This window comes from Alnus glutinosa, chromosome 2, assembly GCF_958979055.1.
Source record: "Alnus glutinosa chromosome 2, dhAlnGlut1.1, whole genome shotgun sequence".
NCBI classification, from domain to species: Eukaryota; Viridiplantae; Streptophyta; class Magnoliopsida; order Fagales; family Betulaceae; genus Alnus; species Alnus glutinosa.
In genome coordinates, this window is record NC_084887.1 from 3,879,339 (window position 1) to 3,930,333 (window position 50,995).

The 50,995-nt window shown below is 35.4% G+C and overlaps 4 protein-coding genes and 1 long non-coding RNA gene across 8 annotated transcripts; 3 read left to right on the plus strand and 2 right to left on the minus strand.

Moving 5' to 3' along the window:
* Nucleotides 1–11,623: 11,623 nt before the first annotated feature.
* On the plus strand, nucleotides 11,624–12,214 carry LOC133859563 (E3 ubiquitin-protein ligase At3g02290-like). The gene has a single exon (XM_062294995.1). It carries the CDS (start codon nucleotides 11,624–11,626, stop codon nucleotides 12,212–12,214), a length of 591 nt encoding a protein of 196 aa, XP_062150979.1.
* Nucleotides 12,215–15,672: 3,458 nt separating this feature from the next.
* LOC133859566 (putative RING-H2 finger protein ATL53) lies at nucleotides 15,673–16,290 on the plus strand. Its single transcript, XM_062295000.1, has one exon. The coding sequence runs from the start codon at nucleotides 15,673–15,675 to the stop codon at nucleotides 16,288–16,290; it is 618 nt and encodes a 205-aa protein (XP_062150984.1).
* Nucleotides 16,291–17,502: 1,212 nt separating this feature from the next.
* On the minus strand, nucleotides 17,503–21,244 carry LOC133861360 (uncharacterized). Its single transcript, XR_009899001.1, has 4 exons — nucleotides 21,084–21,244; nucleotides 18,591–19,041; nucleotides 18,177–18,465; nucleotides 17,503–18,089 (listed from the first exon to the last, which is right to left on the minus strand). It is a non-coding gene; the product is annotated as an uncharacterized LOC133861360 (long non-coding RNA).
* Nucleotides 21,245–25,037: 3,793 nt separating this feature from the next.
* LOC133859569 (putative RING-H2 finger protein ATL53) lies at nucleotides 25,038–25,655 on the plus strand. Its single transcript, XM_062295001.1, has one exon. The coding sequence runs from the start codon at nucleotides 25,038–25,040 to the stop codon at nucleotides 25,653–25,655; it is 618 nt and encodes a 205-aa protein (XP_062150985.1).
* Nucleotides 25,656–33,128: 7,473 nt separating this feature from the next.
* LOC133859432 (homeobox-leucine zipper protein HDG2) lies at nucleotides 33,129–39,912 on the minus strand. 4 transcript variants are annotated; one of them, XM_062294834.1, is made up of 13 exons: nucleotides 39,661–39,912; nucleotides 39,068–39,573; nucleotides 38,476–38,690; nucleotides 38,263–38,380; nucleotides 37,869–38,057; nucleotides 37,280–37,717; nucleotides 37,025–37,126; nucleotides 36,688–36,888; nucleotides 36,026–36,200; nucleotides 35,648–35,919; nucleotides 34,620–34,715; nucleotides 34,112–34,509; nucleotides 33,129–33,679 (listed from the first exon to the last, which is right to left on the minus strand). In XM_062294834.1, the coding sequence occupies exons 2-12, from the start codon at nucleotides 39,170–39,172 to the stop codon at nucleotides 34,144–34,146; spliced, it is 2,277 nt and encodes a 758-aa protein (XP_062150818.1). In that variant the 5' UTR covers nucleotides 39,173–39,573; nucleotides 39,661–39,912; the 3' UTR covers nucleotides 33,129–33,679; nucleotides 34,112–34,143. The 4 variants fall into 4 exon arrangements, with proteins under 4 accessions (XP_062150818.1, XP_062150817.1, XP_062150821.1 ...); XM_062294833.1 differs by having other exon boundaries at nucleotides 34,108–34,509; XM_062294837.1 differs by having other exon boundaries at nucleotides 34,108–34,509; nucleotides 38,476–38,701.
* Between the last annotated feature and the right edge of the window lie 11,083 nt (nucleotides 39,913–50,995).

Sequence of the window (50,995 nt, forward strand, 5' to 3'; positions counted from 1 at the left end):
ACTATTTGACACAAAAAGTTAAACTAATAAGAAAAAGTAATTTTAATCATTAAATTAATATTTCTAATAACTTGAAACAATACTTTAAAATATCACTTGGAATCAAAAACTCAGACTAGTGGTGTTTAGACATATTTAATTTATCTCAAAAAAGAATAAATAAAAGATGCACCGACTACAATAGTTCAGATGATGAGTCTCTCTTGTAACTTGTCCATCAAGTACTCGAAGAGCCAAGTGGCGTCTCGTGGGCCTTTGGTTTCGACATGCAATTCTTCCAAAACCCCATTTTCCTGTCCTACCCACCGCCTTTCAAAGCTCGATTCTAACTCTGAAACAAAACCAAATACGTATAGGATTCGGAAATCCAATCACGTTCAACTTTGTTGGTATATATGTATATATACTCGCCATTCCTTTGCAAAAACAATCTCATGCAGTCAAGCAGTTGATCGATCAATCGAGGATCTTCTTCTCCTTAATTTGAATCAGATGGCCACGTTATCCGACGGTGAGTTGTGGGTGAGCTTTGAGTTCGAACCAGAGGACCCAGAAGAGGAATGGGTCATCGGAGTCCCTATGAAGGTGCATCGCAGCCAATTGTCGTCCCACCAATCCGCAAAAGCCATAATACCCTGGCTGCTCTCCCACACGACCCTGCCGGAGCAATTTCACCATTGTCCGGAATTCATCAAATACGTGTCGGAGTATGTTTGTTCATTGCCTAGTCACGTCCGCCATTTGTACGTCTACGGCTTCGTAATCGTGGCTTGGGATGAGACAGACCCAAGTGAGAGTGTTTGGACTTACAGATTGTCGACAGTAAAGCAGGTGAAGATTGAAGAAGCTAATTCGGAGTGTGCCATTTGCTTACATGACCTTCTGGTTGGGGCTGAAGCTGCCAAGTTGCCATGCTCACACGTCTACCATGGCGGCTGCATTGTTCAGTGGCTTGATAGCAGTAACCAGTGTCCCTTGTGTCGTTCCCAGGTTGTCTAAATTCAATTATGTAAAAGATGTTTGATGAGCCGTGGTGGCCGGTCTTCATTGGATGGGGATTCACTGCAATTCATTCTATCATTGTACAACTCAATTATAGTCTGCCAGCCTGTTAGCATGGAGTAGCAACTGCTACTGTATGTGCCCGATTTGGTTTGCAGTGTACGTGTTGTGTACATGGGTGCCCAAGATATGGAAAGGCAAGCCCTTAATGTGTTTAGAATCCAGCTTCTGGGTGCTGAGGTTTGATTCTTTTCTTATTCTCAAAGTTTTTGTTTGGTTTTCCTGCAAAAATATTGGGAAAACTTGAATCATAAGTGTTCATTTTCATTTCTTTTCTCGCAAACCTTGTCAGATTTTGTTAGTAATGTGCATGCTAGTTGGGGTGATGGGATAGATAACATAGAGAAGAATTTTAGCATTTTGACTAGCAAGACTATATATATGAATGCATTTTTTTTTGTAGGTTCTCCTCACGAATGTTTATGTTACAGTGGCATAGGCATGACGGACAGATAACTAGCTTTGCAGCTTAAATGTCTTATAGCGGTATGTGGATAGCTTTGAGTTGGTTTATGCAGAAACGTCTATTGAGTTCACAAACCTTGTACTGAACTCTATAACTTGCTTTACCGATCTCTATTTGGAATACCGTTGAGAGCATATATTGGAATCATAAGTATTCATTCAGCATCTCAGAAATTTAAGCATTATGGGCCTATTCTTGTAACTTGTACGTCCATCAAGACTTAAAAAGAGCCAAGTGGTGTCTCGGGGGGCTTTGATGAACTTCCTTGCCCACTTCCTTTGGAAAGTTGTTGATACTAATTAACAATTATAGCTCGTTTTGGTGTTTGATTTTTTAAAAAATTTTGAATATTGAAAGAATTTTTTTTTTGAAATTATGTTTAGATAGTTTAAAAAACTTGAAACGAAATTAGAAAAAGTTAGATAAAATCTTAATAGAATTTGAAATCTAAAAAATAGTAGGTGCAAAATATTAGAAAAATAGTCACCCCAACATGCAAGAAGATTCTGAAACTTCCAACTGAATATCGAAGATGATTATAGCAAAAGCGAAATCAGTGAAAAGTTTGGCTTGATTGATAGCCAAAATAGTGACTAGGGAATCACCTTCCAAATGCAAAGAGTTCCCAAAATGGACTTTTTTTTTTTTTTTTTTTTTTTTTTTTTTTTTTTAAGAGTATTTTTGTCATTAGAGGACATCGATAATTCTTAGAAGAAACTTCACAAAATTTCTCCGAACTTTCACTTATTTTGAAATGACCCCCTTAAAGTTTAAAAACTCTCAATTTTATCACCCGAACTTCTAATTTGATACAATGTCTCCCATCCGTTAGGGTTTAAAGTTAAATTAGACGGCAAAATGGTGATATGACCTTTCTACCCTTGAAACTTTTTTTTTTTTTTTTTTTAAGAAGAAAAGACCCAATGCGGGTCACGGGTAACTGATAATCGCTTAAATATGCACATTTATGCTATTAGAATAAGCATTATTATATCTTATTTTGTACTAATTCTTGTATTTTTTTTAATTATGGAGTATTATTTAATTACTAAATTTGAGCTTAAATTTATATCAATACAATGAAATGTATTTTCGTAGGAATTACAAAAGAAAAGAAAAAGAAAAAGGAGTTAGAAGGACAAATTCGTCGTGCTGTGTGAAAAAAAAAAAGAAAAAAGAAAAAAGAAAAAAAAAAAAGGGAAAGTGAATAAAGCCAAAACAAACTGCTGAAGCGTGGGACCAACAAGGGAAAGAAAGTAGAAAAGAAAAGAACAAAAGAAAGAAACCTTTTATTACAAGTTTACAACGTATGGAAGACGAGAAAAGCGTGGGATTTGTCCCTAATTTTAAGTTCTCTCTTTTTCATGTATTTTTTATTATATTTTGTCATGTATTTTAGAGAAATGATATTTTTATATCTTTTATATATCTCTTGTATTTTTTATTTTTAAATTTATCGATAGATTTATGAGACCCATATTGGGTCATACAAATTCAATGACGGATTTAAGACTTAGTTGTATGTAAATGTATAGAAGATGAAAGTGTATCATTTCTTTGTAATTTAATACTATGAGAGGCTAAATTCTCAACTAAGATTTAGATAAAGCCTCCTTAATAAATTTCAGCAGTTATTTTTTAGATTTGATTTTGCCCAGAATAATGTTTGATTGAACGATTAAAATTGTTCTTGTTTCATATCAATTAATAGATGATGAATTTTGGATATGAGTTTAATCAGGTTTTTCTCACGATTTAGGATTATTTTTATTGATTGAATGCTTAGTTTATATTGTTGAATTTAAAATTGGATACCTGTTGTAATTTTTATTTATTTTTTTACAATAGATGATTTGGTTTTAATTTCTTTTAAAATCGAAGAAGAACATGCTTTATATTTTTGTTAAGGATTTTAAAGATGAATTTTTCCATGGTAACAAGCTAGATTGATTTTTAGATTATCATGTAGAGTATGAGTAAAATCAATGATCAAGAATACATGATGTCATGATTTAATGAGGTGGATTCCACAACCTTAGTTCTTTTTGTCTTGATAGTTACTGCTTTTATTATTTATTTTGATTTGATTGATTGCATGTGTGAATTTATTTTTACTTCTGAACAACCACATTTTTGGATTTATTTAGTTTAGATTTGAATAGTTTTTCTACAATTATACAATTATACAAGTCTCTATAGGTTCGACATCACACTTGCTAAACTATACTTTGGTACAGTTCGTGGGCTCGCGAGTACATTAAAATTTCACAACAGTGACCCATGGGGTACGAATTTTTTTTTTAAATGGAAAAAACACAAAAAAATAAAGGGTATTTTTCATCATTTTCAAGGGTGCCGCTAGGATTTAACGCCAAACTCTAATGAATGGTGGACACGCATCAAATTAAAAGTTTGTGGGGTAAAATTGAGAGTTTTTTTTTTTTTTTTTTTTTTTTTTTTTTATTATTATTATTATTATTATTATTAACTTTAGAATGGCTATTTCAAAAGGAGTAAAAATTCATAGCCGTTTTGTGAAATTTTTCCTAATTTTTAATAATTTGAAGGAACATTAAAATAATTTAAAGTTTAAAAAGACATTCTCAATTAGACGATAATTTGATATGTACGAAGACTTTTTCGTTAATTGTTTAGTACCCATATCTCCCACAAGGGAAATGATAGACATGAAACGGTTGTCCATCCCCTGTCCATATTTTAATAATAAAATAATATATTATATAAACAAAAAATGAAAAATCAGAAAGGATAAATGAAAAAAAATATAATATATTATTTTATTATTAAAAGATGGACAGGGGACGGACAACCGTCCCCTGTCTATCATTTCCCGTCCCACAAAGGTATTAGAGCATCCCCAACAATTTATGTAAACTCAACTTTTGGCTAAAGTAGATGGCAAAAACAATAAAACCCTCCTCTAACAAATTATGCAACCCAACGCCAGAATAGATGCATCGTCCATTTGTGAACAGTGTCACGTGATGTATCTTATATTTTATTATTTTTTCCTCTTTTTCTCACTCTCTTGAAGCTTCTTGTTCTTTCTTTGCGCGCGTTTTCTTGCTTGTTCTTCAGTGTTCTCTCTCTCAGTCGGTCATGCTTGGAGGATGGGTATGGTGGTGACCGAGAAGAGGACCACCAACGTCGAATCACTCGGCGTCAACGAAGCCTTGCTTCCCTAACCCAGCCCCACCGGCGGCGACAATAAAGGCCCAGCAAGCGAAGAAACCCGTGGCCAACACCACCAACGCGACACTTCGCTGCTCTCACAAGCCCCTCTCGCACAAGCTTGAGCAAAACCCGTGGGTCATCGTGTTTATCTTCGCCAAGAACTTCGTCCTCCTTGTGGTCCTCGTCGGCCTGATCCAATTGATCTGTAGACTCGTCGTGAAACCCAGCGATGCCGTTGCAGATTGGGATTTGGGAGGATGGGTACGAGTTGCAAATTTTCTGGAAGTTTCTGAGTTGGGGCATATGGGTTTGGGTTGCCGATCTTTCGGAAGTTTCTGGGTTTGGGTTGTCGATCTTCTAGAGGTTTTTGGTGGTTTGGTGCGGTGGTTATGGTTGCCAGTTGTCTAGTGTGATGGTGGTGCGGTAGTGATGCCGTGATGGTTACCGGTTGTCTGTGGTCTATGTTGTGTGTCTATGTGATAATTCTAATAATTCTGGTTGGTTGATAATGGTATGGTGAATTACCGTGGGTTGATTTTGATCTTGAAAGTGTGGGTCGTTTGGTTGATGAAATGCCTGTGAGATGATTTGGGGTTTGCAAAGAGGAGTGGTCATGAGGTTTTAACAAAAATAAAATAAAATAAAAATTAAAATGATTATTTTAATAAAATAGATATAAATTTAGATAATCGGTTAGAGGATAGTTTTAAAGGTGATTATGTAAACTAGCAAAAATAAATAAATTTTGGTTATGTAAAATAGATTGAAATTTACATAAGCTGCTGGGGTGGTCTTGCAGATTATACAGTTTTATTACCACTTTTAACAAATTAACATCACAGTTCACAAAAAAAAAAAAAAAAAAAAAAAAAAAATCAGATGAATTAATTACTCAGTTAGCGTCTCGTGGTTGGGTTGTGGGCCATTGGTTACAACAATTCCATTGTAAAATCTGGCCCAGAAACCCAATTTCCGAACCCCCACCGCCTTTGGAAACTTGATATGATTACTAAGTACGATTACTATTAGGATTGGGAAATCCAATTACGTTCAACTTCGGTAATATATATACTACTCTGATCAGTTCCTTTGCAAAAACGCATCAGTTGATCGAGGGCCATCTTCATTCTTCTCCTTTGAATTAGATGGCAAGCAACGACGACGGTGAGTTGTGGATAAGCTTTGTGTTCGACAAAGAGAACCCAGAAGGGGAGAGCATCGGAGTGCGTATGAAGGGGCATCGCAGCCTATTGTCGTCCCACGAATCCGCAAAAGCCATAATACCCTGGCTGCTCTCCCACACGACCCTGCCGGAGCAATGTCACCATTGTCCGGAATTCATCACATACGTGTCGGAGTATGTTTGTTCATTGCCCAGTCACGAGCGCCATTTGTACGTCTCCGGCCACGTGGCTTGGGATGAAATAGACCCAAGTAACAGTATTTGGCGTTACATATGTTCGACAGAGGATTGGAGTTGCGCCGGCGAGCAGGTTATGGTGATGCTACACTGCCGGTGGTCAGAATCCGCCGTACAAGCGCTTGCGCTGGAGGTGGTGAAGATTGAAGAAGCTACTTCGGAGTGTGCCATTTGCTTACAGGACCTTCTGGTTGGGGCTGAAGCTGCCAAGTTGCCATGCTCGCACGTCTACCATTGCGGCTGCATTGTTAAGTGGTTCGATCGGAGTAACCAGTGTCCCTGTGTCGTTCCCAGGTTGTCTAAATTCAATTATGTAAAAAGATGTTTGATGAGTCGTGGTCTTCATTGGATGGGGATTCACTGCAATTCATTCTATCATTGTACCGGCTACTCAATCATAGTCTGCCACCTGTTCTTTCGGATATATGGACTCCGAATTTTCTATAAAAAATCTTATTTGTTAATTAAAATTTAGATTTAAGGTTAATTTGTTCGTAAAGTTCTCATGAAACCATATTTTTCATTGTTATTGAAAGCAATATATATATGCAAAAACAGAGGGTATGAACACTTTCAAAACTAAAAGGGTAGGGGAGGGGCAACTTTACCGATTCAATGTTCCTATTCTCATCATCATTAAAGAAGAGCATTGAAGTGAAAGGTACCCCAGTAGGCCAGTACTCCTATGAATTCTTTGGAAATGCTCTGTTTTGTGACAAATAATACTGTCAAATAAATAGACAATGAAAAGCAAGATATGGACCTTAAAAATGAGAACAAGAAGAAATCAACCATCTTGCAGAGACTTAAAGCATTCAGTTATATGAAGATGGCAAGTGGCAACTAGTATTTGAAACCATCACAGACCCTACCAAAAGAATAGCCTTATCATCTTACATAAAATAACCATGTGAAAGGGTTACTATTGGTTTTGCACACAGACACCAAGGTCATTGTCAATAATGACTGTGATGCCGGCAGATGCACAGGCTGCAACAAACATAAGAGTAGATGTGATCTGCAATGGAAAGACATGGAGGTGACATGAGATACTACAGCACTTTAAGAAGGAAAGTTGAATCAAGCAAAATCTATAAATATTTCACAGATGCCTAGGAGATAAAATAAAAATTTGAATTTGAAAAGAATAAGGAAAATGCACCAAGAGATGGTTCAGGAAACTGAACTGATGTTAATCATGTAAAATTCATCTAACAAGGCATTAGACATGGGCAAGAGCCCTTCGAGCAGCAATCCTTGATCGACGTGAAGGAAGAAAGCAAAAAGCACTAGTCCTCTTCTGTTATGGGATTGGATAGTGAATCGTATTCAATAGCAGGGTATTCTATAGCAGCCAGATATGCCTATTGTTGGTATATACTGTAACAGCAGAGTTAAGTAGCCCATCCGAGAGTAATCAAATATATATATATCAAAGTCAAGAATAAATATGTCTAATGATAATGTTACCTTTCAGTCCACCGAATTTCAAACCCAACAAAAGATGCAACAATTGAGGTCGGATATTTTCAAGAATCTCTACTGAGAGTACCAAAACTATGGCAAACATGTTACACTCATCTAGTTATACTTATTTGCAAATATAGAGAGCTCCTCAAGAAACCCGCAGCCATATACATGACACTGAAAATGTGATATTTAGGTTGTCAAGAGAAGGGGGTGATCACAAGCTTCAATAGCATCAACAAGATTTTAACATAATTTTGTTTGACAGTTCCAGTATCTACGTATTCAAAAACAATGCAAGCACATGAAGCTCAATAGACAATAGACAACCAAAACAAAATCCCTTCTTTAATAGCCGAAATCAAGCTAACATGAAGCTCATCAATCCTCACTACTTCAGCTACAGAACGAACCAAGAAATCAAAATCTCAAACACCAATCGATCAAGCCATAACCGACCCTTACCACCGAAATCAACACCCAAAAATCCCCAAATCAAAACCTTAATTCAATTCGGTCCTCTCCAACCAAAACAGGGGACAAAAAATCAAATTAATAGACAACCCACAATATTTTCCTTTAAACACAATTCGGTTAGAGCTTCTTCAACCAACCACAATATTTTTCTTTATTATACACCATGTTTTATAATTAGTGTTAAAATGTGCTATAAACTTCTTTTTGTTTTGGAAATGTCAGCTCTATACCTATTAGATGTAACAGTGTACAGTAACAGTTGTAGTTGACAAAAGTAAGACTTGAAAGGAAGCCTGTGTCACGCCATTTCTACTACTCTACAAATTGCTGACACAATCACCGTTTCTATACACAAGTTAAAAGACTTGAAAGCAAGCTTTGTGTTCTCTTGCTTTTGTCTTACACAAAACTGTCTCACAGAAAAACCAAATGTTTGGGAAAAAACGCTCGGAGGGGGCTATCAGCCAATTGCTTGAAGAGTTCTCCTTAAAAATTCATTATTTTTTTTTTTATCCTAGTACTTACCCTAGTAATCATTAGTTAATGGGAAGTTTGTAAGGCTTGCAAAGAGGCAGAGTGCTACTTTAGAAATGTATCATCACCTTATCACTTCACTGCAATCTAGGCATATGATCATATATATTGTTAAAGACTTAAAGTCGTTGGCTTAGGCAGTCCCCTTGAGAAAGTACAGTCACAATGAATACTTGCCCAGTTTGAATCATCCTTTTGGATGACACTTACTAAAAATTGTTTGAAGAATTTTGAACAGTATGTTCACATACCACTTGAATTAATATAGATAAAAGATGGTGGCCTAGTACTACACTAACTTGATGATAGCTTTTTCTTTTTTAATGGCTCTACGATCTAACCGCTAACTTTAACCTCCCTAGGCGGTTATTTAATTTTTATAACCGCAACCGTCCCGCTTTAGGTGGTTAGCGGTTATTTAAAATTATAATCACACTATGCATATAATTAATCATTTTTAAATTTGGACATTTTAAACCTGTTTTTGAGTGTTAAGCCTTCGTTGAACCTTTTTGTGCTTATTTTAAATTTTTTTTTTTTTTGAAATGACAACATACCTATTTTTGGATGTAAGTTGTCTTTTAAAATCCTATATAAAACGACATCGTTTTGTGTGTGTATATATATATATTATAATTTTATATATTTTTATATATAAAATATATATGGATAATCTGTTAATTAGCTGTTAGTACGTAAAATGAAAGTAAAAAACACCCGTAAAATTAAAGCTAGAGGCCTCTTGTAACTTGTCCATCAAGATTCGAAGAGCCAACTGGTGAATTTCCCTGCCCACCGCCTTTGGAAAGTTCTTGATACTAAATTAATTTGAAACAAAACCAAATTGATTCGGAAATCCAATTGATTCGGATTCGGAAATCCAATTGATTCGGAAATCCAATTATGTTCGGCTTTGTTGGTGCGTAGTATATATATCCATAATCCATGCATATAATCTCAATTCCTTAATTAGCAAAAACAATCTCCATTGAATTAGATCGATGGCAATTATAAGCAACAGGGTGATGACGTTTTCCGATGGTTCCCCGTTATCGGAGGGTGAGTTGTTAGTCAAGTTCCTTGTGGTGAAACCAGAGCACCCAGAAGAGGAAGAGATCCTCCCAGTCCGTGTGCAGCGCCGCCTGTTGTCATCGAAGGAATCCGCAAAAGCCATTATACCTCTGATGCTTTCCCGCACGACCCTCCCGGAGTTGTTTCTGTACAATTGTCCTGTATTCATCAAAGATTTGTCGGAGTACGTTTGTTCATTGCCTGGTCACGTGCACCACGTGCATGTCTACGGCCGTGTGGTTTGGGATGACAGAGACGACCCACGTAGGTGTGTTTGGTTCTACTATTTATCGCCGGAGGAATTGAGAAGCACTGACGGGCTGGTTAGAATTTCTAACCGGTGGTTTGAAATAATGCACGGCACTGGAGGAGTACAGCGGCGGAACCAGTGGACGAGGGTACTTGAACAAGCTTTCGAGTGTCCCATCTGCTTACCTTCTGGTTGGGATTGAAGCTGCCTACCTAATTCAATTGCAAGGTTTTTATTTTTTATTTTCAAAAACTTCGGTTAATCTAAGTAAACTTTCATCAATTTTGTGATCTTTCTTTTCAAAGTTTAAGAACTTTTAATTTAGTATATCAAATTTTTAATTTTTTTGTAATCTTACTCCTATCATTAATATTTAGAGCTAAATCAGACAGTCAAAAGGTAAAATGACATTAATACCATTATAAACTTTGTAAATTGCAAAATTTCCCTTAACTTACGATTAGTTTTTTATTTTTTCCTTTTTTTTTTATTTTTATTTTTTTAAAATCAGAGTATTTTAGGAATTTCTCACCCCTCTATTAGGATGGAGGGATGAGATAACAAATTTTTTAAAATTTGATACATTAAATTAAGAAATTTTGAATTTTAAAGAGGAAATTGCAAAAGTGATAAAAGTGTAGGCGGTCAAGTGAAGGTTTTTTTTTTTTTTTTAATTGACATTTGTCCTTATATCATGTAAGGCTTTGAAGTTTTCTATATTCTCTCTAAACTATTTTCAATAAATCATTTAGGCCGAAAAAAGAGTGCCTAAATTTGAGAACCGAAAGGAAAGGAAATAAATTAAATTTGAGATTAATTTGCATACGATTCTACATTGAATGTTAAGTTTGAGGGGTTTGGCTTGCAAAAAGGCAGAGTTAGCGCTGCTTTTTTATGTCTTAGGTGTTAAATTATCAATTTTCTTAAAATTTTAAATCGATAAAAAAATAATAATAATTTAATCAATATTTTAACAATGAATTAGTGAATAATCAATTATTATAACCAAGAACTTTACATTATCAAATAAAATTTTATACGATTCTGCATAACCTGCAACGTACATAATGAAAATGAGACAAACCGGTGACAATTTATCCGAGAAAAAGGAAGAGGGTCGGGTGGTGTTGAACCCACAAAGCAAAAGAACAAAAATTGATTAAAAATATTAAAGAATATAACTTATAAATAAAGAAAAAAAATTAAACAAAATTTAATTATGATTTAAAACATATAGATGTAATTTATAATTTATTTTTTCAGGCCTAACGTTAATTTATTTACTTGTCATCAACAAGCTTTCATATTTTGAAATGGTAGCATGATTTCTTCAGTTTTTAAAGCCTTGAATATATCATTCTCAATATATATATACTCCACTGAACTCGTATTCTGCATAAACAATTTTTAATAACATCGCTTTTAACAATTAAAATATGTAAATATATATATAAAAGAAAAAGTAATTTTCATTATTAAATTAATATTCGCCTTTGGAAACTCAATTCAATTCTAACTCTGAAACAAAACCAAACCAAATATGATTCGGATTCAGAAATCGAATTACATTCAACTTTGTTGGTATATATATATATATATACTACTCACCATTCCTTTGCAAAAACAATCTCAGTCAATCAGTTGATCGATCAATAGAGGATCTTCTTCTCCTTTGAATCAGATGGCGGCCACGTTATCTGACGGTGAGTTGTGGGTGAGCTTTGGGTTCGAACCAGAGAACCCAGAAGAGGAAGCGATCATCGGAGTTCCTATGAAGGTGCGTCGCAGCCTATTGTCGTCCCACGAATCCGCAAAAGCCATAATACCCTTGCTGCTCTGCTGCACGACCCTGCCGGAGCAATTTCACCGTTGTCCTGAATTCATCAGATACGTATCGGAGTATGTTCGTTCATTGCATACTCACGTGCGCCATTTGTACGTCTACGGCCACGTGGCTTGGGATGACATAGACCCAAGTGAGAGTCTTTGGTTTTACAGATTGTCGGCGGAGGATCCGAGTAGCACCGGAGACGGCGACAGAGAGGGCTACAAGGTGGTTATGATGCCACACCGGCGGTCAGCATCGGCAGTACAAGCGGTAAAGCACGTGAAGCTCGAAGAAGCTTCGGAGTGTGCCATTTGCTTACAGGACCTTCTGGTTGGGGCTGAAGCTGCCAAGTTGCCATGCTCGCACGTCTACCATGGCGGCTGCATTGTTCAGTGGCTTGATCGGAGTAACCAGTGTCCCTTGTGTCGTTTCCAGGTTGTCTAATTAAATTCAATTATGTAAAAAGATGTTTGATGAGTCGTGTTCTTTATCGGATAGGGATTCACTGCAATTCATTGTATCATTGTACGACTCAATTATAGTTTGCCACCTGTTCTTTCGGATTTAATTATGGACTCAGAATTTTCTTTAGAAAATCTTATTTGTTAATTAAAATTTAGATTTAAGGTTGGTTTAAATGTATTGTTCGTATTAAATGTATTGGGGCAACACAGCTTTAATGAGTTTTCATATTGGCCAAGGAAGGAAAAAATACATGAAATATTAATGTTCTTAATTAATTAAGACTGTGCTTTTGTTGTATATAAAAAGCATGCTCCTCATGAACACAACACCGTACCAAACAAAATACAAATCTTGATCTTCTTGCAATTAAATGATGGACACATTATCTCTCAAAAACTCTATGTTCTATATATCTATCTTCTTTTTTTCATGTGTTTCTCTTGCTTCAATTGGCTCATAGGAGGAGGAAGGACTACATCTCTTATCTTTTTTCTTTTATGTCTTTTATTGCTGTTTGGCTAGAGGTTTTGCTAGTCCTTCTCATATTTGATAAGGTTTATTCCATCGTCTTGTACGACTTATCCTGTCCGGAATTGCAACCTCAGTGTTTTGGCTTCTCCATTGCGCAATTCACGTTCGCTGCCGTCCTCCTCATGTTGGTGCCCGGTTTTGTCAAAGTTCTTGGATCTGATTTTTTAAAAGTTAGATCTACGTTCTTTCGATAGTCCTGCCTCCCACCCGCCTCTCCCACAACACTAATTGGCGTTCCAGCTACCAGATACCACCGACCGTATCTTCTTCTGCCTTAGCTTCCACGCGTTGGAGTGTGGCTCCCACGCTCTGGACAGCGGTTCTAACGCATCGGCGTCGGGTCTTTGGTCTTCCACTACTTTGCTAGTCGCCGAAGTTGCTATTTTTTGAGCTTTAATTTTTTGTTGTTTATTTGCTTCTTTTTTCCTTTTTTTAAATTTTTTTTTTAAATTTTTTTTTTATTTTTTTTATTTTATGACACTTAGGTTATTGATTCCCTTTAGGGAAGACTATTGTATTTGGATATGTGTTAGTACCTCTCTTCTTGCAATCACATTTTCGGAATCTAAAAATGCTTTTACTCCTTCATCCATCTTCTGATGGTTGTTTCTGTTTCCAAGTTGGAGTACAAATAAGCTTGCCCTAATCTATTATCCTTTAGCTTCTATAATCGCCTTGTGCGGCCCATTGAGAGAACCAGGTCACTGGTTTGACCCATTTCCTACCATTTGTAATTATTTCAGCGTTATTTTAGTTTAAAAAGTTCACCTTTTTTCATTCATAAAATCGTCAACTTCTTCTTTTCTTTTTGAATCAGAAGTGGGAAAAATCTTCTCTTGTAACATTTTTTTCTTATTCAATTAGAAATAGAAATAAAAATAAAAATAGACACATTAAAGCCCTTTCATGGGTCCAAAACAACACCCTCTTGCCTCATCTGTCTGTCGTACACTGAGTCAATGCATTGCTTCTATTTAATCATTCCATTTTAAGTTAATTCCAAAAGATAAAAAGGCTTTTCCAAAAGGTTTTTTTTTTTTTTTTTTTTTTTTTTTTTTGAGCGATTACTGCTTTACTGGGATATCCTTCCCACAATTAATCTTAATAGAGGAAAAAATTGAGAAGTATTAAAAATGCTATCGAGATCCTCTCAAAATATTTGTCTGAATTTAAAAAAATTCGAGCAGATAATTGTGAGAGACCACTTATGGGACTCACCTGACCAATTTTTATTTGGTCAGGTAAGTCTCATAAATGGTTTCTCACAATCACGCACCCAAATTCTTTTAAATTCAGACAAATAATATGAAAAGATTCTAATCCAAGTCTTACGAATACTAAGTTTGAAGAGAGATTTTTAATGAAACGTTGGAGATGATTGGAGCAAAACCCCAATCAGGGAAGAGGTTAAGCTTGATTGATTGCCGTGACTAGGGAATCACCTTCCAAATGCAAAGAGTTGCCAAAATAGGGGGTTTCATTGTTTTAATTTTTAGTTTTTAGTGTTTTTTTAGAATTTTTTATTTTCATTAAGGGTATTTTTATTATTAAAGGAGGTTAGTTTGATGGAGGTATGTAAACTTTTTCCTTAATTGTTTACTGCCCTTAAGGATATTTATAGCTTTTATTACAACTTTTTAAAAAATTAATATAATAGTTCACATGATTTTTTTTTTTTTTTTTTGAACAAATTCCTTCATATCAATAAAACACCAGCAACAGTTGGGACCAAAACATAGGGACAACAAGTTTCTTAATTACAATATCATAGATCTGGGGATAAATTTCTTCCATCCAGATTGAGTCTACAATATGGGTGACAACCTTTTGGGCTAATTTGTGAGCTGCTGAATTAGCCTAACATTTGACGTGGACTAGGTTCGCCATCCGAAAAAACTGCATGCCAAATTTTATGCCCTCCAATGGATGTCCATATCTACTCATGCATGTTGACCAAATCTATCGCATATTCTTGTACAATTTGCAGGAAATCTTCTTCTAGGCAAATATTAAAAAAACCTAGCTCCTTACAAAAGAGCACTGCTTGAAGCGCTGTCCATGCCTTAGCCATTGTAGGATCAGCTGCAAAAAAATACGTGAAACAATGGGTAGCTAAAACGTAGCCCTCACAATCTCGAACAATAATGCCTACTCCAATTTGTCCATTTTAGGCATTCATAGCCGCATCTCAATTTACTTTGAAAGTTCCACGAGCTGGTGGCTTCCAAATTGATAGCGAGTAATTCTCTTGTAAACCGGTAAAAATCCCTTACGGTCGCCTTAGCTTCCCTAAATATTTGGGCAGGGTTAGCGAAAGGATCCACATATACTATAGAGTTATGATGTAGCCATATTTTTCGAGCTAGCACAGCTCCTAATTCTATCTCCTCTCTATTGCATATTTTCATTAAAACCTGAACTAAGCTCAAAAAACTGAGTCGATCACTAGATAATTTTTACAGTTTTGCCGGTCCACACCCCCAAACATCTTGGGCAGTTGGGCAAGCCTAGAGAGCATGGAGAACTGTTTCCTCGTCCCTTTCACAAATCGGGCATGCTTTTATTGGACACCACTTTCCTTCTAAACAAATTCTCCTTTCACATAAATTTAATTTAATCATTTAATAACGAAGTATCACTTACGGCAACTGCGAACCAAGAGATGAGATGGGGTGTGGGCCTTTGGTTACAACAAGTCCATTCTAAAATTATGGCCCATAAGCCCAATTCCCCTACCCCCACCGCCTTTGGAAACTTGATGGGTAACTTGAACTTCGAAACAAAACCAAATACGATTTGGATTGGGAAATCCAATTGCGTTCAACTTAATTCGGTAGTATATAATGTATATACTACTTTGCAAAAACACATCAGTTGATCGAGGACCATCTTCTCCTTTGAATTAGATGGCAAGCAACGACGTGACCACGCCGGTGGAATCCTTCGAGATAGGACCCAACGACGGTTCCCCGTTATCGGAGGGTGAGTTGTGGGTCAAGTTCCTTGCGGTGAATCTAGAGCACCCAGAAGAGGAAGAGATCCTCCGAGTCCGTGTGCAGCGCAGCCTGTTGTCATGCGAGCAATCCGCAAAATCCATAATACCACTGCTGCTTTCCTGCACGAACCTCCCGGAGCAATTTCACCGTTGTCCTGAATTCATCAGAACTGTATCGGAGTACGTTTGTAATTCATTGCCCAATGAGACGCACCAAATGTATGTCTACGGCCATGTGGTTGGAGATGCCATAGACCCAAGTAAGTGTGCCTGGTCTTACTGTTTGTCGCCGGAGAAATTCAGTTGCACTGACGAGCTGGTTGTGCTGTCACGCCGGTGGTCTGAAATGCAAGCGCTGGAGGAGGTCAAGCTCGAAGAAGCTTCGGAGTGTGCCATTTGCTTACAGGACCTTCTTGTTGGGGTTGAAGCTTCTAAGTTGCCATGCTCTCACGTCTACCATGTTGACTGCATTGTTGAGTGGTTTGATCGGAGTAACCAGTGTCCCTTGTGTCGTTCCCAAGTTTTCTAATTCAATTATGTAAAAGATGTTTGATGTTCAAATTTAGATTTAAAGTTAATAGAAAATAACACAATTAATATTCATGAGAACTCAATTTTGATAAGAAGCCTTTCAATTCAACAGCAAATTGAAAAAGGGGAGATTGTAATGCAAGCAGTTAACTACAGATACTCACCAACCATTGTCTCCTCCTACCAAAAATCAAAATAATAATAATAATAATAATAATAAAAGCTTCAATTGCAATTACACGTTTAACTTAACCCCATGATATTCTGGTGTAAAAGTAAGACAGAAATAACAAAAAAGTAAAGGATTTTTAGTGCTACAATATAAGTTTACTTGACTAATCCCAGTATTACTCTCTTCCTAACAAAAGTGAATACCGATTAAAAACAAATACCTTGAATACTCACACACAAACGACAAACTACAAACAAATGAGAGGTAGAGAGATAGAATACCATTGCAGTGCACTGGGTGAGAAAGCAAAATAAAGCCATAGACAAGCACAAAGAGATAGAGGCCATTGTGATCAGTGAAAAAGATAAGAGAGCTTTGCTGAAGAAGATAAGAAGGCACTACAGAAGGAAGAAAAAATAGATGGGCTTGGAGTTATAGATGGTTTTCTTTCAGTTTTTTTAATTGGTTTTGAATTGGCCATTTAGTTGGGTAAAAAAGGGCTTTTTTTGAGCATTTTTCATGATGGGTCTTATGCTTGTTCTGTTACTTTGTGAAACAAAAACCAATCAGCATTTTTTCTGATTTCATTCATGGAATCCACTATGCAGCAAGTCTTCATTGCAGTGGTTTGTCACAAAATTCCAGATGACCTTTCATATAGATAATATACTAGCGTGATGATACCAAACTAGCAAGAGATCATGGAAATCTAATAAAGCTAAAAAGAAAGTCATAGTTGATCACACTACAGATGCAAAAGTATTCATGTCAGGAGCAAATTTTTAATAAAACGTTCACAATTTGCAGTTAATATAATACTAAGATTCAGGCCCAATACAAGTCAATTAACTTCTCAGTTAGTTGTTAAAAAAAGAGAAACTAATTCCATCTAGAAAGATACAGGAATTTATCATCAAAAGTCCCATCAAGCAAAATCTAGAAGATATAATTAAGCATGGAGATGGTTCAGCATAGGCTAATTCATAACGTACAAAATTATAGATGAACAATAGCTGTAATGACTTTAGATATTTGCAGAGAAATTATAAGCAAGCAAGGCAAAATAGGAAGGAATTCAGGAAAGAAGATGAAGATTAGAGATGGATAATTCAGTAAATAGTAGCTACGGGCACTTTCGAGATGCCCAATCTCTCAAGGAAACAACTTAGCCTCAATATTCTTTTCTTATCTCTACTACCCACTGCATCCCTTCTTAAATAGCCAATTCTGTTAGAAAATTTGTACAGCTCACTCGATTCCTTACAGCTCACTAGATACCAGAACCTTCTAGAATGCAGATTACAAAAGCAAATCTAGCATGGACGCATGTTGTACATGATATCAAAACGCCCAAGAATAAAACATAAAACGCAAATGCAAATGGAAAACCCAAAACGCTGCAAGTCTTTGTATAAAACGCCAGCCCTTCTAGAACATTCACTGTCATTGATGGACCTGACTGATGCACCCTATGCCAGGCCCATAACAATAACTGATAACCACAAATTGATGAACAAAGTTGATACCTAATCGTTAGCCTCATCCTCATTATCATCTTCTACATGGGAAAAACCACCTGGGCAAACAGGCGTGTTGTTATAGCTATCTTTTGATGCAGCTCTCATCTGCACAATATATATATATCGTATAATGAGATAATAAGAGGAAAATTGAATTCATTATATATGCTAAAGGCCATGTTCTGAATTTACCTGCAATGCGAAAATCTCATCGAACTTAGCATATACCCGTAGAAATTCTTTGCCCACGTGTTTTTTAAATTCGACAAATCCCGCATGTTTAGGATCATTAATTGCAGGTACCTGATGGCATGCATGAAATCGAGGCCGATGACCCAGACACCCAAACCCCACTCTATGTACACGCCCAGGCCGTTTCTTGCCTAAAACCTTGGAGTATGGGGCATTTGGATCCCAATTAATGGTCCCTTGCGTGGATCCTCGAGTCGATGGAGGTTGTTGTGACATCGGCTCCTCTTAACTGCGCATGTAACAAGACAAAAGTGTTAGCAATTCACCAGTTAGCCTTTTAACGTCATTATATGAGCAAAGAAAAAAAATTATAAAAAACTTATTAATTTTACAAAATAACTAAAACACACTTACAATTTTGGTCGCCGCTTCCACACCCATCTAAGACCCACCTTCATCTACCTGAATATTGTGCATGGGAAAAACATCATGCAACATGGCTTGCATCCCACTGGAGCCTTCATGTATTGGCTCCCTATTGACAAGAGCCATATTGCAGCCTTCATGTATTGGCTTGCTGATAACGGGAGCGTTAGTGGCCTGACCAGTAATGCTTGGCAATTGTACCCCATGAAAGAACCATGTTGTGTAACCCTGCAAAAATCCTCCTCCTTTTCGCCAAACCAAATGGTTGTATACATCATGGGGAATTAGTGTCTTGCGGACATAATACTTCTTACATGGGCACGTAATTCTCCCAAGTGCTTTTGTGTTTTCAAGTGCAAACTCAATAAAGTCCAAAACACCGTTCCTAAACTCTTTGGAGTTCCTAGGCATTGAGATCCAACTCTTGTCCATAGCGCAACTACATTAGAAATAAATGATATAAGAAAAATTAAATAACTATAAATGATCGTGTTTAATTTTACTTAAATTGTCCACTTGAGATTTTCTAAAATCATTATATACTATGTACCACTCATATAAATGAAAAAAATATGCTACTTCACGCCATTTAAGTGAAAAGTCTACTTTTAATTTGGATTAAAAAGAATTTGATATCCTCAAAAAAGTAGAAGACGGACAGCAACTTATAAAGTTTATCTAGGTGCCATTTAGAGGAGAGTCAAATGCCATGATCTCATCTATCAGACATATCAAAATTCAAAATATATTCTAGCCTTTTATAATTTGAATACAAACTTCAACATTTTTTTGCCCAGCTTCATTTGAACCTTTTATAATGCAATACAGCCTTAAAAAGAGCAATCATTAATGGCGTCTTCACTTTCAAAATAAAGACAATTGGTAATTGAAAGGATGTAATGTTAACTACAATAAGGTAGAAAATTCATCCATCCACTTGCTAATAAATATAATTCTCACTGTAACACTGGTCTAAATAAACAAGAGGGAAAATGACCTGATTTTACACCATTTATGTTTCCATTCATTTAAACTAGCATTGATTACAAATACTCATTTGGATTGTAACCTGCCCATATGAAAAGTTAAACTGATAACAAAATTGATAAGTACATAAAAACCTTAAAAGTATATATACTAGCATTACAAAATTGATGATCCATTCATGCATTCTGAGAAAACAACAACACACATATGGTTAGTAACAGATATAAAAGTTGTTTCTCTATGTTCAGATGTTCTAAAATTGTCAGGCACATATTTATGGTATAAATGATCAAGACAACCACAATTCAGAGGTTGGCACAGCCGGCAATCGGGTGAAGCCTCCTAAAATGAGCATGCATCTTAATTTATCTCACCAAAACAGTAGGTATACCCAACCAAAATTACAGAGATAACATGTACTACTAGCTCAAATAACATGTAAACACCTTCATTCATCCACTATCACATGCTATATTCTAACAAAAGTAGAGTAAGATCAGTAGTTACTTGTAAAAATAAGAGTACGGGCAAGGAGGCCAACTGAAACTCAAACTGATCTTGTAATTTTCTCACCACTGAACCATGAAATCAATTATCAATACCAAGCTAAGATTTTTCAGAAAATTCTCTTGGAACAACCCCAATACAGCAAATACACCGAGAGTCTTTGAGAAATTTTCACAAACACGTTATCATATTTCAAGATTTCCTAACTTGCAAATGAAGTATCCTATTTAATCACACGCGGATGAGACTAAAAAAGTAGTACGGGATTTCAACCCAAAAATCCAAAAGCTCACTTAATTCATCAAGACAACACACAAGCACTAAAATTCTCAAAGTTTAGACAAGAACCACGCTTTTTATAGTTAACTGAAAAACTCAATAGACTAGCAATCTTGCTCATAATTCATCATAAACTCAAATCACACCATTCACAGGAAATTAGTTCTACCTTTAAGGAAAATTTACTTAATCCATAGCATTCTTCCAAAACCCCAAAATCACAGGCCACAGATTGACCACCAACTTGAAAAGGTCATAAACGCATAAGAGGTTTACCCATTCGGGTTCCCGCATTCAAACACACAAATTCCCAACACAATTGGCTAACCCATTAAATAAACATAAATCTATGTCACACAAGCTAATACAGAAATCCCAATCCAAACTTTTCCTCAATACACACACCAACACCAATCGGAGACAAAACAAAGAACAGATAAGAACATGCATGCGCATAATGATCAATCCGAAGAAAAAGCATAGGGATTTACACATACTTGTTGCGAACCAAAATAAATACGGTATTTAAGAAACATGGAGGGGAAATGGCAGTGACTTAGATTTCCGGCCATTAGCAGCAAAATTAATCCTTGCTTGATGTTATGGATAGAGTTAGGAGAAGATCAGAATTTATGTTGAAATAGAATTGTATTTAATAAAGATTATTAGTTATCAATTAGGATTAAGATTAGTAATAATTTATCAAACCTTATGATTGTACGCACGTAACAAATGGCATCGAGATGAAGGGAGCGGCGGCTGAGGCGAGCTGACGTGGAGTCGAGGTCAGGCGACGGCGGCGTGCCGGAGAGAGAGAGAGAAGAACAGGTCCCTCTCGAGAATGAGACTGTGAGAGAAACTTCAATAGAGAGAGCGCGAAAGTGAAAATGTAGGTAGGGACTAGGGGGCGGGGTTTTAATTTCGTTTGAAAATACGTATGGAATTACGTATGTTTAAAGTTTTTACTGGCGTATGTTTTTCTTTTACGCCAGTAATTTTGTCACACAATTCCTGGCCCATAATACACGTGTCAGGATTTTTTTTTTTTTTTTTAATTTCTTTTTTATGTATATATTTTACGCCTATTTCGAGTGCTTTTATTTTTAGGTAAAAAACGATTAAGTTTCACGTTGAAAATATATTACAAGATTAATTAATTCCAAATCTATAATTGGGCTTTTTTTTTTTTTTTTTTTTTGGTGTGTCCATTTAAAATAACATAAATATAGTAAAAAAATTAAAAATTTGTATTAATATCATCCAGAAAGATATAAATGTAATTTTTTATTACATTTATGTCCTTCTAGATGGATACAAAAAGAATACTAGAATGAATTCTAACCTTCTTTATTATATTATAAGTCGGGGCAAAGATCTATGGTAGCGCTTGGAGGCCTACCATGTTTTCCTCAATTTTTTTTTTTTTTTTTAAAAAAATAATCTTATAAATTTTTAAAATTTTACCCTCTAATTTTATTTTTTGATATAACCATTTCTTGATCTTTCACAACAAACATTAATGGTTGATGGTAGTTCAAAAAATCATTTAAATTAATTTTTTAACACTGGTTTGTGAAGGGAATATACATACTAGGAGTGCCAAAAGAATTCACTTAATTAGTAAGGGATATGGACAGGTGGTGCAAATTCAATTCCTATGCTACAGATGGAATTAAAGATTTGATCAATATTTTTTTTAGAAACTTATTATGTGGAGTTCCTACCCCAATATGTCTTGAAGTTGTACATTTAATGTGCTCTAGTAATATTTTTAGCGTTTCCCTTTATTATACATTCTCTAGTGCTCAAGAATACATATGTGTTCAACGAAGTGGGGGCTACATGCCCATGAACCTCTCCCTTAACCGACAATGCGGGGAAAAACACTCCTTAAAAGAAAAATGGTTTCTCACAATCACGCACTCAAATTCTTTCAAATTCAGACAAATAATATGAAAGGATTCTAACCCAAGTCTTACCAACACTAAGTTTGAAGAGACACATTTTTAATGAAACGTTGGTGATGATTGGAGCAAAACCCCAATCACGGAAGAGGTTAAGCTTGATTGATTGCCGTGACTAGGGAATCACCTTCCAAATGCAAAGAGTTGCCAAAATAGGGGGTTTCATTGTTTTAACTCTTAGTTTTTAGTGTTTTTTTAGAATTTTTTATTTTCATTAAGGGTATTTTTATTATTAAAGGTGGTTAGTTTGATGGAGGTATGTAAACTTTTTCCTTAATTGTTTAGTGCCCTTAAGGATATTTATAGGTTTTATTACAACTTTTTAAAAAATTAATATAATAGTTCACATGAATTTCTTTTCTTTTCTTTTTTGTTTTTAAACAAATTCCTTCATATAAATAAAACACTTGCAACAGTTGGGACCAAAATATAGGGACAACAAGTTTCTTAATTACAATATCATAGATCTGGGGATAAATTTCTTCCATCCAGATTGAATCTACAATATGGGTGACAACCTCTTGGGCTAATTTGTAAGCTGCTGAATTAGCCTAACATTTGATGTGAACTAGGTTCGCCATCCGAAAAAACTACATGCCAAATTTTATGCCCTCCAATAGATGTCCATATCTACTCATGCATGTTGACCAAATCTATCGCATATTCTCGTACAATTTGCAGGAATCTTCTTCTAGGCAAATATTAAAAAAACCCAGCTCCTTACAAAAGAGCATTGCTTGAAGAGCTGTCCATGCCTTAGTCATTGTAGGATCAGCTGCAAAAAAATACGTGGAACAATGGGCAGCTAAAACGTAGCCCTCACAATCTCGAACAATAATGCCTACTCCAATTTGTCCATTTTAGGCATTCACAGCCGCATCTCAGTTTGCTTTGAAAGTTTCACGAGCTGGTGGCTTCCAAATTGATAGCGAGTGATTCTCTTGTAAGACTGCACCTCCATTGTCCTTGACATTAAACCGGTAAAAATTCCTTACGGTCGCCTTAGCTTCCCTAAATATTTGGGCAGGGTCAGCGAAAGGATCCCCATATACTACAGAGTTCTGATGTAGCAATATTTTTCGAGCTAGCACAGCTCCTAATTCTATCTTCTCTCTATCGCATCTTTTCATTAAAACCTTAACTAAGCTTAGAAAACTGAGTCGATCACTGGATAATTTTTACAGTTTTGTCGGTCCACACCCCCAAACATCTTGGGCAGTTGAGCAAGCCTAGAGAGCATGGAGAACTGTTTCCTCGTCCCTTTCACAAATCGGGCATGCTTTATTGGACACCACTTTCCTTCTAAACAAATTCTCCTAATCAAATTCCCCTTTCACATTGTATGGACAATACATTTAATTTAATCATTTAATAACGAAGTATCACTTACGGCTAGGGGTGTGCAAAACCCGCAACACCCGCCCCACCCCGCAGCACCCGCCCCACCCCGCCCCGCAGAAGACCGGATTTTCGAGATTTTTTGCGGGTTAGGATCCTAATTTGAGAAATTTATGCGGGGCGGGGCGGGTTGCGGGTTTAGACTTTTAAAAAACGCGGGTCCCCGCCCCGCCCCGCCCCTCCCCGCACAAAGGAGGAGAAAAAAAAAAAAAAAAAAAAAAAGGGGAAAGAAAGAAAACTAGAAGGCTAGAAGAGGGAATCTCTCTCTTTCTCTTCATCTTCTTCATTTTTTCCTTTTGTTTTAAATTGTTTTGGTTCACTATTATATTTTTGCATTTTTACTAACCAATGGTCTGTTATATTTTTGCATGTTTAGTTGTTTACTAACTAGTGGACTCATTTCATTGTGTGAGAAATACAATTTTTATGGTTCAATTTCATGGGATGTTAAAGTGTATACATTTTTATTGTATTGTTATTTGAAATAATCTTTTCATTACTTTTGGAAAAGACAAGAAAATTGATGACATAGAATAGTGAAATATCATAGCTTTTTATTCTTGTCATTTATTCATTATGCTTTGTTGATGGGAGAAAATAGAAATCATGTTTCTTAGAATTTTATCTTATAATTAATAGGACTTTTAGTTTAAAAGGCTAATCCATGAAAAATGTTCTTGAATGGAAATATAAATTTAATTTTTTATTTAAAAAATCAGTATTTTTTTTGAATTTTTTATTTTTTACAAAATAAAATCAAAATTACGTAAATGCCACTCAAAAAACCCGCCCCGCCCCGCAATCCCCGCCCCGCGCGAACCCTCCCCGCAGTGAACCGCCCCGCACGGTTACTCTTTAATAAGTGTGGTTTGCGGGTTGAAAATTTCCAACCCGCAAAGGTGCGGGGCGGGGCCAAAAAATGCGGAAACCCGCCCCACCCCGCCCCATGCCCACCCCTACTTACGGCAACTGCGAACCAAGAGATGAGATGGGGTGTGGGCCTTTGGTTACAACAAGTCCATTCTAAAATTATGGCCCATAAACCCAATTCCCCTACCCCCACCGCCTTTGGAAACTTGATGGGTAACTTGAACTTCGAAACAAAACCAAATACGATTTGATCTATATAAAAAAAAATAAAAAATAAAGAAAATAAAAAATAAAAAAAAAAAAAAAAAACCAAATACGATTTGGATTGGGAAATCCAATTACGTTCAACTTAATTCGGTAGTATATAATGTATATACTACTTTGCAAAAACTCATCAGTTGATCGAGGACCATCTTCTCCTTTGAATTAGATGGCAAGCAACGACGTGACCACGCCGGTGGAATCCTTCGAGATAGGACCCAACGACGGTTCCCCGTTATCGGAGGGTGAGTTGTGGGTCAAGTTCCTTGCGGTGAAACTAGAGCACCCAGAAGAGGAAGAGATCCTCCGAGTCCGTGTGCAGCGCAGCCTGTTGTCATGCGAGCAATCCGCAAAATCCATAATACCCCTGCTGCTTTCCTGCACGAACCTCCCGGAGCAATTTCACCGTTGTCCTGAATTCATCAGAACTGTATCGGAGTACGTTTGTAATTCATTGCCCAATGAGACGCACCAAATGTATGTCTACGGCCATGTGGTTGGAGATGCCATAGACCCAAGTAAGTGTGCCTGGTCTTACTGTTTGTCGCCGGAGAAATTCAGTTGCACTGACGAGCTGTTTGTGCTGTCACGCCGGTGGTCTGAAATGCAAGCGCTGGAGGAGGTCAAGCTCGAAGAAGCTTCGGAGTGTGCCATTTGCTTACAGGACCTTCTTGTTGGGGTTGAAGCTTCTAAGTTGCCATGCTCTCACGTCTACCATGTTGACTGCATTGTTGAGTGGTTTGATCGGAGTAACCAGTGTCCCTTGTGTCGTTCCCAAGTTTTCTAATTCAATTATGTAAAAGATGTTTGATGTTCAAATTTAGATTTAAAGTTAATAGAAAATAACACAATTAATATTCATGAGAACTCAATTTTGATAAGAAGCCTTTCAATTCAACAGCAAATTGAAAAAGGGGAGATTGTAGTGCAAGCAGTTAAACTACAGATACTCACCAACCATTGTCTCCTCCTACCAAAAATCAAAATAATAATAATAATAATAAAAGCTTCAATTGCAATTACACGTTTAACTTAACCCCATGATATTCTGGTGTAAAAGTAAGACAGAAATAACAAAAAAGTAAAGGATTTTTAGTGCTACAACATAAGTTTACTTGACTAATCCCAGTATTACTCTCTTCCTAACAAAAGTGAATACCGATTAAAAACAAATACCTTGAATACTCACACACAAACGACAAACTACAAACAAATGAGAGGTAGAGAGATAGAATACCATTGCAGTGCACTGGGTGAGAAAGCAAAATAAAGCCATGGACAAGCACAAAGAGATAGAGGCCATTGTGATCAGTGAAAAAGATAAGAGAGCTTTAAGCTGAAGAAGATAAGAAGGCACTACAGAAGGAAGAAAAAATAGATGGGCTTGGAGTTATAGATGGTTTTCTTTCAGTTTTTTTAGTTGGTTTTGAATTGGCCATTTAGTTGGGTAAAATAGGGCTTTTTTTGAGCATTTTTCATGATGGGTCTTATGCTTGTTCTGTTACTTTGTGAAACAAAAACCAATCAGCATTTTTTCTGATTTCATTCATGGAATCCACTATGCAGCAAGTCTTCATTGCAGTGGTTTGTCACAAAATTCCAGATGACCTTTCATATAGATAATATACTAGCGTGATGATACCAAACTAGCAAGAGATCATGGAAATCTAATAAAGCTAAAAAGAAAGTCATAGTTGATCACACTACAGATGCAAAAGTATTCATGTCAGGAGCAAATTTTTAATAAAACGTTCACAATTTGCAGTTAATATAATACTAAGATTCAGGCCCAATACAAGTCAATTAACTTCTCAGTTAGTTGTTAAAAAAAGAGAAACTAATTCCATCTAGAAAGATACAGGAATTTATCATCAAAAGTCCCATCAAGCAAAATCTAGAAGATATAATTAAGCATGGAGATGGTTCAGCATAGGCTAATTCATAACCTACAAAATTATAGATGAACAATAGCTGTAATGACTTTAGATATTTGCAGAGAAATTATAAGCAAGCAAGGCAAAATAGGAAGGAATTCAGGGAAGAAGATGAAGATTTGTTACTTCACGCCACTTAAGTGAAAAGTTTGCTTTTAATTTGGATTTAAAAGAATTTGATATCCTCAAAAAAGCAGAAGACGGACAACTTATAAAGTTTATCTAGGTGCCATTTAGAGGAGAGTCAAATGCCATGATCTCATCTATCAGACATATCAATATTCAAAATATATTCTAGCCTTTTATAATTGAATACAAACTTCAACATTTTTTTGCCCAACTTCATTTGAACCTTTTATAATGCAATACAGCCTTAAAAAGAGCAATCATTAATGGCGTCTTCACTTTCAAAATAAAGACAATTGGTAATTGAAAGGATGTAATGTTAACTACCATAAGATAGAAAATTCATCCATCCACTTGCTAATAAATATAATTCTCACTGTAACACTGGTCTAAATAAACAAGAGGGAAAATGACCTGATTTTACACCATTTATGTTTCCATACATTTAAACTAGCATTGATTACAAATACTCATTTAGATTGTAACCTGCCCATATGAAAAGTTAAACTGATAACAAAATTGTTAAGTACACAATAAGCTTAAAAGTATATATACTAGCATTACAAAATTGATGATCCATTCATGCATTCTGAGGAAACGACAACACACATATGGTTAGTAATAGATATAAAAGTTGTTTCTCTATGTTCAGATGTTCTAAAATTGTCAGGCAAATATTTATGGTATAAATGATCAAGACAACCACAATTCAGAGGTTGGTACAGCCGGCAATCGGGTGAAGCCTCCTAAAAAAATAAACACGTATCTTAATTTATCTCACCAAAACAGTAGGTATACCCAACCAAAATTACAGAAATAACATGTACTACTAGCTCATATAACATGTAAACACCTTCATTCATCCACTATCACATGCTATATTCTAACAAAAGTAGAGTAAGATCAGTAGTTACTTGTAAAAATAAGAGTACTGGCAAGGAGGCCAACTGAAACTCAAACTGATCGATCTTGGAATTTTCTCACCACTGAACCATGAAATCAATTATCAATACCAAGCTAAGATTTTTCAGAAAATTCTCTTGGAACAACCCCAATACAGCAAAATACACCGAGAGTCTTTGAGAAATTTTCACAAACAGTTTATCATATTTCAAGATTTCCTAACATGCAAATGAAGTATCCTATTTCATCACACGCGGATGAGACTAAAAAAGTAGTACGGGATTTCAACCCAAAAATCCAAAAGCTCACTTAATTCATCAAGACAGCATACAAGCACTAAAATTCTCAAAGTTTAGACAAGAACCACGCTTTTTATAGTTAACTGAAAAACTCAATAGACTAGCAATCTTGCTCATAATTCATCATAAACTCAAATCCCACCATTCACAGGAAATTAGTTCTACTTTTAAGGAAAATTTCCTTAATCCATAGCATTCTTCCAAAACCCCAAAATCACAGGCCACAGATTGACCACCAACTTGAAAAGGTCATAAACGCATAAGAGGTTTACCCATTCGGGTTCCCGCATTCAAACACACAAATTCCCAACACAATTTGCTAACCCATCAAATAAACATAAATCTATGTCACACAAGCTAATACAGAAATCCCAATCCAAACTTTTCCTTAATACACACACCAACACCAATCGGAGACAAAACAAAGAACAGATAACAACATGCATGCGCATAATGATCAATCCGAAGAAAAAGCATAGGGATTTTCACATACTTGTTGCAAAACCAAAATAAATACGGTATTTAAGAAACATGGAGGGGAAATGGCAGTGACTTAGATTTCCGGCCATTAGCAGCAAAATTAATCCTTGCTTGATGTTATGGATAGAGTTAGGAGAAGATCAGAATTTATGTTGAAATAGAATTGTGTTTATAAAGATTATTAGTTATCAATTAGCATTAAGATTAGTAATAATTTATCAAACCTTATGATTGTACGCACGTAACAAATGGCATCGAGATGAAGGGAGCGGCGGCTGAGGCGAGCTGACGTGGAGTCAAGGTCAGGCGACGGCGGCGTGCCAGAGAGAGAGAAGAACAGGTCCCGCTCGAGAGTGAGACTGTGAGAGAAACTTCAATAGAGATAGCGCGAAAGTGAAAATGTAGGTAGGGGGCGGGGTCTTAATTTCGTTTGAAAATACGTATGAAATTACGTATGTTTAAAAAGTTTTTACTTGCGTATGTTTTTCTTTTAGAAAATATTAAATTTACAACACCAACACAACAACTATATAACAACCCTTCACACGAGGATGGATCCTACACACCAATAATTTGGTTACACAATTCCTGGCCCATAATACACGTGTCAAGATTTTTAAATTTGTTTTTTTTATATATATATATATTTTACTCCTATTTCGAGTGCTTTTATTTTTAGGTTAAAAACGATTAAGTTTCACATTGAAAATATATCACAAGATTAATACCAAATCTATAATTGGGCTTTTGCTTCGCGGTGATGATGCGTGAACACTCGGTAAAATAACTTTTGTTGATGTGTTTTTTTTTTCTTTTTTCTTTTTTTGTCCATTTAAAATAACATAAATATAATAAAAAAATTAAAAATATGTATCAATGTCATCCAGAAGAATATAAGCGTAACTTTTTTTATTACATTTATGTTCTTCTAGATGAATACAAAAAAAATACTATAATGAATTCTAACATTTCTCATTGTATTATAAGACAGGGTAGAGATCCATGGTACGTAGCGCTTGGGGGCCTACCATGTTTTCCTCAATTTTTTTGTTTTTGTTAAAAATACTCTTATAAATTTTTAAAATTTTACCTCTAATTTTATTTTTTAATATATTAGTTTCTTGATCTTTCACAACAAACAATGGTTTATGGTAGTTCAAAAATCATTTAAATTAATTTTTTAACACTGGTTTGTGAAGGGAATGTACATACCCGGAGTGCCCGAAGAATTCACTTAATTAGTAAGGGATATGGACAGGTGGTGCAAATTCAATTCCTATGCTACAGATGGAATTAAAGATTTGATCAATTTTTTTTTTTAGAAACTTATTATGTGTAGGTCTCACCTCAATGTATTTTGAAGTTGTACACTTATTGTGCACTAGTAGTATTTTTAGCATTTCCCTTTATTATACATTCTCTAGTGCTCAAGAATAGGTATGTGTTCAACGAAGTGGGGGCTACATGCCCATGAACCTCTCCCTTCACTAACAATTAATGCGAGGAAAAACAAGAAAAAAATAAAATTGAGCGATGATCTAGAGGTAGGTTCATTGTTAGAATATATTTAAAATATATTATGAAAAAATTATTGATTTATCTTTCTTAGTCTAGGTCGATTTGTGTTTTCTTGTAGTGATTTATATTAGAGCCACTTTCTTGAGGCCTTCAATAAATGTCAATCGACGTTTTCAAGTCTCCTTCGCGGTGGTGACTCCTTCAGAGTTTCTACTTGTCTGTCGATGCACTGCTCTGATGCCATGTTGATATTACTTTGATATTATGTTGAGATTTGTGTAGAAATCTAAAATATGAGAATAAAGCGGAAGCAAGAGAGAGAAAACAGACAGAATTTACGGTTGGTTCGGTGTTAGACACTTACGTCTAAGGGCTAAATTATGCTCCATAAATTGATTGTTTACAATACATGTCTTTATTTATAGTTGAATAAGTCGACCTATACTAGTAAACCTAAATCGACTTATACAAAGAAATACAAATCGAACTAAACTAAGAAATATAAATCAATAATTTTATATTCAAAATATATTCTGAATATATTCTATCATTCATTATCAGCCAAACACTCCCTCGTTGAACTTCCGGTGGAACAGTTTGAGCTCAAACTTCCATATCTTTTCATGTAGTCTTAGTTGAAGACTTGACGACCTACAATCAACTAGTTTTTCAATTCATTCATAATTAATCCTATGATGGACATGACTGGAGATGCATGCAATCGATCGAGCATCTCTAATTAGGCCCAAAATCCCATTTAATGGGTACTTTTTCTTATTGTTAAGTTTTGTTTTTTTTCCCCTAAGCAAATACAAGGTAAATGGCTAAAGGGGGAGAGGGAAAAGAAAGGGCCCAAAATTCCATGTATTTTTAAGCACTGTTTAATGATTCTATAAAAGACTCTTCAAAAAAATAAAAAAAATCAAAAATCAAAAATCAAATCTATTATTAGTCAATGCCAAGTCAATTTGGGTCAAAGCATCGAGTGAATAGGTTTTTTTTTTTGGTTTAATTAATTAATGCAAAAAAAAAAAAAAAAAAAAAAAAAAAATTGGGGGGAACAGCTTTAATGAGTTTTCATATTGGCAAAGGAAAACAATATATGAATTAATGTTCTTAATTAATTAAGACTGAGCTTTTGTTGTACCAAAGCATGCTCTTCATGAACACGTACAAACAAAATATAAATCTTGAGCTTCTTGCAATTAAATGATGGAACATTATTATTATTATTATGGTACAAATTATACTGTACACGAAAACAACTCTTCTGGTGAAAATTCAATAAACCACCAAATTAAACAAATACATATAAATATGTGGAACATCAACCCTCTGACCCTTATGATCAGCCTGTCGTACAGCATGAGTCAGTGCATTTGCTTCCATTTCAATCATTCTATTTTAAGTTCCAAAATATAAAATACAAAAAGGCTTAGAAAAGGCCCTTTTTTGCTAGCGACAGATCAGATAAAGCAAGTTAAGCTGATGGGCCCAAACCTGTTCATAATTGTCTGTGGCCCCAATCTTGTTCTAAATTTTACTAGCATGTAAAAAATGTTGTAAATTTTTTTCCTTTTTTTTTTTTTATTATTGTTTTTTTAAAATTTTGTAAATGGGTATTAATTTTTCTTTTTCTTTTTCTTATCTTATGTTATGATTTAACTAATGATTCCAATAAAGTGAGTAATTGAAAACATTGAAAGGATCGATTAGAGCTTCGCATTGCAATTTTTTTAAGTTTATGAAGGATTTTGAAAAATACTTTATAATTTAAGAGGGTAAGTGAAGTTTTTCCAAAATAATATCACATGTATCATCCAAAATCATATTCTTTGCATTTTATATGTGAAAGACGTCTGAAGCGAATTACTAGACATTATAGATATATATTTGTTAATTAACCAGCGTAAATATATAAAGTACGTAACTTTGGAGGAGGATTCAATTATCCTCAAAGACCACTAGAGATGGTTTGGCCACCTCTAAAGCAATGTTGGTACTGGTTGAGCCACCATGCTTGACGGAATGACGATGAAGGAGGTACCGGGATAGGAGCTCGACGGTGATGGGAAGGCATTTATAGTGGACAGAGAGGTGAGGTAGTGCATAAAATGATCCTACAAAAAAACATGCATTCTCTTTTCTTCTTTTAATTTTTTTTTTTTTTTTTTTTTTTTTTTTTTTTTTTTTTTTTTATGGTCATTAAGTTGGAAACACATGCAAAAAGACAATTTGGGGGACTTACTGGACAAAGTCTTTATTGAAATTGGGTTGGAGAAAATTTATTTAATCGAATCTATTAAATTGACATTGATCTTTAGAGCATTTGGTTCTCACGTGCACTTTCAAAATAAATACCTCTAAGAATGCATGTGATCATTTGTTAATTATATTAAAAAATATATAATGTGAGAATCACTTGTTTTCTAGACAACTGTCACTTTAATAGGTCGGATCGGATTGGAGGAAATTTCCTCCAACACAGTTTCAAGCAAAACTTTGTCTAGCCTTACCGGTTAATTTAATCCTACTTGATCAGTTGAGGCACTTAATTAGTTCTTCTAGTAGCTAGCGTTATATTTTAATGACAATTGCATGAATTTTAAACATGCATCAGATGTTGGGGAAAACAAAATGAAAACATAATTTCTAAACCAATGTCTTATTGGAACATTATGTGCCCTAGTTGAAAACAGTCGCTGCCCCCGGCCATTAATTAATTGAACCATACATTTGAACATTTTTCACAAAATTATTGTCAATTTTTGGAAATAATTTCCTTGTGGTTGACAACATTGTCAAACATTCCTTAATATATATTTAAGAGAGGCTTACATTAATGTTTTTGGATATGGACCGTTCATATTCAATGACAGGAGATGTCCCGAACTCATATTTAAGATCTTCTTCCTTGGATAGGTTGGTCTAATTTCCATCCAATGAATCATGAATGAAAGGAATATTGCAACAAATTAATAACACAAAAGGCTTTTCCTCCATTGATGCTAGTAAGTAATGTTTGCAACATGCTTAAGAAAATTGTCACCTAATTAATCACGTACATTTCACTTGATAACTACAACATGCATTAGACAAACAAACTGCAAACACAAATTAAAGACATATATAAGACTATATATTGAAGCAATATCCATTGCAAAACCTCTTAAAATGGAAAAAATGGATCGTCTGCTAGCGGGGGAGGAGGGGGGGCGTGAGGTTTCCTATGCACCAATGTCTCAAAAACACACAAACAGAAGACAAAGAAGGAAAATGACGACACAAATGAAGCACTACGCTTCACTCATGCATACAAAACCCTAGCCCTAACTGATTAAGTTGAGAAAAGTGAAAGGGAGTTGCAAGCTTTTCTTGCTTTTTAAATTGTTTTGAGGAAGTCAATACCCGAACCCCTAATCCTTGCAAACTTAACAAAGGATCATGTAATTAAGGTGCGCTCTTGACTTCTTCCCATCTTGTATAAGCAGAAATTCCTCACCACCTTTGTTTCTCTTAGTTTCCTTTCCTTTTCCTCCTTCTGTTAATTGCTGCAATGACAAACAATTCATATCATAAGAACACTGCAAAACAGCAGTACTGCCATACTTAAGGAAAAGGAGAAACAAAAACAAGCCTAATTACAAAAAATAAACACCACCAAACCCTTGAATCACCTTCCTATATAATTGAAAGAAAAATATCATACCTACAACTCTTTTATAACTGACGCCTCCCCAAATCTTGTAAAATTCCCTTAAAATTATAAGTTTTTATGGAATAAACCCTTTAAAATTATGGTTTTACGTACCCATAAAATGTTTTTTTTTTTTTTTTTTTTTTTTTAGTTTTGCCCCCTCCCCTGATATCCTGGTTCCGCCTATGTCAGAATGTGATTAAAGGGTGTTGGAACAGTATCCCCCAACGTATCCTGAAAACTTATAACCAAGGAAATACCAAATTGTTTCTAATTACTTACCTACAATTTAAGGTTTGTAGAAGATGATGATGATGATCATACGTTGTCACATGACAAAGAAGCCTTAATCCTCTCGACGGTGCAAGCAATAAGATTGTTAACAGTTGCAACAGAGCCAAGAGAAAGTTTTGCTGTGGGAACAGAATCAACCAAAATCTGAAAAGCAACAGTGAGGAGAGATCCGCCAGACCCAGCTTCCCCAATGACTCCTCCATGCGTTGTGGTTCCATCAGGGAGAATGGCAAATCCAGAGGGAAGAAGGGCAACATAGTCTGGATCCCCACCATTGAGTACAAGATTCATTGCCACAATATCAACAGGAGCATAAATCACGAAAGAGGCTGTTGGGTCAGTGCAACTCTCTTGTAATATCAACATGTTGCTCTGGCTTGAATTTGCACTCTTCAATATATAACGTACACCAAAATATTGCTTAATTAGTATAAATTGTAAGTGATATGAAATAGATTGGAAAATAATTAAGGAAGGATCATAACATTTATGGAGCTTACATTCACTCGAAGTAGAGACACGCAGTTTCCTGTATCCCGCCCATTTGCAATATGTGCCATTTCTTGAACAACTCCACCATTTGAGAGAATGTCCCACTGTCATATATATACACACACACATGTGAAACCCATTTTCTTAGTAAGACTACACATTTCTTTATATATATATATATATATATATATATATATATATATATAAAAGCTTCATCTTTCATTATTTTGACAAAGTTTTCTTTCAATTCGCTCTATAAATTGTCATGACAGAAACACAAGTATTTTTAATAGCATTGACAGAATTGGAAGAAATTTTATTAAAAAAACATGTAATTCTCATATGTTAAGGAACACGTAGCAATTTTATAAAATAAGTTGAGAAAATTTCTTTCAACCTAATTTGAAAGAAAACTCATCTGTCATTTGCATATGCATGTTCTTCTATATATCAGTATTTTCAGCTGTAAGTGCTTCTTAAGATTCAAGATAAGATCCAAAGAAAAATTGCAGTAGAAAATACATATCTTAAAAAAAAAATTAAAGACAAAATGCAAGTTAGCAACCTAATATAATAGATACATGTATATATATAAGTAATAATTTATTGAAAACTCAACAAGAACAAAAATATCCACAAGCAACCCCTCAAAAATAAGAGGGCATAATAGTGGAAGGGGACATGCACAAGCAAACGCTTACAATGACACAAACATGGGCAACCAAACCCGTTTACACACACATATATATATATATATATATATTGGAAATCAAATTGAGTCCGTTTGGCAACACTTTTTGTTTAAACTTTTTGGCTTTCTATTAAAAGCAAAAACATTAACAAACAACTCAAAACACAAAACACTCAATTACTTTTACCTTTACATCAAATCAAAACACATTTTTTCAAAACAAAAACAACGTTTAAAAAGTTTTGCCAAACAAACTTTGCTTTGTCCTTACTATACTTCAATAGTGTTTTTCAATAATTAGTTATGTAATTATGAATAAATCTGAATATATATATATATATATACCTCGCTTCGAGAGTTCTCATCACGCAGAAAATCAAAAACTCTCTTTGGTGAAACTGGAAGCCAGAAGGAAGTAGCGGCACTTAGCACAATCCCAGGAGGTCTGCCTGGATCATCTATGCTCTTTCGGGTCATCACCCTTACATCATCTGCCCCGGTTCCAGACAGGGTCGTCCACGTGTGCGTAGTTGAGGCACTCACTCCCGCACAAAAGCTTATCACCATTCTCTCAGCCAGTTTCAACATACTCTTCCTTCCTTCTTGATTTGTTATGACTAAACATTTTCATATTAACAAAAATGTCAATCATTAGCTTCAAGATTAGAACACGTACATGCATGATAGTTTCTAAAAGTACTGTAATATAATAATATTTATTACCACCAACATCACCGGCAGGAATGTTTGTGGCCATGGCGCTTGCAAGCCGTTCACATTGTCGGTCTAGGGTTGCCACCCAACGTTTTGCACCAAATCCATGGCCCGAGCTAACAAGCTGCTTGTATAGATTGTGAACACCTCTATCATCAACTTCTACATGCTCAACCCATGTCACCTGTACACAGCATAAATGGGAGAGGACACGTGTCAATAAGTTATAAAAGAGTTGTAAATCAGTACGTATAGGTCTAATATGTTATACACATATGACATAGTAGATCATGTATAGAAGTAAATTAGATTGATGAATAATATTAGATGTGACGTCCCACATTGCCTGTATGTAGAAAATGTGATGTGCTTATATAGAGTATGAAGCCTTTTGGGGAAAAATCACAGAACAAAACTGTGCGTGCTTAACCGAAAGCGGACAGTATCATATCACTTGCAGCAGGCTATTACATTAGACCTACAACTCGTCTATAATTGACGCAGAATATGAATAAACATCTGTTTAATATGAAATTTATCTTTCTTTCTTTTTTTCTTTTTCTTTTGTTCTTTCTGTATATCTCTGTTATGCTAATAAGACATACGTGTCAGCAAGTTATAAAAAATTTGTATACAAGTTGTAGGTCTAGATTAGTCATGACTAATATTACCTTCGAGTAGCCATTGGGCATTTCTTGAATTAAGCAGCCAGAAGGCCTTCTTCGGCACCTCACTGCAGGACTAGGGCGCAAATTGTCCAAGGAAACATCAACCACAGCCCAAGTACCATCGGCATGCTGTTTACAGTATCTTACATAATAGCTCTCACGAGTTGGAACAAGTGGGGAAGGAACTTGGAATTCTGCAGTCATCTAAAGAAACAATAATTTGAGTTTACATTAGAACCAAACTATAATGATCCAAATCTGCATAATCGAGGTTTCTCTTTCAGCAAATCCAACAATGCAAGGGATATGAAGTTCTATATATATTTATTTATTTAATTACCACTTGTAGTGCTCCATTATAATTTCCTGCTACTCCTGTCGATAGTACTTCTAGTGTCATGGCTCTCGAGACAATCCCGGAAAACACAGTAGACAACTGACTCTGAGTATCATAAAAGAGTAACAACTTAAGATTCAGATGGCGGAAACCCTTTAAGTGTTCATAAAAAAGTAATTTATACGATTATTATACAACTGAGATAATATAAGAGTTACAGTCAGATGTTGATCATAGAATAGGATAATTAAAACCTACCGCATCCATTAGAATCTCCACAAGGCTGATGTGGTTCATGATAACAACGGCAGTTTCCCGAGAAGCTTCGCATTTGAAGCCGGTGGGTCTTGGTCCAATCCCCCGAGGAAATGTTCGAATATATTCATCCTCGTTCAGTATAGAGGCGCCATCATGATCTGTCATCCATAAGGGTTCCCCCATTTGAGCCATTCTGATTAGTTCCTCCATAGCTGCAACCGCAAGCTCAATTATCATAGGTTTATCTGCTTCAGTTGGTCCACTTATTGTCCTAAGAAGGTCTCCAGCCCCATACATCTCTCCTCCAATGCCTGGCTGCCCACTGAAAGTCCCAACTCCAAGTTCTAGTGGCCGGGGAGGAACAGGTGGAGAAAGAATAGGGTAGTTCACCACTGGCTTCCCAACATACTTAGCAGCAATTGCTGAAATCCTATCAATCTGAAAGGAGAAAAAAGAAGAAGAAAATAGTGATTATAATCCGGTAGACAGTTATATGATTGTCATACGATTGGAATGACGTGATCATATGTCGTGACAGTTAAAAACTGGTCTGAAAAACTTTAAATTTTTTTTTTGCCAATTCTTGTACCTCTTCTCTTAATCGTGCATTTTCGAGTCTCAAATGATGCTCATCAAAGGACATCTCTCCTATTGCAGTTGGGCCTCCACAATTGGGGCATGATGCATTGCTAAGAGCGTCTCTGTACCTCATGTTATCAGCCCGGAGCTTTTCATTCTCTGACCTAAGCTGTGTGTTTTCATGGCGCTCATGCTGGGTCTGTTTGAGAACAAAATTTTGTGAAATATTACCAAATTAAAGAAGCTAACACTGGAAATGGAAAACCAAAAACAAACAAAGAAAAAAGCAGCTAGCGTTAACTGATTATATAATATAATCTAACCTTTCCATTCAAGAAAGACTATGACATGGTAACGGCCATATATTCTGAGAGTTTATATTTGTAAAGAGTTGATATTTTTACCTTCATTTGGGTGCGCTTGTTTTGGAACCAAAATTTGACTTGCAGTGGCTCTAACCCTAATTCACGGCTGAGTTCTTTCCTTTGCTTGTCATCTGGGTGTGGACACTCCTTGAAGAAACTAAAGAGATTCCCAGAAAATAAAACCCAAAAAACAGATTTTTTAATAAAAGAAAAAAGAAAAAGAAACAGTTTGCGAAGGTGGGGGGAGCTTACGCTTCCATTTCCTGGATCTGGTGCTGGGTGTGGCGATGGTAGCGCTTCTTTTTGTTCGGCCGTGGATCTTGGTCATCGCCGGAGGCACCGTCATGGTTTTCGCTGCCGGATTTAGTAGCGCTGTCGAAGTCGTCGTCTCGGATTCGGGGAATATCACTTTCGGATGTGTTTTGAGTCATGTCTAGTTGGTGGAGCTGACCTTCCATCATGTTAGGCTGGAACATATCTACAGATCTTTAAGATTCCGAAGGCTTATGGGTTTTCAATCTAACAACAGAATGGTAAATTTCCACTCAAAAGAAAGGAAAAAGCCACATTTCCCAAAATATCTACATAATAAGAAGCTGTTTGATAGTACTCGTTACATGAAAAAATACCTATTTCATTTTCGCAGGCCAAAACCCTTGTTAATTGAAAAGAAAAAAAGCTTAGGTGTATTTTGGAATATTAAAAAGGATTTTTCTTGAAATAGCAAATTAATTAGTCTCACTAAAACCAAATCACTAAAATAATATAAAGTTTGGAGTTCTTAACGTGCGTTTTAAAACAGCGGATTTGAAGAGCAAGATGATGGGAGAACTGAAGCACTGACCTGACCAAGGGTAAGCCCAGAGGACGATCCAAACCCGCCGACCGTCCCATTCCTTCCGATCATCGACGGCATGTTTCTCGCCGGAATCATAATCCCCGCAGGCATAGTACTTCACAACCCACAACCCACAAACCCCAGACAGTATATATATGCAGCTTTTCCGCGCTCTAGATTCTGTGGCAGTGGTGTGAGCGAAGCAAACGTAATTTTTTTACAAGTTGATGACAGGCAAAGCTGACTACTGAAGGGTTTTTTTGGTCTTGGAAAATGGTCTGAAGCCTGAAGCCCGAAGCCTATCTATTTCCTACGTGAAAAAAGGAGAGAATATACCACCAAGAAAGATAGGGTTGACAATTTTGAGACGGCTTTTTGACAGACCAAAATCAGAGTAAATTAATCAAATGAAAAATACATAACGCCCACGAAGATCTCGGAGAATCCAACTTTGCCTCCTCACTTTCTATATATCACTCTCTCTCTCTCACACACACACCAATGTTTCCTATCTACACCAAGAGAAAGAAATATATATAAATATGGTAAGAAATATCATAAAAGAGAAGAACCTAGCTTATCAAGGAAATGTCACTTACCTGTGATATATAGAACATTTGAAGCCCTAGAAAGACGAGGGTCAGATCTGTTTGGGGGGGGCTAGAAAAGTGGTTTTGTTAAGAGCTTGTCTAGTGAGGTGTAGAGAGAGAGAGATATACGGGGAGAGAAGGTGAAAGAAGGAGAAGGAAAGAGAGGAGGAGAAAGAGGTTTTTGGAGCAGGAAAAATGGAGGAGTTGAGGAAAGGGAGGAAAGAGGGAGAAGAAGATGGAGAAAAATGTGGCAGCGAGGAGTAATTGCAGAGCGTGTTGAGAGGGTGCAATTGCATTAAATGGTGGGCGAGAGAGGTGTAATTGCTATGAGAGAGAGAGAGAGAGAGAGTATTTTTGCTGTATAAATTTTCTCCTTACGAGTGTATGGTGCAACGAATGACGGCTACCAGACTCAATAAGTTTTTTCTGAACTTTACTGACTTTCTACTCCCAACTAAACCTGTGTATTTTTTTCTTTGTTTTTCATACAATTATATATGGAATTACTTCATGAAAAATGAACAATAAAACGTGTTGTCCATTCATTCTTTAGAGGGCGATTTTCGTTGAAAAATTTACAGGATGTAAGCCAATCGTACGTGATGCATGCAATATTAAAATTTGAGTGATTTTGATTTTTAACAAAATTTTGGGGTGACCACAAGAAGAATATTAATTATCACATGAATGGAATTTTGAACGCCTCGGCCTCACCTAAAATAAGTCATAGGTGAGGCACTTAAATTTTAGATTTAAATGGATAAAAAAATAATAAATTTAATTATTTAAGTAATATTTTAATTTTAATTTTTTTTATTTTTTAATATGTGAGCTTTAATTTTCATTTAATAAATAATACTAAATATTGTGTGAAATATTTAGTTAAAATGGGGGAGAAATTATAAAAATTGAGTTTGAAATCATCATGACCTCTAGTATAATATCATGTTAAATTACAAAGAAATGATGAATTAGGACATTTTAATAAATGTTTTAGCAAGTACTATATCTCAAATAAATAAAAGTTGTGTGCTTTAACTTTGACTAAACGTCATAAAAGTCAACTAGTCTACACGTGTCAATCTATTCACTAAAGCCAATAAATCTTAAAAAGATTTCAATAAAATGAACCTTAATTTTGTTACGAGTAACACTGAAATTATATTTTTATTTTACGATTATTAAAAAAATGTTAAATTAATTATAAAACTACGAAAAAAAAAAAAAAAAGCATTACCTTTCGTTTTGTTATTCATTAAGGAAGAGAATGCAACATAATTGAGTCGTGTTAAATCTTTATTATTGGCGTTTTATGATTCAAGGTTAGATGGCATATATATATATACAATCATGTTCCCGGGCCATTAAAAGAGGAAGAAAGAAAGAAAAGGCTCAGGCAGGATATTAATTTCTTGCACTTTTTCAACGTGACACCCTCCCCCCACCAAAAAAAAAAAAAAAAAAAGAAAAACAGAAAAAAAAAAAAAAAAAAAAAAGAGAAAAAAAAAAGAAGAGAAAATGTGAGTTTAATTTAACTGACACGTGATAATGAACACAACTAGGTTTTGATCGAGTAATGTTATATATTATATTTATTTTACAATGCTGACGTGACAGTCCTAACTAATCTTTTTTTTTTTTTTTTTTTTTTTTTTTTTTTTTTTTTATAAGAGTCCACTTGTCTTAATAGGTAAAGCTCAACACGTGAAATATTTAATTAAAGTTGGAGTAAATGACAAAATTAAGGTTCAAATTCAAGAACTTTGATTCTGATACCATGTTAAATTACCACTTGTTCAAAAAACTTAAGTCGATAAAAAAAAATGTAAATTTAATAAATTAATTAATAGTTTTAAGATAAAAAAAAATAACTAGCATTACTCCTTAAACAGTACAAAAGAAGACCATTGACGTTAATCTTCTTTGCACTGCAGAATTATTTTTCTGGAAGCTTGTTTTCTGCGAACAGTGCAAAAGAATAGTTCCATACGATTTTTCTTCTTTCTATAATATGGTGCAAATATTGTACAGATGCCAATATGCATAATTTTATCAAATGAAATTCACATTTTCGTACTCAAAACCACAAAGATTCTGCCAAGTTTTCCTAATTCCCAGTAATTAATTTGACAAATAGAAGAAGCATGCATCTCCATAGTTATCACACTGATCATTTTACAGCTTTCGATCTCAAGTTTTGGTTGGCATCATCACTTTCAGCCATTAGAAGGTTGAACTAATTAAGTATTACTCTTTCTAATAACACTAGAAAAAATTAAGGTAATAAACTCATGTCATTGTAATAAGCAAACAATACAATAAATTTATTACAGTAAAATTACTCAGGTACTGGAGAATGGCAATTATGCACACTACAAAAATTTGGTCTTTAGAGGCCACATTAATTATCCGCACGCGCGGATGTCTTGTCTCAACTATATATAGAGACATTATTATTATTATTATTATTATTATTATTATTATTATTATTTTTCATGTGTGGGTGTTGTGGGATTCTTATAGCAGCAAGATATTTCTTTTAGTGACGACAATGTGCTTATGTTTTGTAAATTAAAAAAAAAAAAAAAGAAGAAGCATGCATGCATATATATGAAACACATATTAGCGCGACTTATTTCATCGCTGATAGGCACCATTGATACGTAATTATGTCGTCGCTAATACGTATATATATCCGATCATATCATGATTATCATCATATCATTCAATATACTTTTCAAGATCCTGTGGCATGTTTCTAAAATGATCATGACATGCATTAAGCTCATTCAATGCCGGAAGAGAAAAAAAAAAGGTTCATAGTAATTTAGTCCTTTGTTCATTTAAAAATTAAGGCTTTTTAGTACTTGGGAAAACAATCATAAAATTAACTACGGCTCAAAAGACAAATGCAGTGAGAAAAATGACTAACTCTATTTGTTTTTTTATCCATAAGATAGAAATTTGTTGTTTAAGATGATCTTATAATGAAAATAAACTGACATGATCATAATCTCACTGATGTTTGCAAGATCATGCATGAAGGTCAAGCCCTATACAGATTAATTTCCTTTCTTCTCATTGGCATAATTTGGTGTGGCATAAACAATATAGCTCCATAATTATTAGAAGATAATTAATACACAACTAAGAATGATTTCCTGAATTAAATGAACCCAACAATTTTCATATTTATTAATGGTTTCGGTATGAATTTTGGTCTGTCAAGATACTGTATCATTGTCAATTATAAAGAAGGAAACAAATACGAAGGATATGATGAGCCCTTAACACCATTATTGCACCAAATGAAATGCATTTATTAGTGCGGAGAAGGTGATGGGTATTAATATATGTGAGTATGACACTGGCTGTAGCTTGAATTAAACAATGACAGCCCCAATTATGACCTTCAATTTTATAGGAACAGTGTGTATATATATATATATATATATACACACACAAAAATTAATCCAATATATATATACGTGTTAGGGAACGTTGAAATATATGGCAATTAATATCGGAAGCACAAGAGGAAATTAAAGAATGATTTAATTGCACAAATCAGCACGCTTACAAATTGTGATGATATTCTTACCCGCGACTTTTTCTTCGACATGCACGATCGTGCTATCTGTGTGCATGTCCTCCATTGCGTGAACATTTATCATATTTCTTTGCCATAAAAGTCTTAGACTGATCATTAATTTTATGCCAGAAATTTAAAACATTTTCGTGCACTTTTTTCTTTGCTTCAAGCAGTGCCAATTAACTCTTCAAACAATAACTTCTCGTGTGAAAAAGGTTGAAATTATTAACTATATGTTTGGAGTCTCAAATAAGGAGAAAAAGATATAAGGTTATGCTTTAATTTTCCCACTAATTAAACTCATTAGTGATTTTTTGTTTTATTGGATATATATAGTCTCAAATATTGCGGTTAAAATTATGATGGTTGCTACAGTACTTACGCTCCATGGCGTGAGAAAAATGCTAGATTAATGTTTCATAGGAGAAACAAAGATTCCAGAGTTACCTCTTTTAAAGAGTGTATGACATTTTGCCATTAATCACTCTTTAGTTGGGTTTTGAGGTTTTTTTTTTTATGTAATCTTGTAATTTTGCTTGCTTGTGTAGCAGGTCAGGATCTCCCCAACGTGTAGAAATGAACAATCAAAATAGAAAATTGTTACATTAATTGAGAAAACAAATATGCTATACACATATATAATTTCGAAACTCCTAAACGAAGAGAAACAAAATGCACTCACAATTTGCATTGTCTAATATTTAGGGCATTCTTCTTTTTCTTTTCTTGATGCCTTTGTTTTCTCTTCCATCTGAGGGCCTTAGGCAACAGCTTAAGTAGCCTACCTATTGAGCCGGTCCTAATGTAATCCCCTCTTGCTAGCTTTTAGACCGTCTTATTTTCAACGGGTTGTGGGCTTTGGAAATCATATTTACTTTGGTTGAGTTTTCAAAAAAGCATGATAAGGAAATGAGAGAGAGAGAGAGAGAGAGAGAGAGAGAGAAAGAATATTGTAGGATTCAAGAATATGCAACTTGGGTGAATTAGGGTTTGTGTGGTGGCCTTGTTTAGATCGACTGGTGTTGAGGCCAACCATGCTCTCCTCTCTCTCCGCAATCTTCTTCTTCCCCATTAAATGTCTCTGAGCAGCCTCTGCATGGCACACTACATTTACTACGTTCATGCCCCTCTTGGCTCTTGCACCCTCTTCCACTTCACATATATATTTCTATTATTAAATATTCAAAAAGATTTAATCATTTATGAAAAAAAAAAACTAAAAGGATAAATCTTTATTGGACAGGCAATCCACTCACGCGCCCCCTCGTGGGGAATCTTTGAGGCGGGACCCATCGATAGTCAGCTGATCCACGGTGTTATGGTGGGGTAGGGGGCGCGTCAAAAATGCGCGTGGGATTGCGTGAGATATAGCAACGCTCCTCGAAAAAGATTGGGACCTGTAGGAGGAGGAGGACAAAGTCAAACGGTGCGTTTTCACTCGATGCATGTGCCAAAACAGTAACCAGCCACGATAGTCAATTTCTTGTCGTGAAAATTGCTGATAGGGAAAACCGATGAGATGTTACAATGCGGGCGGGTTCTTCTAAGCGCCCATGAATTCTCTCCCTTATTGGTCCATATAGAGATAGCATGAATGGCTCTCAAGTCTCAAGGTACACGTCCTTCTATATATATATACATTAGGCTTGCAATGATTCAATGAATGTCAAAATATATATTTCCAGACCATGTTATCAATTTAATTAGATAAAAGTTTTCTTCCAAACTTACGAGTGTCCAAAACCTGCATATGATTCACAAGTATTTAGATTAAATTGGAGGACTAGACAGATTAGAATCCTCTGCAATTATTTGTTCGATTATGAGAGAATTCGGAGAGGTAATTGTAAGAGACTACTTGACCAAATAAAAATTGGGTTGTCCAACCACTTATTCAGTCAGGTGGGTCTCATAAGTAGTCTCTCACAATCATCTGCCCGAGTTTTCTCAAATTCAAGGACAAATAATTGTAGAAGATTATACTCTGGGTTTTAAAACACTAATTGATTTTAATATTTAAATATTAAGGACTAATTAAAATAAAATACATAAGAGCACTAGCAACAAACTTTTTGAATTTCATTTCCTTATCTAAATGTAAGAAAAACTCATAAAAACTCGCATCCAGCAGACTCTATTGGTATTCCACTACAAAAAATTTCAAGAATTGAAACCGTCCAAAAATTGTAAAACACCGTCTGGAAAAAGGTCCAAACAGAAATTGTCCAGAAAAATGGGTCGCTAATCCAGGCTATGGACGATTTGGGCAAAACAATCCATAATTTTTTTATTTTTTTTAAAAAAATAATAATAATAATTATTATTTTGTCCAGCGGTCAAAGCTTCTACGTTCTACTGGAGTTGCCGGCGACCAAGTTGTGCGTGGTGATCCAAAACCAGAGACAAAAGATTAAACGAATGGAAAGTCACTGCACTTACAAGGACAAGGCAGACAACTCCTCCAACCCATCCTTGAAAGGCCATCGCATAAGGAAGGCTCAGAAGCGTCGGCGCCGCAATAGATGCCGTCAAATGGTACCCACAATACAGTCATGACCCTAATCACAATCCAAACCCAAAACAAACATAAAATGTAAATCAAACTTAAAAATTTCACTTACCCAAAAAAAAAAAAAAAACAAAGATCCGTTCGGTGGTTTGGAAGAGAGTGGTGACGAGGAGGTCGGAGGGGGGAGAGAAAGAGAGAGGAAGAGAGAACTGGCCAAAAATCCACGTATTCCGACCGGATCTCTCTCAGTATTCCAACTGGATCTCTCTCAGTATTCTGGCCAGAGATCCGGCCGAGCGTGGGTTTCGACCAAATCTATCAAACCCACGCACGTACATTGGCGTAGGTTTGACAGTTTTGACCGGATTCATCAAACTCATGCATGTACACCGGCATAGGTTTGACAGATCTGACTGGATCCGGCCGAAAACCCACTCTCTACAATTGCGAGATCCCGTCGTCTCGATCCCGTTGACCATCCAGATCCCATCGCCCATCTTCAATCGCATGTCAGAGAGAGAGAGAGAGAGATGACTTTTGTTTTAAAAAGAGATTGATGGTTTTGTTTTAAAAAGAAAGAAACAGGAAAAAAAAAAAAAAAAGTTACAGGCGATTTCAAAAAAACCATCTCTAAATTTATCTGAATATTAATTTCTAGACGGTTTTATTAAAACCGTCTGGAAATTAAAATATACAGATGGTTTCAATAAAACCGACTGTAAAATTATAATTCTAGACGGTTTTGAAAACCGTCTAGAAAAAAACCGTCAAGAAAATGTGATTTTTTTGTAGTGTTCCCTAAACCAAGGGAAAGACAAGGGAAGCTAAAGTGCCAACCAGATCTTGGGTGGCACTTTAGTTTCCCCGGTCATTATTTTATTAAAAAAAAAAAATTTCTCTTTCCAATCTTTTATTTTTTATTTTCTCAAGCATTTATTTGAAAGAATTTTTAATTGTATAAGAAAATGTGAAGGAAATCTATTATGAAGTTTACTTGAATAAGAAAATAAAAATTAGCTTGATTGGCTTTTTTTTTTTTTTTCAAAAAAAAATAAAAAATCTAAAAAAAACTGTTGCTATGGTTCTAACATTTCATTCACTTCAATAGTTATACACTTATACGACATAGTTTGAAAGATTAGTATTTGTTATTGTTTCGCAAATAACAAAGGAAATAGAATATATATGTTTTAATTATTTAAATTTATTCATACAAAGAATTAAACCTTGACTGTATGTCCGTGCATGTAAGTTTCTATAAGCATATCTTTATTAGTTACATACATTTCTACTCAAAAAAAAAAAAAAACAGTTAAATCTAAATTGTTTAAGTTCAACATTTAAATACATTCATTATTCTCACTCGCTCTCACTACCCAAAATTCTAATCTCTAATACGATATATATATATATAAGAAAAATTACAATTACGAACAATAAACTAGGGCTGGGCAACCCAATAATAAGCACTTGTGAAAGCATATATTAAAATAGAATGCATCAAATGAATGACGTGGACCTATTGATTCTTGGCATAAATGCCAAAAAACGAGACCGCCAGTAAATGCGGTTAAACAAGGCGTAGATAAAGGCATGGCCGTCATAAAACCCTTCAACCTTATCTGAATCTCCCAAACAAAGAACTCAGATAGAAGCATGACCCTTGAAATACCCTTCAACCCTACCCAAACACCTATCGGGTAACAACTACAGGGAACACTGAGAAGATATAGAAAATAAAAAGAATAACATAAGAACAAAAAGCCCAAAAAATTCAAAGATAACAAAACAAGATCATCACAACATCAGAAAAGATGAACTGAGGCCACAAGTGTGGCTGAACGTCACCGGCACCAGCACGTGGTCTTCACGCACTGGCACTTGAAGACCTCTCTCCAGCAAAGGAGGCCTAAAAACATAGGGCCATTGCAAACAACCAACAACAGGAGTGGGGGAAGGCTGGGAGGAGGAATGTAGCCACCACGCATCGGAGAGTGAGATTCACCCGCTGGCGCGTGCAAGCCATACTTCGGTGTGTGGATGTTCGAAGAAGTTGAGGCTAGTGTCTACGGGAAACACGATGGCCAAAGAGGCGTGTGTCATGTTGAATCTGGCTGAGGAAGCTAGAAATTCGACTCGAGATCCTATCCAAATTTGGAGATGGAGGAGAGAAATGGCTGATGAAAGCTGTGTTGATGGTAAGGAAAGTAGATAAAGGGCTTCCAAAGAAGTAGATAAGGTTAGAGAAAACTCTAGTAGGATAGGGGCCTCAAAAGAGGAGTAAGCAGAGGGGGAAAGGAGGGGGAGGGGAGAAGAAAGGGAGGAGGAGGGGGGGGGGGGGGGGGGGGGGGTGGGGGAAGCAATGGCTTTTGGTTCTTGAAGTTTTTCAGAGAAAGCAGCGAGTTGCTTTCCCACTTCTAAGGTCTTTTAAATTTATACTTTTTTAATCACGCCTCATGGTATCTAATGAGTCTAGCTACTGATCAAGTTAGAAGGAATTAGAATTTGTATTAAAGTAAAATTATATTAAATAAAGATTAGATCTTATTTTAAGATTAATTTTATTATCAATATTTTAAGATTAGATTTATAATTAGTTTGAATAGTACTTATTATCTCATCAGCTTGTAACTCTAAAGATGGCTTATTGTTAAGAAAAATCATAAGAAAGAGTTTATTTCCAAACGTGAGTTTGAAGGAGGCCCAAGTTTCCTCTAAAATCTTACCTCATATTATCTCGTTACGAACTAATTTTCATAACATCTTGGTATAAAAAAGGATTGAAGAGTACTAGAATTTGGCTGCCATGTCTTACCTTATGAAGGATAGGACTTTTGGTCCCTTACTCCCTTAGTGACTGCTCTTGGACATAGCGGCAAATTCTCACACTTAGAAATTGTGTTCGTGATGTTTTCTTGATGAACAATGGTAGTTTTTATTTTATTTTTTTTGATGAATAAGCAGATGTAGAGTTATTTGGTCTACGAGCCCGAATAATTTTTTTTTTCACCAAAAGTGCTTGGGGTCTCTTCAAAAAAGAAAGTCTTCCCCATTTCTTGGCATAAGATTATTTAGTTTTCTGGATGTGTTCCTCATCAAGCGCGCCTTGATTTTATGAGTGGCTGCTAGAGCTAGCTTCTTGGTTGTGTTCTTTCTTTGGTTGAGGAGTTAGGTAGCTGTATGCGTTGCCTTCCCTTGTATTTTTATTTATTTATTTGGTTTTATTCAATAAATTTACTTATAAAAATTTCTTATCATCTAGTTCCTATTAAAATTATAAATGAAAAGTAGTTGCATTAGATAACACACTTAACTATATATAGGAAGGATAACCATTCTAGGAGGAGGGAAGAACTCTTTCCTCATCCCCCAAACTCTATCCTCATTCTAAATAACACAATGGTTACTGTTTGTCTTCTCTCTAGATTTACTTTCTGCAGTGATCTAAGGGGTGAAGTTTTTTCCTGCTATTTTGGGTTTCGATTTCCTTTATTCGTTTTTTAAGGTTTTGTTTATACAAAACCCTAAGAGTAGCAATCTTAGATCTTGGGCATGTCTTTTGTTTTATCTCTAGTTTTTTTTTTTTTTTTTTGGAGCAAATCACTAACAGATGTAGATGAATTATCAAACATGTGGAAGAATTGTCATTGATGGTAGGAACAACAAAGGGAATCGCGTTTGGGATCGAATGTGCTTGTAACGAAGATGGAAAAGCAAGAAAATCACTGTCTAGTTAAAGTTATGATGGACTGAGCAGTAGGCCCCTACGTGATTAGCTGAAATATGCTGCAAATCTAGAAACTGATTGAGATGATGCTATTCAAAGAGTTAAACAAAGCATATATCATATTTGGATGAAAGAAATTCCTCATTTTATCTATGGTATTGTTTTGTTAGAGAAACATGCTCTCTTTTTATGAAATTAATAAAGTAGAAAAATTGTTAAAAAAAAAAAAAAAACTATATATATAGGGTAAATATATTTAAGCTTCCTGAATTACTATCCGTTTTCAACTTAGCCCTACGAATTAATAGGTGTGATATTTGGATACACCAAATTATCATTTTGTGTAAAAAAGGCTCATCCATCAATGGTGTCCGTTATAGTAGATGGAAAAGTTGTCACGTCCCTTGCACTTGAACTTTTTGGCTAGAAACTTTCTAAAATATCATTATTTTTTAAAAAAATTAGCCCAAAACCAAAATTAATAAATTAAAATAGAGAATATTGTGAAAAAAATACATCCCACCCCACCGTTGGCCATCTTAGCCATCCGTAGGGGTGGCCAGCAGTGGTGGTGCCCCCCTTTGGGGTGGCCATGAGCCATCTCTAGGAGTGGCTCACAGGCCATCCCTACACAAGTGGTTTGGCCACCTTTATGTTTACTTTTTTTTTAAGAGGTTTTTAGGGGTAAAATTGGTTTTTCAATAGTCAAAGTGAGGTTAGTTTAGGAAATATTTTTATTTCCATCCAATATATTTGACGATGCTAATAGAGGAGCGTTTTTTACACAAAATGGTAATTTGGTGTATCCAAATGTCATATCTATCAATTCGTTGGGCTAAGTTGAAAACAGGTGGTAGTTTAAATGGATTAAATATATGTATCCCTATATATATTGTGATCACATTCCTCATTGATCAAAATAAATTAGTTATCATAAGGATTTTGTTTAAACCTCTTAAGTTCCAATAGAACTACATCCAATAGTTCATATTTTATGTGTTAAGCTTTCATGTGACTTTAATTCCAAATATATTAGCCACCGTAGTAGGGTACAATAGGACAAAGTTCCTCTAAACTAGGTTGGAGGAAATTTATCTAACCTATTCGATTAAACTGACGTGTCTAAAATGCATGTGATTCTCACGTGTATTTTGTGTAACACCCTAGGCTTGAGAGGGTTCGGTTTTATTAACCCTAAAGCCTTAGAGACACAAAGGTTACCTATTAGGAACTTGTAGAACTTGTAAACTACTACTATGCTTTCTATGAGAAAATATTTTACGGAAGTATAGGGCTAAAGTATGCCAAAATTTTCATAACATAATTAAAATAGTCACAATGGTTTTTCATACTTGCCCTAAGGCACTTACAAAAGTAACATACCTTAATAAAGGAATATGTGAATGAAATAATTCTCCTTTATAAAGGGCCTATACATCCTTACCTCCGGTCTCGGTTGCCTTAATTCCTGGAAAAAGAAAAAAAAGAAGAAGAGTGAGCGAATAACATTCCTAAC

Bases quoted from the DNA above. Each gene is read 5' to 3' on its own strand.
- LOC133859563 (XM_062294995.1), top strand. From the start codon at position 11,624: ATGGCGGCCACGTTATCTGACGGTGAGTTGTGGGTGAGCTTTGGGTTC.
- LOC133859566 (XM_062295000.1), top strand. From the start codon at position 15,673: ATGGCAAGCAACGACGTGACCACGCCGGTGGAATCCTTCGAGATAGGA.
- LOC133859569 (XM_062295001.1), top strand. From the start codon at position 25,038: ATGGCAAGCAACGACGTGACCACGCCGGTGGAATCCTTCGAGATAGGA.
- LOC133859432 (XM_062294834.1), bottom strand. From the start codon at position 39,172: ATGCCTGCGGGGATTATGATTCCGGCGAGAAACATGCCGTCGATGATC. The intron at 38,381-38,475 runs GTAAGCTCCCCC...GAATCTCTTTAG, and splicing joins CAGATCCAGGAAATGGAAGC to TTTCTTCAAGGAGTGTCCAC. The intron at 38,058-38,262 runs GTAAAAATATCA...GTTCTCAAACAG, and splicing joins ACAAGCGCACCCAAATGAAG to ACCCAGCATGAGCGCCATGA.